Consider the following 72,089-nt stretch of genomic DNA (forward strand, 5'->3'; position numbering starts at 1 on the left):
CGTTTCGTCATCGGTTATTTCATGTAATACTATATTGTGTCGTGTGAGTTGTGAAACGGCTTGATAAATTTCTTATGTGTTGAGGTTTCGCGTAGCGATGGTGTTATGTGAGAAGGATGGCTCTTGAGATTCATATCATATATCATACCTTAGTTGTGCTTGAGTTTTGTAGCGTATGGCGTTGTCGGTCCTTCCAGGGATGGTATTATGCACTTAGCTTGCTTGTGTCAGATATTCGGATATTTTGTAGTAATGAGCATTCTAGCTCGGTAAGTATTTCCTTATAGATTCTTTTTGTGCGGATCAGGTGGCACGCCGCCACGGGTATGTTGTTTGGATCGGGTTGCACGCCGCAACAGTGTGATGTTGAGTACAGTCCCCTATATTCAATGTTGTGTGTTTTGTGTCCCATTTTCTAAGGAAGGTTCATGACACCTTTTCAGTTGTCTAGTTAGTTCATTTTTCCTTATGTATCACATTCCAGTTTGCAGCATGTTGGCGTCATACGAGGCCTTAGTCAGGGTTTAAGGCGACCTATTTCCTGTGTAGTTTATACTGGGTGGGATGAGACTATTGGACCTGAAATCAGTGCAATCATATTTATATAAGGTATATTAAAGAATAAACATCACTATCCAGTTCAGAATGAGATAATGGTCCTTGTCAGAAGGAGAAACTCAGTAAATTATTGACTCGGCAGTTGGTTATGAATTCCTACACATTTCTTCCATCGTGGAAGCATTGAGAGAGTTGGAACATGACTTATATGTATCATGAGATGTGTTGTGGACACCAGATTCGTGGAATCTCGACTATTGTTATCGAGTATGTTATTATGGGCATGTGAATGGTGCGGTGCATGGTTTAAATTCAACCAAGGTATGCAATCTTGTATTGGTGCATCGTGTAGTGATTGATACGGTGCTCATAAGTTGGAAACGGGCATGGTGGAAAATTCTGGATGTTAGAATTTGGCTCTAAGGCTTAATTTCCAAGATAAATGGGAGAATCTTCATATTGGCTCGAGCTAATGTGCTCAACTCGGTGTGGTAGCACGGGTAGGTAAACGAGGTGTTAAACAATGATTTGGTACAATTCAGGAACATTCCTTAGCACGTTCGAGGACGAATGTATATTTAAGTGGGAGAGAATGTAATGACCCAACCAGTCATTTTAACTTTTAGAACCTCGTTCCCTAAAATAAAACTCTCTTAATGTGCTTTTATTGATTTATGACTTGCGGGGATGGTTGGTTCGGAATTTGGAAGTGTTCGGGTTGAAATCGGAACACTTGATTCCTTAAGTTAGCCTTAAAAGGCCAAGTTTGACTTCGGTCAATATTTTGAAAAAACGACCCCGGAACTGGGATTTGATGGTTCCAATAGCTCCGTATGGTGATTTTGGACTTAGGAGCGTGTTCAGAATTTTATTTCGAAGTCCGTAGTTAAATTAGGCTTGAAATGGCTAAAATAAGAATTTAAGTTTGGAAGTTTGACCGGGGAGTTGACTTTTTGATATCGGGGTCGAAATCTAGTTCCGAAAATTTTTATAGCTCTGTTATGTCATTTAAGACTTGTGTGCAAAATTTGAGGTCAATCGGACTTGATTTGATAAGTTTCGGTACAAATTGTAGAAGTTGGAAAATTTAAGTTTCATTAAGCTTGAATTAGAGGATGATTCGTGGTTTTAGCGTTGTTTGATGTGATTTGAGGTTTCGATTAAGTTCCTATAATGTTTTAGGACTTGTTGATATAATTAGTTGAGGTCCCGAGGGGCTCGGGTGAGTTTTGGGGTGGTTTCGGACCATTTCTAGGTCATTTTTAACTGTTGGTTTCTGCCTACAGAGGTGTGCATGCGATCACGAACATTTGCTCGCGTTCGCGAAGAGCAACCAGCAGTTTGGGGCCTTGTGAATCGCGATCGCGGAAGCTCTTTCGCGATCACGTAGAACAAATCTCTGTTGCACTGGCCCGACTTTGGAAGTTTATATCTCACAATCTATAAGGAATTTGAAGATGATCTAAAAATATAAGTTGTAGCCCTTGATGTTTAGTTTTCAGAAAGGTAAACCATTTGTGATTTGGAGTTGTGTACAAAACGTTATGGTAGATACACTATAGGCTGTCTGGGAAGAGTTTGGAAATCTCGGTTGCACAGGGCTGACTTTGGAAGCTTATATCTAGAAATATATAAGGCATTGGGAGATGAGTAACAAATGAAAGTTATAGCCCTTGGTATCTAGTCATGGCGGACAAGTCTATTGTTGTTTATCGGGCCGATGTCGAGGCTGCTCAAATGGAGGCAAGAGAGGCAGCAGATGCTGCTGACACTCGAGTACATTGGGTTGCTGAACTTGCTAAGTGTCGATCTCGGAAGGAGACCCTTGAGGAGATACACGCTCGAGGTTTCGATCTTGCCGAAGAGATAAAAAAGGCCAAAGAACTCGAAGCTGATGCTGAAGCCTTAGTTTCCGATGGCGATGATAATGATGACGACGATAGCAAGGGCGGGTCCGATGACGAATGGGAGCCCGGTGGAGAAGAGACCGCTCTTGATGACAACCCAGAAGCTTAGCCCTTAGCTTTTATGTCGCTTTTATTCATATAAATAATCTTTGTATATTTATAAAAATATCTTTTTCTTTTACTGACTTGTTTCGGCTTTCTTGCCTTGTGAAGCTTTCGTTCATGCCTTGCGAATGCTTTTATATGCGATTTCATCGAATTCGGTCTTCGTAGCTTTTATGGTCGAGTGAGAGATTGTTTCGAACTCGAACTCAAAATATCTTAGCCCGTAGACCTTTTATGATCGAGTGAGTGATTACTCGAACTCGAAGTAAGATAGCCCTTAGGCTTTAATAATTGAGTGAGTGATTGTTTCGAACTCGAACTCAAAATATCTTAGCCCGTAGGCTTTTTATGATCGAGTGAGTGATTGCTCGAACTCGAGGTAGGATAGCCCTTAGGCTTAAATAATTGAGTGAGTGATTGTTTCGAACTCGAACTCAAAATATCTTAGCCCGTAGGCTTTTTATGTTCGAGTGAGTGATTGCTCGAACTCGAGGTAGGATAGCCCTTAGGCTTAAATAATTGAGCAAGTGATTGTTTCGAACTCGAACTCAAAATATCTTAGCCCGTAGGATTTTTATGATCGAGTGAGTAATTTCTCGAACTCGAGGTAGGATAGCCCTTAGGTTTAAATAATTGAGCGAGTGATTGTTTCGAACTCGAACTCAAAATATCTTAGCCCGTAGGCTTTTTATGATCGAGTGAGTGATTGCTCAAACTCGAGGTAGGATAGCCCCTAGGCTTAAATAATTGAGTGAGTGATTGTTTCGAACTCGAACTCAAAATATCTTAGCTCGTAGGCTTTTAATGATCGACTGAGTGATTGCTCGAACTCGAGATAGGATAGCCCTTAGGCTTAAATAATTGAGTGAGTGATTGTTTCGAACTTGAACTCAAAATATCTTAGCCCGTAGGCCTTTTATGATCGAGTGAGTGATTGCTCGAACTCGAAGTAGGATAGCCCTTAGGCTTAAATAATTGAGTGAGTGATTGTTTCAAACTCGAACTCAAAATATCTTAGCCCGTAGGCTTTTTAACCTATTTGAATCATGAAATAGGAAAATCTTTTCAAAGTGTGAGATATCTGAAATTAGAAGCTCTCCTTTATCACTATACATGTGTTTGTATCTTGTGACAGGGTTCGAGCAAAACTACGTGGGCATGGTTCGTTTTGACCATTTGGCCCTTACACTTTTCTCTATCAGGACCTTGTTCGACAAGAATTCAACAAGAATTAGATATGAAAACAACTTTCTTGTGCCGAACTTGATTTACTCGATTGGTAGCCACCCAATATTCGAGGTTGATTATGAAGAAGCCTCGGATACTGCTGATTTTGTCCTCGGGTAGCACATAATTGTTGCCTCGTTAAAAACCTTACCGGAAAAAAAACCATTTGGGATAAAAATCGAACTAAGGGGAAAAAGAGTACAATGCGTTCTTTGAAACCAGAGGTCTTGATGTTTTTAGTCTAATTCTTGCAATGAGTTAGCGTCCAATGAACGTATATAGATGATAGAGAGGAGAAAATCATACCTTAACAGTAATATCGTTTGAGAAGCGATATGTTCCAATTGTTTGGTAGTGGTTTTCCATCCATTGCCTCAAGTTTATAAGACCATTTCCCGACTATATCGAGGACTCGATAGGGTCCTTCCCAATTTGGGCCGAGCTTCCCTTCATTAGGATCTCGAGTGTTGACAGTGACCTTCCTTAGGACCAAGTCCCCGGTCTTGAAATGGCGGAGATTGGTTCTTCTGTTGTAGTACCTCTCGATTCGTTATTTTTGTGCAGCCATTCGAACCAGTGCTGCTTCTCGTTTTTCGTCTAATAATTCGAGGCTAGTATTCATTGCCTTGTAGTTCGATTCTTCCGATGTATGTCGAAACCTTGCGCTTGGCTCCCTGACTTTGACCGGAATTAAGGCTTCGGATCCATATACTAGGGAAAATGGAGTTGCTCATGTACTGGATTTAGATGTTGTCCGATATGCCCAAAGGACTTCGGGCAAAATTTCTCTCCACTTTCCTTTAGCTTCGTTCAATCTTTTCTTCATGTTTTGGATGATAGTTTTGTTCGTTGATTCGGCTTGTCCGTTCCCACTAGGATGATATGGTGTTGATAGTATCCTTTTTATTTTATGGTCTTCGAGAAATTTTGTCACTTTAACGTCGATACATTGCTTACCATTGTCACATGTTATTTTTGCTGGTATACCAAATCTACACACGATGTGATCCCAGATGAAATCTATAACTTCTTTCTCTCTTACTTTTTCGAACGCATGTGCTTCAACCTATTTAGAGAAATAGTCACTCATAAACAAAATGAATTTAGCTTTACCTGGGGCCGATGGTAGAGGGCCGACGATATCCATTCCCCATTTCATAAATGGCCATGGAGAGATGACTGAATGAAGCTGCTTTCCTGGTTGATGGATCATTGGTGCAAACCTTTGACATTTATCGCATCTTCGAACGAACTCCTTAGTGTCCTTTTCCATGCTATCCCAGTAGTATCCTGCTCTGATATTTTGTGAATTAGTAGTTCTGTGTCGGAGTGGTTTCCACAAGTGCCTTCATGGACCTCCCGTAAAACATAATCGGTGTCCCCTAGACCTAAGCACACTGCTAGTGGTCCGTCGAATGTCCTTCTGTACAATGTTCCATCTTCAACCAAAGCGAATCGAGCAGCTTTGGTTCGTAGAACTCTAGATTCTTAAGAGTCTGATGGGAGTTTTCTATTTTTTAAGTATTCAATGTACTTGTTCCTCCAATCCCAGGTTAAGCTTGTGGAATTTATTTCGGTGTTCCCACCCTCGATTATAGATCTCGAGAGTTAAACGACAATCGCCGAGTCGATCTTATCCTCTTCGACCGATGACCCCAGATTTGCGAGTGCGTCGGCCTCACTGTTTTGTTCTAGAGGTACATGTTGTAAGGTCCATTTTTTGAAACGGTGTAGAGTTATCTGTAGTTTGTCCAAATACCTCTACATCTTTTCTTCTCAAACCTCGAAAGTTTTGTTCACTTGGTTTACCACTAACAAAGAGTCACATTTGGCTTCGATGACTTCTGCTCCCAAGCTTTTGGCTAGCTCGAGACCTGCAATCATGGCCTCGTACTCGGCCTCATTGTTAGTCAATCTAGTAGTTTTGATGGATTGCCTAATAATGCCACCTGTGGGAGGCTTTAGTATGATGCCAAGCCCGGAACCCTTCACATTTGAAGCACCATCTGTGTAGAGGGTCCAAACCCTCGTCAATGTACCCGATTTTAACAAGTGTTCCTTTTCAACTTCGGGTACAAGGGTTAGGGTGAAGTCGGCCACGAAGTCGGCTAGAATTTGGGACTTGATGGTTGTCCGAGGTTGATATTCAATATCGTACCCACCGAGCTCAACGTCCCATTTGGCCAGTCGGCCCGATAGCTCGGGCTTGTGCAAAATGTTTCGAAGTGGGTAAGTGGTTAAAATGCATACGGGGTGACATTGAAAGTACGGTCTTAACTTTCTAGAGGCGCTTACCAATGCAAGTGCCAGTTTCTCTAAGTGTGGGTATCTAATCGTTGCCTCTCCTAAGGTCCGACTTACATAATAAACAGGAAATTACGTACCTTGCTCTTCTCAAACTAGGACACCACTCACAGCGATTTCCGATACTGCCAAGTATAGGTAAAGCTTCTCATCTGCCTTCGGAGTGAGAAGTAATGGTGGGCTCGATAGGTACCGCTTCAGTTGTTCCAGTGCATGTTGGCATTCCGGGGTCCAGGCAAAATCGTTCTTCTTTCTGAGTAGAGAGAAGAATCTGTAGCTTCGATCTAACGACCTTGAAATGAATCGGCCTAAGGCAGTTATCCATCCGGACAGCCGTTGCACTGCTTTCACATTATCCACGACGGTGATGTCTTCGATGGCTTTGATTTTGTCGGGGTTGGTCTCGATCCCCATATCCAACACCATGAAGCTGAGGAACTTGCCCGATCCGACCCCGAAGGCATATTTTTCGGGGTTGAGCTTCATGTTGTATTTCCTTAGAATTTCGAACGTTTCCTGCAAATGAGCCAAATAATCCTCTGCACGTAGGGACTTAACTAGCATGTCATCAATGTAAACTTCCATTGATTTGTTCTTCGAACATTTTATTCACTAGGCGTTGGTACGTAGCCCCTGCGTTTTTTAGCCCGAACGGCATTATATTATAACAATAGGTTCCATACTTAGTGACAAACGAAGTTTTTTCTTGGTCCTCCGGGTTCATGCTAATTTGATTGTACTCGGAGTAGGCGTCGAGAAAAGTGAGGATCTCGTGGCCGGTCGTGGCATCGATCAAGCGATCGATGCTAGGTAGTGGAAAGGAATCTTTGGGGCATGCTTTGTTTAAATATTTATAATCTACACACATTCTAAGTTTGTTCCCTTTCTTGGGGACTACAATCACATTGGCCAACCATTTTGGATATTTCACTTCTCGACTTGACCCTATTTTGAGAAGTTTAGTTACCTCATCCCTTACAAATGCGTGTTTCACCTCGGATTGGGGTCTTATTTTTTGCTTCACCGGTTTGAACCTAGGGTCCAAGCTTAGCCGGTGCGTTGTTATCGATGGTGGGATCCCCGCCATGTCTAAATGGGACCAAGCAAAACAAGCTATGTTATTAATAAGAAATTGAATGAGTTTTTTTCTGAGTTCGGGGGTCACCCCCGTACCCATGTATACCTTTTTCTCGGGAAGATGTTCGATTAATATAACATGCTCCAGTTCTTCGATTGTCGACTTGATGGCGTTGGAGTCGTCGGGGACGATGAGAGCTCGAGGTGTCAAAAATTCTTCTTCGTTATCATCTATTTCATGTTTCACCGATTCGGTCAAGACCGGTTGCTGTGATTGCTATTTGGTTCCTCGCCTATTTTTTATGCTCGACCTTTCTGAGGCCGACAACGTTGGTATCGGTGTTATCTCATCGACCGCAAATATTTCCTTCGCAGCATGTTGCTCCCCATACACTGTCTTCACAGCGTCCGACGTATGAAATTTCATTACTTGGTGTAGAGTCGAAGGTACTGCCCTCATATTGTGGATCCATGGTCTTCCGAGTAGGGCATTGTACCTCATATCGCCTTCAATTATGTGGAACCTGGTGTTTTGGACGGTTCCAGCCACATTTATGGGCAGGATAATTTCCCCTTTAGTTGTTTCACTGGCCATATTAAAGCCGTTTAAGACCCGAGCTGTGGGCACGACTTGATTCTGTAAATCGAGCTTCTCCACTACTCAAAATCGGATGATATTTGCAGAGCTACCTGGATCCACTAAGATGCGCTTAATTTGAATTTTATTTAATAGGATCGAAATTACCAGAGCGTCGTTGTGAGGGTGAGAGATGCCTTCAACTTCTTCGATTCTGAATGATAAAGTGCCCTCGGGTGCATAACCTCGGGTTCGTTTTTCCCCTGTGGCCGGTATCTTGCCGTATTTGAGAACGGGTTCCTGTGGAATATCGACCCCACCGACGATCATGTGAATGATATGCAGAGGTTCCTCATGTTTATCTCATTTTCCGGCATCTCTTTCTCTGAAGTGATTCTTAGCTCGGTCACTGAGCAACTCTCGAAGGTGGCCCTCATTGAATAGGCGGGCTACCTCTTCTCTCAATTGTCTGCATTCCTCAGTCCTATGGCTATGCATACCATGATACTTGCACATCAAATTCGGGTTCCTTTGGGAAGGGTCGGTTTGCATGGGTCTGGGCCACCTAGTATCTTTGATTCTTCCGATCGCCGATACAATGCCCGATGCGTCGACGCTGAAATTGTACTCTGATAGCCTAGGTGCCTCCATAGGATTGGCATATTTATCAAAGTCACTCTTGTTCATAAGCCCCCGAGAATCTTGCCCTCGATCACTCCTTCGATTGTTCCGAGCGGTATTGCGCAATGAACCGTTGTTCATCCAATCTACGACGTACGGTTGATATCGATCTCTGTTCGACCTTTGTTCTTTGTCGATCTCCCTTTGGTTTTTAATAGTAGTCCTGTTCTGATGCATGGATCCAGACGGAGCTCCCAACTGGTCATCTTCGACAATAATTTTCAACTGATATCGGTTGTGTATATCCGCCCAAGTTATTGTTGGATACTCAATCAAATTTTGCTTCAGTCGACGTGATGCTATTGAACTTTGCTCGTTCAACCATTAGGTGAAAGCTTGGATGGCCCAATCGTCTGTGACCGGTGGCAATTCCATGCGCTCCATTTGAAATCAGGATATTAATTCCCTCAACATTTCATTACCACTTTGATTTACTTTGAAGAGGTCTGATTTCCTTGTTGCAACCTTTATGGCACCAGCATGTGCCTTTACGAACGAATCTGCTAACATGGCAAAAGAATCGATAGAATTTGGCGGCAGATTGTGATACCAAATCATCGCTCCCTTCGAGAGGGTCTTCCCGAACTTTTTCAACAATACGGATTCTATCTCATCGTCCTCCAAATCATTACACTTGATGGCACATGTGTAAGAGGTGACGTGTTCATTGGGATCGGTCGTACCGTTATATTTGGGAATTTCGAGCATACGGAATTTTTTGGGGATTGGTTTTGGGGCCGCACTCGAGGGAAAGGCTTTTGTATAAATTTTTTCGAATCCAGCCCTTTTATCAAGAGCTCCCGGGATCTGATCGACCCTGGCATTGTATGTTTCCACTCTCTTGTCATTGGCTTCGACTCGTTTTGTGAGTTCCTCGAGCAATTTAGTAATTTCGGGAGTGGTCCCCGATTCTTGCTCGTTTGATTTCACTATGGCGGCTCCGTTATGGGGTGGTTTCTCGAAGCGAATTGGGATCTGGCCTGCTTTGTATATGAGTTTGGCTCTGCAACTGAGCTATCGCTACTTGTTGGGCTTGTAACATCTCGAAGATCATACGTAAGCTAACTTCGATTTCCTCCACGTTATGGGTGTCTCGAGCTACGGATCGAGTACCGCCCTGAATGCTTTTTTTCGGTTCGGAACGTTGGTTCGTCTCAAGAGCCACTTGCGAATTAACATCTAACGGTACTCCGGCTCGAATTTCAGGTACTTCGATTCAAGCTTCAGTGGCATCGTCAAGTGACCTTCCGGCCCCGGGTACCAAGTTGTTGGTTTCATCTTGAAGGCCGGGTTCGTGGTCGATAGGTAAGGCCATTGCTGATTCGAAGTTGTAAACTGGTGTGTATTGCAAATTTATATCAAGCAATCGTTGTTATCTTTAGCCTCACTGTGGGCGCCAAACTGTTTATCCAGAATATCGGATAAAGTTAAATTTGAGTATGGTTCTAAAGATATATGATATAGTTTGATACAAACCGTATAGAGAAATAGCAATACCTATATTCTTGACTATGGGAATGAGAATAGTGAACAAGAAGAATGAATAAGATAAAGTAAAACGAGCACAAGGGGATATTTTTCAATATGAGAAGTGATCTTTTGCTATAGTGTGTGAGGCTACCTTATGCTTACAAGGATTCTCCCTTTTATAGTAGAGGGATCCTACTTTTTTTACAATAAAAAAAATATATATATAGTGGAGAACTCATGATGAATTGTCTCTTCCTCGATTCCCGCAAAGATTCTCTCCCTTAGTGCGGTTATAACGGCTCTTGTCTGCGAGCTCGATACTGGCTCGAACTCGTTATTGGATCGAGCCCTCGGCTTTGGCTTGAGTTCGACCTTCGGGGTGTAGCGCATTTCCGACCACCCTCACGTTGCCTTGCGGATCGATTTGGTCATGGGCTCGATAATAGCATCGAGCCGACTCCTCGATCAGTCTTTGGAACTCGAGGCTCGTTTGTATTGTCTTCGGAACTCATCCCAAAATCCCACTATGGTTGCTTACCATTCGAACTCGATCGAACGTCGGAAGGCCGAAATCTATTTCGACCGTATACCATAGGAATAAGTAAAAGAAAATGACTAAGAAAGTAGAACACCTGATTTTCATTATCGCTTTCTTCATGAATCCATGCTTTGGAGATGATCTTCTTCCAAAATTGTGGCATCAAATATTTCTAATCATGATCTGAAAAAGAAGAAAAAATTAAAATCATATATCTCATGAGCGTTATGGCAATTAATTATTCCTGTGAGTTGCAGATGAAATTGCGTGGCTGCGAAATGTATTTAAGTCACTGGATATATAAGCTACATTAAAGGTTGATATGAACGTGTTAGATTTAGAATCCACCGAATCATTAACACCAAAGCAAACCATGAGAAAGAGAGATATTTATTAGACACATCCTTTATTTGTCCAATCTAACAATAAACATGTCCATGAAAATCCCATCTTCGTGCTGGCAAAATATTATGCAGAGTGCTATTTTTCTTCTCCGCCGGAAAGAAGATGACTGTTTGAATAGTTATGATTTTCTAATGAAGGGGTACGAAGGTTTGGAGGTTATTTGTAGCCATATATAGGAGGGTAATTAGATTTTAGGAAGGGTAAAAAGGTAAATTAACTTTTAACTTATGGGCTTCTCACTTTTAATATAGTACTAGTTATAGAGTAAGCCTAGCGATTATTATAAAATTTAAATGTAATAATCTTTAAATATAATGTATAAATTAAAATTACTTATTTACCTTATAAATAAAAATCAAAGTTTATCGAAAGTGCAATTTTTAATTCTGGATGATTGTTATTATAATTAATATTAGGGGTGTTCATGGTTCGGTTTGGGTCGGTTTTTCCCTTAAAAAAAAATCAAACCAAGTAAGTCGGTTTTTCAAATATTGGAACCAAATCAAACCAATTAAGTCGGTTTTTTATCGATTCGGTTTTTGTCGGTTTTTTCTTAAATATGAGACATACACTACCAAACGCATATTCCGGCGACTACATTTTCAATGTAACGCTATCAAACCAATTGCTCTTTGAGAAATCTATCATTTACCAAGATATATTGATGATAATTGACTCAAATAGTGATGAATAACTTAAGTACTCAATTAAAAATTGATTATTTTTAACATGAAATAAATTCTTGTACTTAGTAAAAGAAAACTACCAATCAAACTAGAAGGCAAAGAATTAGATTATTATAATAGCAAAGAACTAAACTAAAAATACAAATGACTAATATGTACCATTAAATTTTAGAAACATTATATAAAAATATACATATATATAGGTGTAATAATAAATTTAAATAACTACTTTTATAGTCGGTTTGGTTCAGTTTTTTCGGTTATTTTTTTATTAAAACTAAAACCAAACCAAATTTGATCGGTTTTTAAAATTTAAAACCAAAACCAAATCAAACCTAAAAATATCGGTTGTTTTGATCGGTTTGGTTCGGTTTTCGGTTTGGCTCGATTTTTCGGATTTTTATGAACACCCCTAATTAATATTGTAAAAGGCCTTTTGTTCCTCTTTTGTTGAACTTCCTTGGAGAAGGAAGGGAAGTTACCCTGCCAAAACTCAGAGGATATTTTTTTTTATAAAAGAAAAATATTTAAAATCCAATTCGCTTATACTCATAATGAAGACTCCTAAACCTAATAGAGTTCTAGGTGCACAATATTTAGTTTCCTACTTTGATTTCTCCAATTTAGGTGTCAACCTGAGATTTTTCTTTTTTTTGGTGTTAATTACTTTTTCAAGTAAGAAAAAAATTAATAATTAAATTTTTACTTGAATCAAATTCCTAAATATTAGGAAAATAAAATTAAATTATAATTTTGTCTAGTGTGAAATATTTTTTTGAAGGGTAAAAAAAGATGATAATATTTCATTAAGGGGTTTCGTGCTTTTAATATAGTATAAGTCTTAGAATATGCGTTTTGCGCGTGTACCCATATTAATAAGTAAATAAGTTTAAAAATCACTTAGATGTTATCATATAATTTGTTAGAGTTATAAATTAAAAATTAAAAAAATAATTATAAGTTCCTAAAAATGATGAATGTCGACCCTATTTAGCTAGCTTAATAAAGGAAATAATCATGTCCCGCTATCGTCCGCAAATCCTTATTGTGATTTTGAGAACTTTTCTGGGAATATTTTATGAAAATTGTTGTTATTTTATTGACTTAATACTGAAAATAAATAACACAAAAATATTGTTATTGTTATTCTTCGAAGATTTGACAAATAAAACAAATTAAAAAATTTATTTTTTTGATATTTTAGAGATTCGGGAATGAGAAGTTTAGCTTATAGCTCTTAAAATTTGATACGTGATAATCTAAAGTCTAAAAATGAGTAATTTTTTGTTAATATTTTATAATAAATAATTATGAACTAAATATAGAGGCCTATTATTTGCTGGAACAAATGCGAAAAAAGAAAAAATTAATTTATGATAACTCAAATAGAATACATCTTGTCATTTGTTATTTCATATTTATTGCTTCAAGTTTACATTTTACCAATTAGACTCTTAATACTATATTATATCTGGATTTGCTTTATTTTTTGATTGGTTTTAGTACTAATACTCTTTCTATAAAAATAACTTTATGTACCCTAATTAAGAGTTTGTCAAATTGAAAATTTATTTTTCATGAATTTAGAAAATAATTGAATAGGATTCTTTTGCTAATTAGTTGTATAATTTAGAGATTTAATTATTTATTATCAATATTAACAAAAATAATATATTTTTTATTGATTCAAATTCTTAAAGGTCATCTCATGATATAAATATCTAACTATAGTTATAATTTTATCCACTATGAATTGCATGTTCAAAAGGTTTTAAAAAAACTAATATGATCATATTTCACTATTGAATCTTTGTGTTTGCAGAATAATTAGTGTTATTGACTCTTGCCAATTACCTTTCCGATCTCTCTTTCTCCCTATCTCTTTATATCTTTTATATTTTTAAATATATAGTTGCTTGTTCTAATTGGTAAATGTAGTTTTCAAAAATTATGTAAAAAAAATATTATTTGGGTGAAAAGTAGCCCAAATTTGATATGCAGATGTATTATGGTTCATATATATAGTTCAAAGTTAATATGTAAAGAATTATAATTATATTAAATTTTTTAAATAAATAAATAATTTATATTAGATAATTAATATATTAAATGATTTTAAAATCCTATATTAAGATCTTTTACATAGTTCAAATAAGGAAATAGATAAAACTTTAAGTAATTTTGAAAAGGGGATAACTTTCTTAAGTATATTAACCATTATTTTTATAAAATTAGCATATTACAGTTTGTTATAATTTTTTTCTAAATAAATAAATAACTTATATTATATATTTAAAATAATAATTGTTTTTACTTCCTATTTAAAATTTCTTACATGTTTCAAAGTAATGATTAGACAAACAAACTTTAATTGATTTGGAAAAAAAGATAACTTTTTAAAGTTTTTGCCATTATTCTACGTTTAAAATTTGCACCTTTTATACACCATACAAGTTGGTTGGTATTATATTTTGTCGTCCTACATATTTTTACAACTTCCACAAATACTAAACATAGAAAGATAATATTACTCATTTAAAAACCTAAATATTAGGACTTCTTACCTAGTCCAAATAAGGAAAAGTTTAATAACTAAAATTTTATTTGATTTAGAAGTCCTAAATATTAGAAAAATAATTAAAATTAAAATTTGTCCAGTGTAAAATCTATTTTTAAAGGATAAAAAAGCGAACGACATTTCGCTAAAGGGCTTTGTACTTTTAATATAGTATAGATAGATAGATAGATAGATAGATAGATAGATAGCTATACATATAAATATAAATATAAATATAGATAGATAGATAGATAGAAAACTAAAAGAATGTGTTCATGAAAAATAAAAGATCAGGATACTAACTGTTTTTTTACACTCTTCAATAGGGATAATAATGAATGTCCGAACTATTGTCTTATTCTTTTTTTTTTCTTATCAACCTACTAAAACATTGACCTCTTTAATAGGATTATTAAATGATGAATTTTCTACATACTGATGTTAAAATCTTACTGATGGACTTTAAAATCTTTCTACTTAATGATTTTTTTATTTCTTGAGGTCAAAATGTGCGTAGTTAAAATCCTACTAACTGATGTTCTTATTCTTTTTTTTCTTTTTGAACCACAAACATTTTGACCTCTTTAATAGGATATTAATTAATGAGCTTCTTACTTATGATCTTATTTTTTTTCCTTTTGTAACCTACGAAGTGTTCTGCCTCTTTGTAGAGTATCAGGGATACTAATAAAAGGAGTTTCCTACTTCTTGCCTTCTTCTTAATTACTTATTCCTTTATTTACCATTTTATTCAATATAAAGTGCATTTGCGGAGGGTAAAAAATGCGAACGACATTTCGCTAAAGGTGTTAGTGCTTTTAATATAATATAGATAGATATAGATAGATAGATTGTGCATCAAAACTTTAGTCAGAGATAGATATAGTCGTGGACAAAGCTGGTCTCTCTTCTGGAGGTGCTATTGGTTCTAAATTTAAATATTTACCATAATATCAGATTTCAAAACATGCAAAAAAAATCCAGAAATGTGGAATCAACATAAATAATTGGAAAAAAATTATATCCAGAGCGCTGCTGCTCTCTCTTTGTTGACTTATGAAAATTATGGAGGCATTTGTTTAAAGTTTACGTTTTTTTCCAAGAATTAGCTCAAACAAACACTTTCTCTAATAATTCAAAATTAAGTTTGCAAACTCAAAAGGTGCAAAACTTCAAACAAACGCCACCTACGGTCTGTTTGTATTTAAAATATAGAAGTAATAAGTAGAGTGTCGCAAAAGAGAGGCCTCTTACCACCGATTTGAACATTTTAAATATGATTGCCTTAATTTCTTTTTCTTTTCTTTTTTTCCTTCTCTTAAGAGCGCAGGGAGGAATAATATATTTGGATTTACAGGTCAATACTGTACTTGTAGCCAGTACTAATACATGCACACTATGTTGGGCCAAACGGTTTGGTTAAGCTACTAAATGAAGTAGATATCCAGATCTGTAAGTTTTACAGAAGATTAAACCAGCCCAAAAACTGTATCCCAACTATTAATTTGTTCTCCTTGGAACTACAAAGAGACGATCTTCACAAGGGTCCAACTTTAATTCTTTAACCTAACACTATTGTAAGAGCGCAACATATATGTATGAGTTCGGTGTATGTAAAGGTTTCTAGTCCAGCATCATACAAAAGCTTTGTATTTAAGTTGAATCAGGAAGAGTCCATTATCCATAGAGTTTGAAATCGTGCACCATTGACCCTCGGGGATTTTTCGATCACAAAACAAAAAAAGAAGGTTTAATCTGACATATGGTCAGTTACTAGTCTAATGGAAATGAACTTACAATAGTAATAATGGCACAAATTAATACCAACACAGTGACTTGGTAAGGCAGTTAAACATCAAACACTTACTAAGAATGAACAAAACATGTAACCAACTCACCCAACTGGGCACAATCATAATTAGCTTTAGCTACTCTCACTATCAAGCCTATTAGTCAATTTGCTTATCTAGTACTGTATTTACATTTGAATTGGCTGTCACTCGTTTTTCAAGCTAAGAATTGGCCTAATCTTTTGTCTGCCACCGTTGAATTCTCGTCTTTCCTTTGGATATTGAACTGATGAAAATAGCGTTAAAAAGACATAAAGGTAAAACGAATAAGGGAAAGAATAATAAGTTTTTGAAGTGGGAATGAAACCTTGGGCACTCTGGAATTTGAACCGTAGAATATCTGAAATTCTCAAAAACTTTTGAGTTTCAGTTCTTTGATATTCCATCTCCATCTCACAGAACTTGAGCTTATGACTGAAATTAGAGTTTCTTACAGGACAAAGGATGATTCCTCCTCAAGCTTGAATGATTTACTTCTTCTTCTTTTTTTTTTTTTGGGGGGGAGGTTGTAAAGGCGGTGTCCGATCAATTTGCACGGACCTTGATTAATCCATCAAATACCTGCTACCTCCCACCAGCATAGGTACCGAGTAACACTGCCTCTCCAAAACTTTACAGATACGAAGATATGGACTGGAACTTAATTACTTAACCTTTTAAGATTAACATCCTCTTTCCATGACAAAAGGCAACTACATTGATAGAAAGAAGCAAGTGCAATTCACCTAAAAAATAGCATTTTTTTAAAAAAAATTATGAAAATTAGGGCAAGTCTATTTGGAAGGCTGTCCTTCAAGAAAGACCAAAGGAAAAGCATGTAAATAGGAGAAAAACTCAAGTCCAAGTTCCCTAACCTTACAGTAGCTCCTTCAACCAACTAAATGAAGCAGAACAGTCATTCGTTGAATTTAAAAAATTTAATGAAGAAGAATTACAAACAACCAAACTTTCAACAGGGAAAACACATGTAAATGAAAGCATAAACAGTCCCCGACACCGGCAATCACAGCCACGGGTGAAAACACGACCAGCAATCACGCGCAAAATTTTGAAAGAAGATTCAACGCATTATGCATGCAATGTAGTGCCAAAAATGACTGGTTGATAAGTTACTGACCAAAGTTAAAACCAAAAAAAAATAGCCAACTTTTCACATAGCTGCATCAAAAATTATACCGCAGTCAGATTCACTAAAGGAAGACACTTATTGGAGAATCCCTTTTAAATTTTCGATATAACACCTTCAGAGTTACTGATGATGACTCCAAACATTTGTCATGGACAAAAGTACCTGGAATGGCATTCCATAAGCTGACAACATCCTGTCAATGTGACAAAATATGCGACGAAAATGAAAATCTGTTTTCATTTATCCAATAGACTCTCCGAGTCAAAGCTAGACCCTCAAACAGAGATTAGAGGTTAGCTGTGTGGACATAATCTGGATGGTGGACGAACCAGTATCACATAAGGAGTATAATTGGTTTCCATTCTTATTTCTGAGGGGCTATAGGCCATCCCTGATTATTTTCTCTGTATTTATTTCAATGTTAAAATAACTCATGGTCCTTCTAAGACTTTTTGTCACATACTTGAAAAAGAAAACTTCTGAAAATTCCTAATTGTCTCTCCATCTTATTTCTGGCTCTGCTGCCACTCGCCAGACGAAAATATAGATGGCATCTTTTATGTGCAATACAAAATATGCAAGCAATTGATTGTCAAAATATACACGGTGGTATGTCCAAAACATTACAATGCCAAAAAGCAAAAAGAAACTGGACGGAAGAGGCCTTATCTATAAAAGAAAGCATACATGACACTACCTCAGACTACAAGTCTCATCACGGTAGCCGCACTTGTTGAAACGAAAATACCAAGTCCAAGACTATGACTGCATCATCTTATTTTGTTCAACACATGTGGGTGCCTTGAACGCCTGACACTTCCACATTGATGCCCTCTCAAGCGGAAACATGGGATTACTACTTGTAGTAGTACCTTTGCTGATGTTTTCATCGAGTGACAATGGACTCTTAGATTTCAAATCCTCTTTAGGGTTTGCTTGATCCCTGAAGCTGCAAATGCTGAGGGGTAACTTTTTCTGCTTAAGCCTTCCCTTCTTTTTCCCAATGCTGCAAATATCATCCGGAGAATCCCCAAATTTCTCCTTTGAGATAACTGATTCTCTTTCCTTGTTTTCCGTATTTACATAGTCAGCTTTACTAGATTGTGATGCTTCCCCATTTTCCATCTTTGTGTGGTCAGCTTTATTGAATTTTGTTGTGTTTAAATCTACTCTAACTAGGCCTTTCTCCGAGATAGGCCCATCTGAATGTTTTTCTCTAGCAAAACCATTACCATTGCTCGTGGTAGGACGGTTTCCTTCCCAGGATGTACTTCCGTTCTGAAGCTTAGGTTTTTCAGATGGCGAGGACCTTTTAAGCCTCTTGTGTTTGTGATTTCTTGAGTCATCGGTTGAGTTCTTCAAAATTCTTGGAGAGCTATTTATGGCCCTATGCAACGTCCGGGCTAACTCTTCATCTGTTCTACAATTATTAGTCCCTTTATTCTTATTGTACAGCATCTGAACAGGAACATGTTTTTTCATCTTATTCCTCTTCAAATGTTTGTCCCTACTGGCTGTCTCATCAGAAAGAGTAGCAACCAATTCTAGAGCGCTTTTAGCAGCAGCCACGGCCTTTGCTGCGTTAGCAGCCTTCTCTTCTGCAACGGCTCTTGCTGCTTTCGCAGCCTTCGCAGCTTCTAAAGCTGCCAATCTTGAAGCCTCAGCAATCTCCTCATTCGATCGATTAGAGTCACCAAAATGAGATTTCAATAGATTATTAAGACGGATATCAAACTCGCACCCTGGACTACTAACAGTTGGTGGGGATGGGGTAGATGAGTAAGCATCAGAATTCTGTTTCTTCAATCCGGCTAGAAGCCGCTTTCGTGGAGGCAAAAGCACATCGGCATCCAAGTGATTGATATCACATACATTAACTTCCATCTTCTTTTTTACATCTACACACTTTCAATCTACAAAAAAACAACATTAAATTAGATCACACCTTTAGCACAAAGCTCAAAACAGCTGAATCTGCATACCAGCTTGCTATTTCCAAAACCCACATTAGAATTTCACATGTGACCCTGGAGCTAGCTTCCACCTTCATTTTAACATATACACACTTTCAAACAACAGAACAACATTAAAGATCGCACCTTTAGCACAAAGCTCAAAACAAAAACCAGCTCAATCCACATACCAGCTTGCTTTTTACAGAACCCACGTTAGATTTCACATGTAATTTACCAAGACTCAATCACTTCATGGAATTCAATCCAAATCAAACAAAAGATCCAAAATTCAATCCCAACCCATAAACAAGAGAATCAGAAAAATAACCCAAGAGAAGAAAGAAAGATGGAAAATGAATCAAATTCAGGTCAATTCAAGATTTTCCCAACCTTTCAAGATTAAAAACAGATAATTTGAGCTTAATTCACCATAATCCAGGATTATTAGCAGCTGATTTAAGAGAATTATTCAAATCTAATAGAACTTAGCTCCTTAGATGTTTTTTCTTTGTCACAATTCTGATATGCAGAGAAGATGAAGTGCCCAATTTTTATTATAATAAGAATCAGAGAAGGCTAAATACCTGATCTTGTCATTTTACAGGACATGAGAGAAGAAGTTGAAATTAGGGTTTTTAGGGAAAGAGAGATGAAGAAAGAGGGTCTGTTGAAAAACCAGTTGAAATGACAGAAATTTGAAGATCATATATTATTTTATTTTTCAAGAAGAAATTCGATTGGCTCTGATTCTAGAGAGCTAAAATGTAAATCTTATAAATATGTTAAACTATTAAACATTTGCTTATCAACCTCTCCTTCCAGCTTAACCACAGATTTGCCATGCTAATTCTCATACATTTACAAAGATCATTCGGTTTGTAGATAAGCTACGTAAAAAGGATTAAAGTTATATGGACTGGATATGTAAATAATTTTTTTATGTGTATCTGTTAGAGCAAATTAATTAATATTATTTTGTATCATGTTATAGACTAATGCTTACTTATCATAATATTTACTTGTAATTATGTTGCAAATAATTTTTAATCTCATCAATACATATAACTTTAAACTCCATTAGGTACAAGATCAAAAAGTGTATTACATCCATCCACCAGAAATATGGGTGTACTATCACCATAAGAAAGGTATATCTCGGGCGCAATATGTATTTGAAATTATTTATGATGACTGGGATAAGTCATCTGCATCTCTACCCAGGTAAATGGCCGCATTGAAAGACTTTAACTCCGGGACTGTTGGTTGAGAAAAGGCTTAATTTTTTATTAGAACTATTCTTTACTTTAAAGTGATTAGGCTTGTCTTTAAAGTATTATTATCGTTTTATATGCCCTTATTAATATATTAATAGTACATATTTTTATCCAGTCATAATTTGGTATAAAGTAATCCACAAAATTCAGTCATGTGTTATTTGTAAAAAAATATAATTAAATACTCGATTACCAAATATTGATGCACCATTGAAATTATTTTTTCTTATACGGAACAATAAACAATTTATAATGGAATAGTAAAAAAGAAAATGAGATAGATGGTGATATTGGTAATGTCCAATTGATGGTAAAATAAATTAACTGTTATGATCTCCTCTTTATTTGCATCTATGAATCCGGAAGAAGGTGAAAATGTGGTGTATATAGATGGTGATTGGTAATGTCCAACTGATAGTAAAACAAACTTATTGTTATGATCTTATCTTTATTTGTATCTATGAATTTGGGAGAACGTGAAAATATGGTGTATTTTTATGATATAATTGTGACCAATTTAAAAAATAAAATAAAAGTGTACACGTGCTTATCATGCAACTAATTTGATCCTATTCAAACAAAAAACATAAATGCAATGATATTGATGTACAAATGGTGATTTTATGATAAATAAATTTCTTCTTATCATGCAATTATAAAAATAACATGAGCTAGTAGTAATATCGATATAAAAATAATAATTTTATGACGAAATATTAAATTTAGAGGAGACGGACTATCAGCATAATTTCAATGGTCCTTTAAAAATTGGGGAAGTACAAAAGAATACTTTGTCTTGTTAAAGTTCCAACATGATTAGTATGTCCAATTCAAATTTTCAGCTCCAAATTTGCCTTCAAAGAGAGATTTATAGCCTGTTTGTCCAAGTTTTTCAAGGGGAAAGTATTTTTTTTTTTTTCTCAAAAGCACTTTTTTCTCTAACTTGAGTTGATTGGCCAAGCTTTTTTGGGGGGAAAAGTGCTTTTGGGAAGAAGCAGAAGCAGTTTCTGAGAAGCAGAAAAAAATAGCTTCTTACCAAAAGCAAAAGCAGTTTTGACTTTTCTTCGTACCAAAAATACCCTTAATAAAATATAGTATATACCAAAATAATCGTTAAACCTAATACTTAGGATATTAATGTATAAATATTTTTTATTATTTTTAGGATAGCTTTCTAATATATAGTGACTTTAGGGGTGAATGCTTTTATATTTGTTGAATAATTTTTAATATATTTAACTTATATTAAAAGAATTAAGTACTTTTAAATTTTATTTTCATATTTTATTTAAATAAAATAAAAAGATTTAATTATTACCTGTAATAATAAATTTTTAAGATTATTTATTTACTTATAATATTAACTACTATTAAGCAAATCTATCTATGTCCTTATTCGCAATTTGATACTTAAAAGCACTTTTTGAAAAATTTAGCCAAACACAAATTATTGCTCAAAAGTACTTTTAAGAGTGATTAGCCAAACACAAACTACTTCTCTACAAAAGTATTTTTTTTAAAAACACTTCTCAAAATAAGCTTATTTCTCCGAATAGGCCAGACACGCTATTACTACTTTAACTAATTTTGGTGCTATCAGCAAATACAGAGGCAGAAAGAGGGATATAAGCGTAATTTGACATCCCAGCTAAAACTAACTCATATGCAAGAAACTGGATTTTTCATGAAAGTTAGCAAAAGGAGAGAAAATGAAATGACTAAGATTACTTGCCTGTCACATAACTACTTAACCAACCAATCACAGAAAAGATCCAACGCCAGATAAATACTATTTCGTTTTTCAGCCAATGGAAACTGCACATGTAACGTTTAACTCATCTCTGGAGCAGTGGGTCCTATTCCTCTCTTTTGGAAAACAATTACTAACGCTCTTATAATAAAAACCATTACGAGTAACACCCGTCAAGCAAAAAATAAAAAATAATCCCACTTCGATTTCATTTCATGTGCAAGATGCCCATATACAAAATTTATATATTAATTTGAATTATACAATACCTAATGAACTTGGTAATAGATTTAATATAAGAACTAACAGTGTAACGATTCGACTTGTCGTTTTGAATATTTACGTTCCTTTCAACTATTTTGAAATCTTGAATAGGTTCATATGATATATTATGACGTGTGTGAATCGTCGATTTTGATGTTTCAGGTGTTTCGAAATTATTTCGGAAGAATAGATTTCATGTTGGAAGCTTAAATGAAAAGGGTTGACCGGAGTTTGACTTTTGTGCAAACGACTCCGAAATGGAGTTTTGATGGTTCCAATAGCTCCATATGGTGATTTAGGACTTAGGATTGTGTCCGGATATTTATTTGGAAGTCCGTAGTTGATTTTCGCTTGAAATGGCAAAAGTTGGAAATTGAAGGTTTAAAAGTTTGACCGGGGGTTGACTTTTTGATATCGGGGTCGGAATCCGATTCTGGAAATGGGAATAGGTCTGTTATGTCATTTATGACTTGTGTGCAAAATTTGAGGTCAATCGGACTTGATTTGATAGGTTTCGGCATCGAGTGTAGAAGTTTGAATTTCTTAGTTTCATTAAGCTTCAATTGGGGTGTGATTCATGTTTTTAGTATTGTTTGATGTGATATGAGGCATCGACTTAGTTCGTATGATGTTTTAGGACTTGTTGGTATAATTGGTTGAGGTCCCAAGGATCTCGGGTGGATTTCGGATGGTTAACGGAATTTTATTTGGATATTTTTAGAATTTTTTGACGTCGATTCTTGAAGAATAAGTGGTATCACATTACGAAAATGAGCTCCAAATTCAGTTTTGATTGAAGCATTAGATCCGTATTGAAATTACTGAGTCATAGCAAAAGGAATCGTCGAATTCTGATATCGTATGAGAGTGTTATGCCCATTTCCGTGTCGGAAAAGAAAAAAATTCTGTCACCAACGTCCAGGGTAGCGTGGGGCGCTAGCCCTGGCGCTGGGATGTTTTTGAATTCTGGAAACAGTGCCACAGGCAGCGCCCCACGCCACCTGTGGCGCTCCAAGCATTAAATCCCTATAAACATGGGATTTCACTATTTTTGACATAAACATAGTTGGGAGCTCGGTTTGGGCGATTTTCAGAAGCAAATTTCACCACACAACTTGAGGTAAGTGTTCTTGACTCCCTTGTGATTATCTTCTATGAATTAATCTTTGTTTTTGGCGTTATATTATTGGTTTTTCAAGAGAAATCGGAGAAAATTTCTACAATTCCATAAAATGAATTTTCGAGTTTTGAACATCAATTCAGAGTTAGATTTGAGTAAAATTAGTATGGTTGGACTTGTAATTGAATGGGTTGTCCGATTTTGTGAGTTTTGTCGTATTTCGAGATGTGGTCCCCACTGTCGACTTTTCGAGCGAAGTTGGAATTTTTTGTAAACTGTTAAATTGTAAGCATTAGAGTAAATTGTGATTAATTTGCACGTTGTTTGAATAAATATGAATCGCTTGGCTTGAATTGAGGAGATAGGAAGGCGTACGTAGGTTGATACGCGTGGAATGGATTTTCTGGAGTATAGTACAGCTTGCTCGGTATTGGATTTAGCTTGTTCGAGGTAAGTAACATTTCTAAACTTGGAACTGAGGGTAAAATCCCTGAATTTCGTGTTATGTGAATTATATGAAGGTGACGCACATGCTGAGTGACGGGCGTGTGAGCGTGCACCATAGAAATTATAACTTAAATAAAATTTGTGAAGTTGTAAAATTAAAGAATCATGTTATTATCCGCATATCCTCCACGTGTTAGAGAAATTGAGCTGAGACTCGTATTAAAGATCATGTCTAGGCTATATGCTTATTCTGTTGAGACCCACCGAGGTTATTTCTATTATTGATTTATCAACTTACTTTGCACTTACATACTCAGTCATACGCATTCATATGCATACCATATCTCAGTATCTGTTATCATTTATTGATACATCACATCATTATTTTTGGGTTGATTCTTTTCATGACACTAAGAGCCCGAAAGACTGGATAGATTGATGACTGAATGAGGCCGAGAGCCTGATGGTAAGGATGTTTATGGGATCGGGTTGCACGACGCAACATATTTTATTGATTTATGATGGTAGCGGGTTGCACGCCGCAACAAATGTTATTGATCCATGCCATGATTGGCTTATTATAGTACCTCGGCTGAAGAAGCCTCTCCGGAGTCTGTACACACCCCTAGTGAGTGCATGTACCTACTGAGTGCGAGTGCCGAGCGATTGGGAGGATTGAGTGACTGGGAGGACTAAGTAGCTGGGAGGACTGAGTGAATTGATACTCTGAGAGTATGCACATGATTTTATCACTGAGTTGCATCGCATTGACATGCACACTTGACATACAAGCATAAAGATGCATTTTGCTCATGCTGTACGATATTGCGTCATTCATGACTTCACATACTCATTGACATGTAGGTATCGAGATGTATTTTTCTCATGCCATTTGAAAATGAAATATCCTATTTGTTGTTGAAAAGTTTTTGGGAAAAATCACAGTTTTACAAAATGTACTCATTGGTGATTTCGGTAAAGATTTGGGTTTTTGCTGATATACTTGAAAAGCATGCCTATTTTTCTGGAACTGTGAACGAGCTGAACATTTTATCTCTGAACTACTTCTTTTATTACTTCCATTATGTTGTTATGAACTGTTGTTGTCTATTGGTGTTGGACCCCGACCTGTATTTCAGCTCGTCACTACTTTCAACCTAAGGTTAGGTTTGTTACTTATTGAGTACATGGGGTCGGTTGTACTCATACTACACTTTTGCACCTTGCTTGCAGACATTGGATGTTGATGTTGCCATGATCAATAGGAGTTGGATTTGAAGACGTACCTGCATTCCAATTGTAGTTGCCTCTTGTTCATGGTAGCCTTAGATTTATAAAAATCTATTTATGTACGTTTCGAACAGATGATGTATTTATTTCATACCAGCTTTGTAAATTCTAATCTTAGAAGCTCATGATTTGTACTACCAGTCCTTGGGGAGTGTATTAGAGTCAGTTAATTATTAATTGAATTAGATTGTTGTTATTTGGCTTACCTAGCGGGCAAGGTTAGGTGCCATCATGACTAGTTAAATTTTGGGTTGTGACAAGTTGGTATAAGAGCTCTAGGTTTATATGTTCTACAAGTCATGAGCAAGTGTCTAGTAGAGTCTTGTGAATCGGTATGATGACGTCCATACTTATCTTCGAGAGACTACAGAGCATTTAGGATAATTTTCCATATTTCTTTTCTTATCGTGCAGAATTGATTCAGCTTGATACATAACTCTTTGAATTTCTTCCATGCATTCGTATGCGCATGTGAGCACTCAGTATTAGTCGTGCATTGCCGGCTTGTGATTCTAGGGATGAGGAGCGAGATGTGCTTTATGTTTTTTGGTGATGGGCCAGTCTAGAGGACTTAAGGCCAAGTTAGGACCGTAGCTCAGGCTCGATAGTTTCAATTGTGTGAGCATGTGCTTTTGGACTTATAAGTTCGGTAGCATGCCTACTAGTGGAATTTATGGCTCGATGAGCGGTGGAATAACTGAATGATGAGTATGATGCGACTGCGGGGTGTATTCATATGGTTTGAATGTGACGAGAAGAGTTCACGTTGTTAAATTATGGAACAAATTAAATTATCATGTCTTGTTAATGAGTTTAGACTCATGAAGGTTAAGTGATCGTGTAGTGATTGTGGCTGCGAAAGGGTATATCAAGATGTCAATTTTAGGCTAAGCATGCGGGTTATCTCATGCGGAGTAATCTACGGAGGTGTGCTCCTTATAATGTTGAGTGAAAAGTTTCTTTTCTACCGGCGGGGTGTACGTGTTGAGATTTGAATTTAAATCTGGTTGAGAAAGTTGACTTAACTGTCAAGAGAAATAAATGCATGTTTAGTGGATGATTGAGATATTTTATGGTTGGTGTTGCATGAGCTTGTGAAGAATTTGGTTGAATCTCACTGCAGTATCATGGTAGTAATACAGTATGGGTGTTGTGAGTTATTGAATGAAATGATCTATGGCTTTGAGCCAAGTGGGGAAGCCTACTATTTTTGCGTTAACTTGCCGATTTGAGTTGTGATAGCACATTTTGCACATACTTACTCTATGGCGTGTTAGTTATACCAGTCCGGGATCATGTGAATCTTATTTCATGTAGCATATACATGTGTACTTAATTGATTGCTCATGTATGATATGCTTGGACTAGATGCATGTGACCATGCCATGCGGATTGTGTTATTGGCACGTGAGTTGTCCGTGCGGGTCCAGATATTGATACTATAGCACGTGAGTTGTCCATACAATTGATGTTAATGTGAGCTCTAGGAGAGCTGGTTACTGTTATTAGATTCGTGTATCTTGCTTCTACAATATATGATGAACTCATAGCATTGAGGTTGTGGTGGTGCTTGTTGAACTTGCAATACGATTCTCTTCTTTGAGACATTTCCCATTTTTGGGTACACGGATTGCGCAGTTGCGGCTTGAGTTATATTGGTGTGGCATGTCTGTGGGATAGTTATGTTTAATAATATAAGGTCACTGGACCTAGAATGGGTACTATCAGGTTTGATTACGGTATATTCGGGAGGATAATATTGAAAGTCAGCTTAGAAAGTGATTATGGTTCTGGTTGGGGTGAGAGAGCTCCATGACTTGTTGATATGATAAGTGGTCATGAGATTCCGCGTGTTTCTTTCATTATCAACAGTGTATGAAGGTTTTGGAACGAGGTTTTGTTTGATATGGGGTTTAATACTAGTACAGGATTGGTTTTGAGAAGTTACTGTAATCGGGAATGGTGCTACGAGTATGTGAGTTGTGTAGTATGTTATGTGATTATATGTGGGGTTATAGTTATGGCTTGATACAACTTGTTCAAACTTATATAGTGTGTAGATGTGAGACTCGGGTCTTGTAGAAAATTTTGGGTATTGGAAATTGGGTTCTAAGTTTTACGGACTAAAGTTAAGGTAATGATCTTCAATTATGTTGTGTTGTCAGGCCCATATGGAATATGGTGGCATGGTATCACCCCCGGGTATGTGTGTGGTAAGGTGGCATAGTAATTTGAGGGTTTAGGAACAACTCATGGCATGTTCGAGGACGAACGTAAGTTTAAGTGGGGGAGAATGTAATGACCCGACTTGTCGTTTTGAATATTTACGCTCCTTTTAACTATTTGAAATCTTGAATAACTTCATATGATGTATTATGATGTGTGTAAATCGTCGGTTTTGATGTTTGAGGTGTTTCAGAATTAGTTCGGAAGAATAAATTTCATGTTGAAAGCTTAAATGAAAAGAGTTAACTGGAATTTGACTTTTATGCAAACAACTCCGAAATGGAGTTTTGATGGTTCCAATAGCTCCGTATGATAATTTTGGACTTAGGAGTATGTCCAGATATTTATTTGGAAGTCCGTAGTTAATTTTGGCTTGAAATAGCGAAAGTTGGAAATGGAAGGTTTGGAAGTTTGACTAGGAGTTGACTTACTTTTTGATATTGGGGTCTGAATCTAATTTTTCAAATGAGAATATGCATGTTATATCATTTATGACTTGTGTGCAAAATTTGAGGTCAATCAGACTTGATTTGATAGGTTTCGACATCGAATGTAGAAGTTGGAATTGTTAGTTTTTATTAAGCTTCAATTGGGTGTGATTCGTGTTTTTAGTATTGTTTGATGTGATTTGAGGCATCGAATAATATTTTATGATGTTTTAGGATTTATTGGTATAATTGGTTGAGGTCCCAAGGGCCTCGGGTGGATTTCAGATGGTTAACAAAATTTAATTTGGATATTTCTAGAATGTTCCGACGTCGATTCTTGAAGAATACATGGTATCACATTAAGCAAATGAGATCCAAATTCAGTTTTAATTAAAGCATTAGATTTGTATTGAAATTACGGAGCCATAGCAAAAAACATCGTCAAATTCAGATATCGTATGACAGAGTTATGCCCATTTTCGTGTCTGGAAAGAAAAATCCCGTCACCAGCGCTCAGGGTAGTGTGGGGCACTAGCCCTGGCACTGGGATGTTTTTGAATTCTAGAAACAGTGCCCCAGGCAGCGCCCCATGCCACCGGTGGCGCTCCAAGCATTAAATTCCTATAAATGGAGGATTTCTCTATTTTTGACATAAACAGAGTTGGGAGCTCGGTTTTGGCGATTTTCAGAGGTAAGTTTCACCACACAATTGGGGGTAAGTATTCGTGACTCCCTTGTGATTATATTCCATGAATTAATCCTTATTTTTGGCGTTAGTTTATTGATATTTCAAGAAAAATCGGAGGAAATTTCTACAATTCCATAAAATGAATTTTCGACATTTGAACATCGATTCGGAGTCGGATTTGAGTAAAATTAGTATGGTTGGACTTGTAATTGAATGTGTTATTGGATTTTATGAGTTTCATCGTATTCCGAGATGTGGTCCCCGCTGTCGACTTTTCGAGCGGAGTTGAGAATTTTTATAAATTGTTAAATTGTAAGTATTAGAATAAATTGTGATTAGTTTGCACGTTGTTTGAATATATACGAATTATTTGGCTTTAATTGAGGAGATAGGAAGGCGTATGGAGGTTGATACACGCGGAATGGAATTTTCGGAGTATTTTACAGCTTTCTTGGTATTGGATTTGACTTGTTCGATGTAAGTAACATCTCTAAACTTGGAGTTGAGGGGATAAATCCCCGAATTTCGTGTTATGTGAATTGTATAAAGGTGACGCACATGCTAGGTGACGGGCGTGTGGGTGTGCACCATAGAAATTATGATTTAAATAAATTATGTGGAGTTGTAAAATTAAAGAATCATGTTATTTTCCGCATATCCTCCACGTGTTAGAGAAATTGAGTTGAGGCTCGTATTAAAGATCATGTCTAGACTACATGCTTATTCTGTTGAGACCCACCGAGGTCATTTATGTTGTTAAGTTATCAGCTTATATTGCATTTATATACTCAGTCATACGCATTCATATGCATATCACATCTCAATATCTGTTATCATTTATTGATACATCACATTATTATTTTGGGATTAATTCTTTTCATGACACTGAGAGTCCGAGAGACTGGAGAGATTGATGACTGAGTGAGGCTGAGGGCCTGATGGTGAGGATGTTTATGGGATCGGGCTGCATGTCGCAACATGTTTTTATTGATTTATGATGGGAGCGGGATGCACGCCGCAACAAATATTATTGATTCACGCCATGGTTGGCTTATTATAGCGTCTGGGCTGAAGGAGCCCCTCCGGAGTCTGTACACACCCCCAGTGAGCGCATGTATCTATTTAGTGTGGGTGTCGAGCGATTAGGGGGATTGAGTAACTGTGAGGACCGAGTGACTGGAAGGACTAAGTGACTGGGAGGACTGAGTGAATTAATACTCTGAGAGTATGCACATGGTTTTATCACTGAGTTGCATTGCATTGACATGCACACTTGACATACAAGTATAGAGATGCATTTTCCTCATGCTGTACGATATTGCGTTATTCATGACTTCACATACTCATTGACATAGTAGGTATTGAGATGTATTTTCCTCATGCCATTTGAAAATGAAACATCATATATGTTGTTGAAAAGTTTTTGGGAAAAATCACAGTTTTACAAAACGTACTCATATTTTGGTGATTTCGATAAAGATTTGGGTTTTCGCTGATATACTTGAAAAGCATGCCTATTTTTCTGGAACTGTGAACGAGCTGAGCATTTTATCTTTGAGCTACTTATTTTATTACTTCCATTATGTTGTTATGAACTGTTGTTGTCTATTGGTGTTGGACCCCGACCTGTGTTCCAGCTCGTCAATACTTTCAACCTAAGGTAATGTTTGTTACTTATTCAGTACATGGGGTCGGTTGTACTCATACTACACCTTTGCACCTTGCTTGCATATATTGGATGTTGATGTTGCTGTGATCAACGAGAGCTGGATTTGAAGACGTACCTGCTTTTCGATTGTAGTTGCCTCTTGTTCATGGTAGCCTTAGATTTATAAAAATCTGTTTATGTATGTTTCAAACAGATGATGTATTTATTTCATACCAGCTTTGTAAATTCTAATCTTAGAAGCTCATGATTTGTACTACCAGTCCTTGGGGAGTGTATTAGAGTCAGTTAATTATTAATTGAATCGAATTGTTATTATTTGGCTTACCTAGCAGGTGAGGTTAGGTGTCATCACGGCTAGTTGGATTTTGGGTCGTGACAAACATGTTTGGAGTTTCTGAAATTAATGTATTTTGAAAAGTATTTTTCAAAAAAATATTCGAGAAACAGTTTGTGTTTGACCGATTAACTTGAAAGCATCAATTAGTGTTTGGCCAACTTAAAAATTATTTTTAAATATATTTTTCTCAAAATTACTATTCAAAAAAGTAATTTTGGGAAGAAGCTATTTTTTTCGTTTCTCAAAAATTATTTCTACTTCTACTCAAAAGAACTTTTTTCATTCTAAAAACTTGGCTAAACACCTTAATTTAGGAAAAAAGTACTTTAGTAAAAAAAGAAAAAACACTCTGGCCAAAAAAAAAAATTGGCCAAACATGCTATAAGTAGGATGGCAAATGGGTGAGTTGAAAATGGGTAATACAAATTAATAAATTATCTGGGCCGATCCATGTTGGATATAGATAGAAAATGGGTTAACCAGCGGATAATATGCATATTATATTATCTATGGTTTCTTGAATATGATCACTTTTGGGAGAATTCCTAGTCTCTCTAACTTAAGAAACTCCCAATTTGAGTTTCTGCAAATGTAAAACTTAAACCCATTGGTTATCCATTTTTTAAGTAGATAATATTCATATGAAAAAATGACACTGTATAGTCGCTGTAAAAATAATAGCCGAAAGAATGTATAAAATTTGTATATTTTTTGTATATATATATATACATTCTGTATGTTATATAGAAAAATTATACAAATTTTATACATTTTTTCGGCTACCAGATGTAAATAGTTTCTGGCGCGGGCTAAAAGTGATAATACCCCTATTTATATTTGACCCATTTTAAAGAAAATTATTATCCAACCCATTTTTAGTGAATAATATGGACGGATAATTATTCTTTTTATCCATTTTGCTGCCATTAGTTATAAGTAATGATTGAAGGTTATTTAAAAAAGCGTCATGTAAAAGTTTTAAAATAAAACATTTTATTTGTAAGCTTCAAATATTTCATAGAAGTAGAGTAATCTTAAATGTTTTGGAAAGTTATATTGAGGTTAGAGACATAAAGAGCTAGTGAATGATCTAAGGTATTGATAATTTTTTTTAATCCTATCAGTATAAGACTGTTGACGATTTCAGATTACTAATCAATACATATTATAAAGTACATCCAGTAGTTATCGTAATTCGTATCCGTCAATATTTGCAAATTGCACTAAATAAAATCATTGAGGCCATGGTAGAATAATAAAAATTAAAGTGAGAGTACACTCTCAATGACAAGGGTAAAATAAATATTGTATAGGATAAAAAGGGGATAGTTATAATTATTCGAAGTTGAGGGGAAAATTTGATTTTAAAGCAAAGTTGTGGTATGTAAATGCTTTTCACTGTTAAAAGGGATTAGGCAATATAAATATACTGTTAACACGGACACGTCATCGAGATACCACCAGCGCATTTTAGAAATTTGCGCCCTTCACCACCATCATATACCGTAACCAACCACCTATCTTCCCCTTGATTTCAAATTATTAAGACCGCTCAACTGAAAAACCCGAACTTGGTACGCAACCGGCGCAGCATAGCATATTTCACTGAGTTGCTTCTCTTAACTGTTCCAGTGACGATGTCCGATCAAAACCCTAAACCCTGATTCAATTTTCCCGCCATTTTCTCTTCTCAAGTAATTATACTGTACTTCCCATTATCTTGGCATTTTGCTTGCATTTTAAAGTTCCAAAGCTCGTTGGTTTTTAAAAATTATATGGACATTCTTGAATACTTTAAGAAAATTATAGAAATTGTAGGTTTTTACGAGTATATTTGCATTGCTGCATGGACATTCTAAGGGAATTCAAGAAATCTTTTTTTTTTTTTTAAATATTGGTTGGCGTTCTCACAGCGTATGTAAAGGATATTCAAGAATATATTTTTATTTTCTTTAGGGAGATGGGAAGCATTAAGCGATTGCCTGAGGGCATTCGGAGTTCGATTCGATCAGGGGTTATATTGTATGATTTCACAAGGGTTGTTGAGGAGTTGGTTTTCAACAGCCTTGATGCTGGTGCTACCAAGGTACGCCCATTTACCCTTTCAATGTTTCAATACTCCATATGAATTTTGCAAGGCATTGAATGGAAAGTTGTGGAGTTGTTCTTAAAGGTCCCACTCAGGCACTCACACCACTTTTTCAAGAAAACTAAGTAGTTTTATAATTATAAAAAAATAGCTATTTGTAGTATTATGAATGAAGACGCTCGATTGGCCAGATTTTCATAAATGCCCTCACCTGTCCTTCTCCTTTAGGGCGTTTAGATTTTCAGAGGTTTGTTGATTCTTAAATGTGGAAATTTATGCCTTATAAGAGAATGGGGGAAATATATGGTTTTTCTTTTTTTTGAGTTTATTAATGTTTTTAGGATTATTAGAGGTGGGCTGTTGAGAATATAATAGTTAAGTGAACTAACGCTAGCAAGTTGTGCTTTTATCCAATTTTAATTGAGTAGACTAATTGCACCTGCGAATTTGTGTGAGGGTGAGGCACTTCATTAATTCAATGAATTTTACTTTCCTTTGTTTGTTACTTCAGATGACATGACATATGCTTTATGGTCTAACAATTTGATGGAGACTTGAAAGTTTCCCACTAATGAGATGATCCTTTTTCTATGAAAAATGATACGTTTATTCTCCTGTTAGTATGGTTGGTGTTCCATGCCTGATATCACAAGTCTTTTTTTTTTCATGAGATTTATTTCCTCATAGGACTGTTCTTTTTTGCTTGTTATTCTTATAAATAGCGCTCCAAGATTGATCTTAAACCCAGTTTCTACCAGGTATATGTTGCTCTTAGTGTTGGGACCTGCTATGTTAAGGTGGATGACAACGGTAGGTACTAGTTTTGTTGATTGATGTAATGCATTTTGATCTGCAGAAAAGTTCTGCTCAATTTATTATTTTACTACATCACCTGAAATTGTACTTTCTTTTGAAGGATCTGGTGTTTCACGAGATGGACTGGTGCTGATAGGAGAAAGATATGGTAATATTTTTGCAAAATGTTGGACTGACATAATCTTTTCTATGGTATTGATGCTGCTGTATGTAATTTTTTCTGCTTGACAACTTGAAGAGGGGCACATGCATGGTTCCTCTGCTGATAGGATGTGTGTCAGTTTGTGTGTTCACTAGCTTCTTTTTGCAGATGTTTTTAGTGGTTTTACTTGTAATCGGGCAAATTTGATTTCAAATGTTCTTGAAATAAAATAGAAACTAAACTTTTGGTGGTATCATCATGATCTTGAGTTTGCATGGTGGACTGATTGTCAATTTGCTGTAATGACAAATGCAGTTGATGCCTACATCTGGTAGATTCATATTTTTATCATTTTTTCTAGTTACAATTGGGTTAGGATCCTAGTTTTTCTATCTGTTGTGAATGTTAATATTAAGAAATTGTAATTATGGCAAGAATCTGTTCCTTGTAAATATGGAAAAGATTTAGAATTAGTTGTGTAATAAGGAGTAGGAATTTATTTTCTTTTCTTTTTTGAGATTACTTGTAAACTCTATTTTAAATTCCGACATGTTTGAAGGAATAACCATGCAAGACATTCCACATATATCTTCGTTTGTCACAGTTCACATCCTTCACATGGTATCAAAGCTTGGAATCCCTCCTTTGAATTCTTTCCCTTCACTTCTCCAAATTCTTTTTCTTTTCGTGAACAAAGAGTAAAGGCTGAACAAAAAAAAACTGTCTTGTCTCCTTCCCCTTTTTCTCCTGCTCCAACTCACAAGTTTATGGCTGTTTTAATGACTGAGAAAGAAGAAGAGAAGAAAGATGGTGAATAAAGTGCTTGATTATTCCCTCAAGCTGTTAGGTTTAAATAACCTTTGATAGGAATACAAATAAGGGAAGACTACAATTACAAGCCTACAAAATCTCCTAATTACTTAATCACAGGGATCTGTGTGATTACATGGATTTATGTATCTTTTCATATTTACATAGTATCAATTCTTGCCATATTTAACACTCCCCCTCAAGCTGGAGCGTACAAGTCATATGCTCCTAGCTTGCTACATATATCGCCAATTCTGGATCCTCGGAGTGATTTTGTGAGGACATCTGCTAGTTGGTCTTTTGAGTTGACAAAACTCGTAACAATACACCCAGACTCAATCTTTTGTCGAATGAAGTGACAATCTACTTCAATATGCTTCGTTCTTTCATGAAATACTGGATTTGAAGCGATATGTAATGCGGCTTGATTATCACAAATCAATTTCATTGGTTCATCCCCTCCAATCTTTAACTCTTGTAGAAGTTGCCTTAGCCATATAAGCTCGCAAGTAGCCAATGCCATAGCCCGATATTCTGCCTCTGCACTTGACCTAGCCACCACATCTTGCTTTTTACTTTTCCAGGATATTAGGTTGCCTCCAATTAAAATACAATAACCTGAAGTGGACCGTCTATCAGAGGGAGAACCTGCCCAATCTGATGGGCCATTGCTTCTTCTACCGTCTTTGGAACCTTGACAGTGGATAAGCTAGTAATAAAGGCATGATATGAAGGTGATAAACGATGATAACTTAAAAAGGTATAAGTGGGAGTTTGATTGGCAGTAATTCTAGTACCTTTTCGAAGAGCAATGGGGAGATCAGTGACATCTGATGAGTGCTCAACCAAAGCATGAGACATTGCTGGAGAAGGCAATGAGTCACCTGGTGGGCTTTGTGTACCTGCATTAGGATCAGAAGCATCAACTGGATTAGTGGGTTGAGAATTAGGTCGAGGGCGTCTAGAATACACTTGGAGTGGTGGAGCTGTAGCTGGAGTTGGAGGCGAAAAGGTTGGAACCGAAAGAACTGTGGATATGGCCTTCTGATTTAATGAATTAGGAGAAAAATATGGGGAAGTCTCAAAAAAGGTAACATCTGCTGAGATTAAGTACCTATTTTTAGAGGGATCAAAGCATTTGTATCCTTTTTGTAGACGAGAGTACCCTAAAAAGACACATTTGATAGCCTTTTGCTGAAGTTTGTCTTTTCCCGAAGTACAACCAAACACGTGGAGGAAGTGGGAACATAGGTTGTTCTGGATAAAGGACCGAGTGTGGATTCTTGTACTGCAAAATAGAGGAGGGCATACGATTAATTAAATAACAAGCAGTAATAACTGCATCGCCCCAAAAACGTAAAGGATTATGATTGTGAATAAGTAATGTCCGAGCTGTTTCAATGAGATGTCTGTTCTTTCGTTCTGCAACTCCATTTTGTTGTGGAGTATGTGCACAAGAAGACACGTGTAATATACCTTGTGATGACATGAAGGAAGAAAGAGAAGAAGAGAAGTATTCTCGGGCATTATTACTGATTAATTTCTTTATGGAAACACCAAATTGATTGCGAATCTCAGTACAAAAGTTCTGAAAAATAGAGAACAATTCAGATGTGTTTTTCATTAAAAATAACCAAGTGCACCGAGAATAATCATCAATAAATGTAACAAAATAATGAAATCCTAGTGAAGAACTGACACGACTTGGACCCCATATGTCTGAGCGAACAACTTCAAACATAGAGGAAGACCTATTATTGACACGCTTTGGGAAAGAAGCACGAGTGTGTTTCCCAAGCTGACATGACTCACATTCTAACAAAGACAAAGTAGATAGAATGGGGACCATCTTCTGCTGCTTTGAAAGACTTGGATGTCCCAATTGACTATGAAGCAAATCAGAGGAAATAGCGGAAGTGAAGGCAACTGGTGGTTTTGGAATGGATAGTTTGTACAGACCGTGTGACTCATGTCCTCTTCCAATCACCTGTCCCGTACTCCGGTCCTGCACAAAAACAGAATCCTCAGAGAAGATTACAAGTCACTTGAGGTTCTTGGTTAATTTACTAATGGAAATAAGATTATGCGGACATTCAGGTGCAAAAAGAACTGAAGTTAAAGGTAAAGAAGATAGAGGGTGAGCTGTACCTATTCCTTTGATAGCAGTCTTTGATCCATTAGCTAAGGTAATAGTAGAAAATACAGATGGAGAATTAAGGATAGAAAGAAAATTTTTGTTACCAGATATATGATCAGTAGCACCAGAGTCAAGAATCCATGGTCCAGGAAAGGAAGACTGTGCGACATAGGCAAAAGAGTTGCCAGGTTGCACTGTGCAAGCTGTAGATGAGGTAGATGACTGTTGCTTTGATGCCTGGTACTGAAGATAATCATTATAATCTGCTCCATTCAAAGTGATAGAGTGAGATGATCTATCCTTGACATCTGGTGTAGGTAGAATACCATCTCCGATGTGAGCCACATTGATTGCATGTCGAGGACGATCATTGTGACGTGGAGGCTTACCATGAAGCGACCAACAAACATCACGTGTATGTCCTCCCTTATCACAGTATGTGCAATGTTTAGTGCTTTTCCCTTTTCCTTTTCTGGGTCCATTTTGAAAAGTGTTAGTTTGTACAGCCATTATAGAAGTATCATATGAGTTTACCTCCGGTGTAGATGTGATGTGCAACAATCTGGCAGACACTTCCTCCAAGGTAGGAACAGATGCGCTAGCAAGAATCTGGTCTCGAACTGAGGAGAGATCAGATCTTAATCCAATCAAGGCTAGAACCATAAAAAATCTGTCTCTGTGTCTCTCCTGATCATCCAACTTGTCAGTAAAAGGCATAAGAGAATCAAATTGATCCTTTAAGGATTCTACCTGACCAAGAGAGCTTGCCATGTCTTGTTGATTCTATTGCAGGTGGACAATGTCTGAAACTACCTTGTAAATAAGTTGTATGTCATTTGTATACAAGGTTTTGGCCTTGTTCCAAACCCTGCAACATGTCTTACATGACTGAAAAAGATTAAGTAACTTACTGTCAAGAGAGTTCCATAGAAGACTGCATAATTGAGCATCTATTTTAACCCAAGTTGGTCTATCAGATGCTCCAATCTCTGTATAATTCTTGATCAAGTGATCTTCATATCCTTGACCTATAAACCACAGTTGTACAGAAGCTGCCCAAGAGGTATAATTTCCACTACCATCCAACTTAACAGTAGTAATTGTTGGAGATGGTGAAGAGGAAAAAATCGACTTTCCAGTAATTTGATTTTCAACTGCTTTATCATCTCCCATTGTTGTACACACGAACTGCTGAAAGTAGTGGATGAGAGTAACTACAAAAACAAGAGAAATAGGAAGAAATAGAGAAAACTGAAGAGTCGACCAAGGAGGATCTGGTTCTTCTATAGTCTTTTAATTCAAGGAAGAAAAATAAGATGGAGCAGGGACTAAAAAATCCTAGCTCTGATACCATGAGAAAGAAGAAGTGAAGAAAGATGGTGAATAAAGTGCTTGATTATTCCCTCAAGCTGTTGGGTTTAAATAACCTTTGACAGGAATACAAATAAGGAAAGACTACAATTACAAGCCTACAAAATCTCCTAATTACTTAATTACAGGGATCTGTGTGATTACAGGGATTTGTGTATCTTTTCATATTTACATAGTATCAATTCTTGCCATATTTAACAATGACAATTCTGTGGCACATGATTTGAGCAACCTGACAGATATTTTTAATCATTTTGATTTGAGCAACCTGACAGATATTTTTAATCATTTTCATTTGAGTAATCTATGGATATACTGCTTTTGAGATGAGCAGGTATTATGATGCTATATCTATGAAACTTTGATGAGGCTGAAAAGAGACTTTGAGTCTATGAAACTCTACTCTAAGAAACTGAGACCCGAAGAATCGAATGGATATGTAGAGAACTCAAGGTGATATCAGAGGAAGAGAAGGAATGGCTGTAGAGATCTTTTCTCTGATGAGGAGTTGACCTGGTAATTAAGAATAGTGTAGGGCAATGCCTCTGGACAAGATGGCTATACTATGGCAATCAGAGATGTTGGGCTATCTTGAAGGATGATGTAAAGAAGGCATTGCAGCACTTTCACGAGACAGAGAGTGTTTCATTAGAGTTGTTGTGCAACCTTCATAGCATTAATTCCTGAAAAGAAAGGAGTTAGGTGCTAAATTACTGGCGAGGTACTAACTGAATTATTAGAGACAATAATTGGCAATTTGATCTCAGAGACACAAAAGGCTTTTGTTAATGGCAGAAAAATTTAGCATGCAGTATTGTTAGTTGATGAGTGTTTATACTTTCTAGAATGAGTAAGAATGAAGCTGGGGTTATATCTAAGCTGGACTTGGAAAAGGCTTATGATCATGTCAGCTGGGTCTTCCTTGTAGAGTTAATGAAGTCGGTCGCTTTTGGAATATGCTTTTGGTGTTCCACTGTATATAGATGTTTTGATTATTATATTAGCTGAAGTTGAGCTGGAACATACATATTGGTGAGGAACTTTTAGCCCAGCTTATGTAGAAGTATATGTGCCTGTTTCTTTCATCTTCTGTTAAGCTTCCATTTTGTCTGCCCATTCTAACATGCTTTGAATGCTTGCTTTATACCAGTGACATCAAAATACAGACACTTGGATGATGTGCATGCTTTCCCAGCAAGCTTTGGCTTTAAAGGAGAGGCTCTGAGCTCTATTTCTGATGTTTCTTTGTTGGAAATTGTTACTAAAACTCACGGAAAGCCAAATGGATATCGTAAGGTTTTGAAGGTAAAGATCTTTTGAGTTTTAGCTGGTATTATCCATCAAGGTAGGTATAAAACTACTAACTTGATCTTTTTCCTTAACATTATTTACAGGACGGCAAGTGTTTGTATCTTGGAATTGATGATGATAGACAAGATGTTGGTACAACGGGTAATTGTGTATAAGCTTACCTGATACAAGTGTTGACTGCTGTTTACTAATTAGGAGATTTCTTGGCATTTATCTTTTTGCAGTCATTGTTCGTGATTTATTTTACAACCAACCAGTTCGAAGGAAGCAAATGCTCTCCAAGTACTTCTAGTTTCTTGCAATTCAGACAAAACACTGTTGTTGATTTACATACTGTATTTCTAGAGCTGTTCTCAGACCTGATTGGTTTTGGTTTGCATATATATTCTTGAAGCCCAAAGAGGATCTTGCATTCCGTGAAAGAGTGTCTGCTAAGAATTGCCTTTGTGCATCCCAGTGTCTCCTTCAGAATTGTTGATATTGAAAGGTATTTCTTTGTTACACTTGCTAAAGGGTATTTCCTGTCTGTTTTCTTAGTTTTCCCCCCATTTGAATGCAGTGAGGATGACCTGCTTTGCACGCGTGCTTCTCCTTCTCCATTGCCGCTGTTGTCCGGTGGGTTTGCGATTCAGGATTTGAGCTCCCTAAACAAACTGAATGCAAGTGATGGTTCATTCAAGCTCTCCGGATACATCTCAGGTCCTGATGTTTACCCAATGAAGGTATATAGGTCCCGCCAAATTGATGGATAAGAGGTGTGATAAGTTATATTTTCTACACTTTTTCCCCTAACTACCACTGCTTAATTTGCAGGTCCTTCAATATTTCTGTATCCACTTATTTCAGTACATTCTCCTGACCAAAGAAAAAAAATAATCTTTGGTTGACAATTACCATATTGGATGCTTGTTTTTTACGGTGAATTTGTGTTCCTTGAACTTCACTAACGCAGACATCAATTTAAGATTTGTTTCCAAGGGACCAATACATAAACTACTCAATAACTTAGCAATGAGCTTTGACAGCGCTTCTGACATTGAGCGGCGAAGTAGCTCCCAGATATATCCACTGTTTTTGTTGAACCTAAACTGCCCAAGATCTTCTTATGATTTAACTTTGGAGCCATCAAAGACCTCTGTGGAATTTAAGGTGAGATTGTTCGTTGGCGTTTATGGTTTTATTTTGCTTCGGGGTTTTGAAATCATTGTGAGTCTTTGGATGTATTCTTTATGGAATTGGGTTCAGGTTTTTGGGTTTGTTTTTCAGGATTGGTTGGGGTTGTTTTTGTTAAAAATATCACTAAACACCTTATCATTTTTCGTGACTTTAATATGGGTGACATTAATAGGTTTATACTGAATAAACACCATTATTTGCTATTAAAAGTGTAAGAAAAGGACCCCCCCTACAGGCAAGGCCCTGGCATCATGGCTGTTTCTGGAGAATAGAATAATCTCCTTATTTTTATGGGAGAACAGTGCAAAACCATGCTTCTAAACTTCTTTGGTTGCAAAACCAAACAGGTCAGTGTTAACAACGATGTCATACAAATTTGTTTTTGATAGGAATTTTGTATTTCTTAGTACAGGTTGTTTGCTGTGTCTGTGACTATGATTCTCCCGGTTTTTGCTTACCCATTCATTTACACATCCCTTTAAATGGATTTGGCAGTTTGATTTACATAGATGTATTTCCTTTTTAGCTTTTTGGTGTAAACCAGAAAATGTTAATAATTTGGATAGGATGATAGATTTCTTCGGCTTCCTAGAGTAATTGTAAAGGGTCTGCATCGCTTGTAATTTTGGCACAGTCTTTGTACTCCATTTATACAACCTTACCATGCTTCAAAAAAAAAAGGATAAAGAATTTGCTGCATCAATCTACTTCATGAGTTTATGTACCATGTAGGTTAAGAGAGGAGTGGCTTGACTTATCACCACAAGAAAAAGAGGAGGGGGCGTGTGGTTTTGTTTGTCTATCTTAGTCTTAGAACATGTCACTTGTTCATTTTTCTTCCATGTTAGATGCGCAATCCAATTGCTAGAACTGATGTGTAGCATTTAATTCCCTTTTATGGTTTCATTGATACTGCTTGTGTTCATCTAATACTGCTATTTTGATGTGCTTTTCAAGAATCTCTTCTGATAACCAGTTGCTTTTTCATTTTACTGTTGAAGGATTGGTGCCCTGTCCTTTCCTTTATTGAAGATACTGTCACGAATCTATGGGCTGAAAATAACTCTGGTTAGAGCAATTACACTATCGACATTCTTTTTTTTTTTTTTTTTTTTAATAACCGTGGTGTCCGGGCCAGCTTGCGCGCACCTATAGACATTCTTATGCGATGTCACTTAGGATTCATTGTATTTGAGTTATTTGTACATGTTGCTTTGACCACCCCACACACATTCCCTTCCCTGTAGCTTCCACCTCACAAGAGGGGGGAGGGGAAGAGGGGGGGGGGGAGTTACTTATGCATCAGATGGTGCAAAGTATTTCAGTGTTGTGACATCGTCTAGTTTTGTCACTTTCTTTTCTCTTAAGCTGCTTTTAGAAAACCTAGATAAGAAGAAATATCCTCATCTCTTGCTATCCCACTCCCTGCTTCTCTTCTCAGATATGCCTATGAATCATGAGATCAGGAAAAAGAGGTGCAGGGCCCGGAGTTGCAAACCTACGCTTGAGCTTTCTTCCCCTCAGCCAAAGAAACTAACTGAAGAGTGCTCTGTCAGGAGAGAGATTCAATCTTCGCAGAATATTCTGTGGGGAAGTGCTTCTGAAAAGCATGATCCTAAGTCCAGATTTCTCTGTCAGACTGAAAGTTCAAATCGGTCAATTGATGGATCTCTTGCTCGTCGCACAATGGGGGTGAACTGGAAATCCGGAAACTCTCCCCAGCCTTTTTCATCTAATGTTTTCTCTATAGGGGATGATTTCCTGGATAACAAATTCAATTCTCCAGCTAGCTCCAGTCATAAATCAGACTGCCCGTTAGTTCAGGATGGGAGGATGAGTGCCTAACAATTGTTGCTGAGAGATCAACAGAGGAAGCCTCGTTTATGGAGTCTCTTGAGCTTGATGATAGTTCAAATGTGATGCATGACAGAAGGAAACCATTTATGCAGAGTTGTTCTTTGCGTAGAAGCCTGATACATGATGGAGCATCTTTTGATAGTGATGAAGATATTAAACTTAAAAGAAGTGATTACAGAATTAAACGAGATCTCCTTGAAGGTGATTACAGTGTTGAATTTGAAGTAGTTGATGATATTAACCAGGTCCCAAATCAAAGGTTTCCTAGGGGCAAGGAGCTATATTTTGAAAATTTCTCCAGGTGCAAAACTCAAAGCAAGGACATTCTAGATGAAGACAATTATCTTCTTGACTTTGTTAAACAGACTGAAAATTATGGTTCTAGTCAGCTGCCTTTTAGTTCAGATCCATGTCCGCTGCTACCAGATCCTTCGCTTGGGACCAGGTTTCAAGATGTTGATCCTTATATTGCTGAAAAGGGGATTGAAACTTCTGTTAAAGATGAACTTGGTGTCACGTATAATTTTGGAAAACATAATCTCCTGGTTCCTACCATAAACAATTTGGGAAAAGAGGACTGCTTGTTCCCAAGTTTTGCAAAGTTTGGTCTCAATTTTAATGCTTATTCTAGGGAGGATATGGGCAGAATAGGGGGTCATGATCCACAGGACATTTATAGTTCAGGTCCTTCTGAACTCTATTATGATGGAGATGATTTGTCACATATACATTCTCATGGTGAAGAAAATCTTAATAATTATTTGATACCACGAGCTATGCTCTCCTCTAGGGTGGATGAGGACTCGCATAAATGGATTGATACAGGAAATCAAGGTAAAACAGATAAGCTACTAAGGAAGAGGAGAAGAAGTCATTCAGCTCCTCCGTTTTACCAAGGCAAGAAGAAGTTCTTTTCCATGAGTGAGTCTTTAAGAAAAGCAGCAGGAAATAACAACCTTAAGACTGTTCATGATGCGCCACTCATGCCAGGTAATTTGTCCTGGAGTGCTTGTTTGTGCTAAAAATCAATGATGATGTGTATAACTAATTAATGCTCTTTTGTACCATGCAGAAACTAGTGCTGCAAGGAGACTGCAACATTCAGCAGAAGCTGTTAACTGGGAGCTTCCACAGCAGTCATCCTATCAATGTGATCAATCTTCCACCCCAAGTTGTGGTGACGGTATATTCTCTAATGTCAGGTACTGTTATCAATTAGTAAATTTTTTTTTTTTTTTGAGGGGGTGGGGTGGGGGAGTCAGGTCTCTCTTGTTATATTATCTTATCAAATATGTTTGTAACTCACACAGCATGATGTTTTTCTCTTCAGGCCAAATGTGAAAATGAAACTTGTTAACACCTGGAATAGCGAACTACAAACTCAAGGGGAGTGGACAAGTACACACAATCTGGAGTCAAAAGAAGGTAAACCAGTTCCTGCCATTCGTTCCTGACCTGAATAAGAGCTGAATGATTCCTAGTGCATGTTTCAGTTTGTTAGCTCATTTCTTTCACCCGCTTTTCAAGATTATCTCAGAGGCCGTTCTTATTAATCATGAAAGTACATTAGAGGTTACAATGTCTCTTTTGTGGTCTCCTAGGCCACAGTCTCTTTAAATTCCATCTTGCTTATTTTTTGATCTTGTGATAGAATTATCATGCCTTACATTTCTATTCAATAATTCAGAATTTGCATCAACAAAAACTCAAAATTTCTTAGATTCTGGGGCGAAATGGAGGGACTACCGTCCAGAGACTGCAGTTGAGTACCTTAGCAAACTCCCTGACGTTTTTGTGAATTCTATGTTTTGTTGAGATGATGAACTTTTTGCTTTGTCAATATGAGGTACAGCGTGGGAGTGGAGCAGAGGATCTTAAGAATCAGGATACCATACTCAATGTCACTTCTGGCATCTTGCATTTTGTTGGCAATTCATTGGTTCCTGATACCATTGATAAAAACTACCTGGAGGGTGCCAAAGTTCTCCAACAGGTTGATAAGAAGTATATTCCGATTGTGGCGGGCACAACTCTTGCTATAATTGATCAGGTCTATTCTAATCTTTGCATAGTGCATTGTGGCCTTTCTTGTTTTCTCGTGAATTTCCTTTTTGCATTTACTCTAAAGATTGTTTCCCTTAGAGGTCGCACAAAATTTGGCATAAAAATTACAATGTTGTTTGCCTTGTAAGAAAAAAATAATATCAGCATAACTAATGCAACGTTTGGTTGGTGGTATTAAACTTTACATTATTAATGCCCTCATAAGTTATGTGATAATCTATATACCCCCTCCGTTTCAATTTGTGTGAACCTATTTACTTTTTAGTCTGTGCCAAAAAGAATGTCCCCTTTCCTTATTTGGAAACAATTTACCTTTATACAATGATTTATAGCCACATAAAATATATGTGCCTCATTTTACACCACAAATTCAAAAGTCTTCTCTCTTTTCTTAAACTCTGTGTCCAGTCAAATGGGTTCACATAAATTGAAACGGAGGAAGTATTATTTTATGCGGGCTAGAATGTGAAATAAGATAACATGTATAAGCAATGGATGGATAAGAGTATTTAAGAACAAAGATGCCTTTAAAGTAGGTAATCCCTGCATGACATCCCTGGGTTATTATTTACCACATAACAATCCCCACATCATTATTTATTGCATAACAGTCTCTACATTATTATTCCGCATAAACATTCCCTGGATGGATAATACGTCAACCAACGACCTATTAATGTATTACTTTCTAGTTCATCACGTCCTTTAGCTTCAGTCGCTTTGTGACCGTCTGGCAGAATATAGCATATTCTGATGTAGAAACTTAGGCCCATCTCAAAATGAATGTGCGGCCCTTTTTACAAAGTCATGAATTATGACCTTTTGTTTGCTTCTAGCATTTATCGTCATTGAGCTTACGCTGGCATTGTCATGTTTTACAGCATGCTGCAGATGAGCGAATTCGTTTGGAAGAACTGCGTGAGAAGGTATAGAACGTCCAAAAACTCATTAACGTGTCATTTCAACTTGGAGCCTGTAACTTAGCTAATTATCAGGTTCTATCTGGACAAATGAGGACAACTACATATCTTGATTCCGAACAAGAATTGGTACGTTTACGATCATCTAATGTGAAATAGGGTTTATCTTTGCCTTGTGCTGCTTGGCTTGTGGAGAAATTCTTGGCACACTCAGAAAATGTTGAGTCTTTGGCCATGCTTTGGCAGGTTATGCCCGAAATTGGTTACCAGTTACTACACAACTATGCTGAACAAATTCAAAACTGGGGTTGGATTTGCAACGTTCATTCTCAAGCTTCAAGATCATTTACCAGGTAAGCTATGGCCTATGCATCTTTGTTTAGCTGTTCATCACACGACCACTGTCTATGAACTTGATAAAATTGCCACAACTTCTATTGCACTAATTTTTGCAATGTTTTTCAAGTTGAACCTAACTCTGAGCACGAGGCTTTATGTTTTGCTTAAAGCAGGAACTTAAATCTGATCCACAAGAAGCCAAAAGCAGTCACACTTCTTGCGGTAACATTCTGTAATACTTGGCTCTGTTATATTATACTTTCAAAAAGTTAAGTATATGTGACCCATTTGGGATTCTGTCTTAGAAGGGAAAGTTAAATATATAGTATTGATTGTAGTTGTTGTATTGCAAGATTAGGAAGTCACATCAACAATTTGGGATTGAGATTAGGAATCTTTGGTAATAAAGTTTCAATACAATATAAATACACAAGGGGAGGGAGTGCAAGGCCATGCTTGGAATTTTTAGTCCTTCTTTTGCCACCATCCATTGCTTGCAATAGTATGTGGATTAGTACCTCCAAATTCTTGTCTGCAACAGCAGTGTCACAAACATATGTAACTGAAAATGAAGCCAACACTGAACCAATAATGTACTTTGTTGCCATTGTTTCAACTCCAACAATACGATGACATGCTGAAGAGCAGTGATTATCATGCTAATATATTTTTTTTACAATCCGCGCATCGTGCGGGTACGTATACTAGTACTAATAAAACAACAACAACAACCCAGTAGAATCCCACAAGTGGGGTATGGGAGGGTAGTGTGTACGCAGACCTTACCCCTACCTTGTGAGGATAGAGAGGCTGTTTCCAATAGACCCTCGGCTCAGGCAAATATAAGCACCACATTAATGAAAATATAGATAAGAAGGGACAGTACCAAAAAGCCATATAAAAGCAGAATAAAAACAAAAAGATAGTAAGGTGATCAACAATGAAGGAAACAACGGTTAGTCATAAAAACCTACTACCAACAGAAAGCGAGACTGCGTGCCAATACTAATGTTATGAAAACTGTAGACTACCTACTCTACTATCCTAATACTCGACCTCCATACCTTCCTATCAAGGGTCATGTCCTCGGTCAGCTGAAGCTGCGCCATGTCTTGCCTAATCACCTCTCCCCACCTCTTCTTTGGCCTACTTTTACCTCTCCGTAGGCCCTCCAATGTCAACCTCTCACACCTCCTCACCGGGGCGTCTGTGCTCCTCCTCCTCACATGACCAAACCACCTAAGCCACGCTTCCCGCATCTTGTCCTCAATAGGGGCCACACCCACCTTGTCGCGAATATCCTCATTTCTGATCCTATCTAACCTGGTGTGCCCGCACATCCATCTCAACATCCTCATCTCTGTTACCTTCATCTTCTGGACATGAGCGATCTTGACTGGCCAACACTCAGCCCCATACAACATCGTTGGTCTGAACACCACTCTGTAGAACTTACCCTTAAGTTTCGGTGGCACCTTCTTGTCACACAAAACACCGGAAGCGAGTCTCCATTTCACCCATCCCGTCCCAATACGATGTGTGACATATTCATCAATCTCCTCATCCCCTTGAATAATAGACCCAAGGTACTTAAAACTTCCTCTCCTAGGGATGACCTGCGAGTCCAGCCTCACCTCCCCTTCCCCTCCTTGAGTCTCGCCACTGAACTTACACTCCAAGTATTATGTCTTGGTCCTGCTCAACTTGAAACCTTTAGATTCCAGAGTCTGCCTTCATACCTCTAATTGCGCGTTGACACCATCTCGCGTCTTATCAATCAATACAATATCATCTGCAAATAGCATGCACCACGGCACCTCCCCTTGGATGTGGCGCGTCAGTACGTCCATCGTCAGAGCAAACAAAAAACGGCTGAGTGCCGACCCTTGATGCAACCCCATCATAACCGGGAAATGGTCCGAGTCCCAACCCACCGTTCTCACTTGGGTATTTACTCCATCATACATGTCCTTAATCAACCTAACGTAGGCAACAGGTACACCTCTAGCCTCCAAACATCTCCACAAAACCTCCCTCGGAACTTTATCGTACGCCTTTTCTAAGTCGATGAACACCATATGCAAGTCCTTTTTTTTCTCCCTATACTGCTCTATCAATCTCCTAACAAGGTGGATGGCTTCTGTTGTCGAACGTCCCGGCATAAACCCAAACTGATTCTCGGAAATAGACACACTACTCCTCACCCTTAGCTCTACCACTCTCTCCCAGACTTTCATAGTATGACTAAGCAGCTTGATACCCCGATAGTTATTGTAATTTTGGATATCACCCTTGTTCTTGTATACAAGAACCATCGTGCTCCCCCTCCACTCTTCGGGCATCTTCTTCGTTCTAAATATGACATTAAATAACCTAGTGAGCCACTCCAAGCCTGCCTTGCCCGCATTCTTCCAAAACTCCACCGGGATTTCATCCGGCCCGGTCGCTTTGCCCCTGCTCATCTTACGCATAGCCCCCTCAACTTCATCAACTCTAATCCGCCTACAATACCCAAAGTCACAGCGACTCCCAGAGAATTCCAAATCACCCAGTACAATGCTTTTGTCCCTCTCTTCGTTCAAGAGACTATGGAAGTAGGTCTGCCATCTCCGACGGATAAGCCCCTCATCTAACAAAACTCTACCTTCTTCGTCCTTGATGCACTTCACTTGGTCCAAGTCGCGCGCCTTCCTTTCTCGCGCCTTGGCTAACCTGAACAACCTCTTACACCCACCTTGGCCCTCGAGTTCCTCATACAAACGATCAAAAGCTGCAGTCTTGGCTGCCATAATTGCTAGCTTTGCCTCTTTCTTAGCCAACTTATAATGCTCCCTATTCGCCCTCTTCTCCTCCTCGTCTACACTTTCTACTAGCTTCAGATACGCTGCTTTCTTGGTTTTCACTTTTCCTTGCATCTCTCCATTCCACCACCAGTCTCCCTTGTGACCATCAGAGTAACCCTTTGAGACCCCTAATACCTCTCTCGCGGCTTCCCTAATGTACTGCGCAGTCGTGGTCCACATAGCGCTTGCGTCCCCACTACTACTCCAAGCCCCCATAGTCACCAGCTTGACCCCCAACTCCTGCGCTTTAGCTTCCGTCAAGGCTCCCCACTTGATCCTATGTTGGCTATATATCGCCCTCTTCCTCCTCTTCCTCCTCTTCCTCATGATCTCAAGGTCCATGACCAGGAGCCTATGAAGGGTCGAGAGGTTGTCACTCGGGATGACCTTGCAATACATGCAAAGACCTCTATCGAACTTCCTGCAGAGTAAATAATCAGATTGAGTCTTGGCCACCGAACTCCGGAAGGTGACCAAGTGCTACCTCTTCTTCGGGAAACTCGAGTTTGCTATCACCAAATCAAATGCTCTAGCAAAGTCCAGCAAAGATGTTCCTCCTCCATTTCTATCTCCAAAACCAAAGCCACCATGCACATCATCATAACCCCCAGACGTCGCTCCAATGTGGCCGTTGAAATCTCCTCCTATGAAAAGCTTCTCGGTATGCGGGATACCACACACCATCTCATCCAAATCCTCCCAGAAACGCCTCTTGACTTCCTCATCCAAGCCTGTTTGGGGTGCATACGCACTGATTATGTTCAAAGTAAAACCTCCAACAACTAGTTTAATAGTCATCAGCCTGCCATTCACCCTCCTAACCTCCACCACTAGTTCACGGAGGTCCTTATCAACTAGATACCTACCCCGTTCCTGCCCCCACCCTCCCAGAATATCAAAGTTTGAAACTGCCCACATCTCGGACCTTATCCCTTACCCACCTAGTCTCCTGTACACAAACTATATAAATTTTCCTTTTCTCGAGAATCTTCGCTAACTCTACAGATTTTTCAGTCAAAGTTCCTATGTTCCAAGACCTCACTCTCCGCCTAGTAGCTCCCTTAGCCTTCTTACCCCCTTACCCCGCACCCCATCTCCCGCTGACAACCCCGAGGACAAGACCTTATCGTACCATTGTTCACCAAAGCCACTATAATATACGAGTCACTACGCAAGCACTATCCCGAAAACAAACGACAAAAATAAAATGAATTACCGAAATATAATCTACCACTAAAGATCGCAATACAGGTGAAGAAATAAAATAAAGTAACTAACGGGAACTATAATCTCAACTAAAGGTCAGACAAACAGGTGAAGAAATAAAACAAAGGAACTAAACGAACTATAATCTACAACTAAAGAACAATGATTAAAAAAGCGCTCGCTTTAAGCGAGAAGCGATGCGAAGCGACTCAGTGCCCGCTTCACATGGGTGAAGCGACTCAGGTATAAAAAAGCGACCGCTTCCCACTAAAAAGCGAGAAGCGACCAAGCGATGCGATGCGATGCGAAGGAAGCGACCGCTTCTTTGTTTTTAAACAGACCCAGGCTATTTAATTAAAAACGAAACTGTTCTGTCTTTTATTAAATGAACAACGATTAGGGTTTTAAAGCAGAGCATCTGAGAGCATTAGACTGGGGTTCTTCTTCTCAACTTCAACTTCAAGTTCAAGTCTTCAACAACAATAGGTATGTTCTGATTTTCCTCCTCCTCCTTCTTCTTCTTCTTTCACTGTTTCAACGTCTAAATACAGCGAGATGCTCGCGATTTTTTTTTTAACCTTCGGTTCTTTCTCAGAATTGATGCCAATCCTTGGGTTCTTATTTCTCTGCCCAGTTTTTAACAGAGAAAAACTGCCCTTCCTCTAATTTTTATATCCTTTACATTGAAGTATTGAACATTTGCTTATAATTACATGTGTTGTCTATGCAGTATTTATTTTAATTTTTTTAAAAATTCCGCTTCACTTCAAAAAAGCGAGTGCTTCGCTTCTCGCTTTAGGCGAAATGGGGATTGTAGCTTTTCCTCGCTTCACGCTCTTCACAACACTGCTAAAGAATAGAAAAAATAGGTGAAGAAATACAATACAAGAGCTAAAGGGGCTATAATCTACAACTAAAGGTCACAAGAAAATGTGCAATAAAGATCCAAAATAAAAAGATTCAAAATAAAGATGTAAATAGGTAGATAACAGTATAAACACGTAGGCAAAGCTATCACTAATGCAATTAATTTGACAATACTAGGGCAAATACTAACTAAAGATTCAAGAACAAAATAGGCAGACAAGGAGATACAATTACGCTAAAATATCAAACTATTAAAATATCAAGACAAGAGAGGAACAGTAGAACCTGGATTGCAAACGGACAAGGGGAAGCAATAATGGCGGCTTCAGGGAGAACTCGAATTGAAATCTTCCTAATTGATGTTTTGACTTAGGAATCAAGAATGAAAAGTTGCTCCTGAAATCAGCAACCGTACGTAATCGGATTGATTCAACAAAGCAAGTGAGACTGAAACCCGACGTTTTGAAGACGAGCGAAGAGTTCCCGGCGGAGATCACCACCACTTTACGCGGCGGAGTTTGCACTGAAAGTTCGCCGGAGTTTGGACCGCCAGCTACTTCATCATCAACACAATCATAGATATGATAAATCAGTATAGGGCTGCAATGGGGTTATTTTGGTCTTTTTAACTCACTATTGTTAACAGTGTTAAACTGTCACGCCCCGACCTCGGGGAGCGCGACCGGCGCTCAACAGAATTACCTCGGTCGAGCAAGCCTGCACAGTGCAGTCTACCCAACTCACCCGCACATGAGGAGAAGAATACATTTTATTAGTAAGTCAATAAGATTCAAGTGAACAACACCGGTTTATTTTCATTGGTTACGTCATTAACAAGTCTTCAAAACAGTACGTTTTACAATCATAGTTAAAGTGGAACAAATGATACCATTACAACATTTTTAGTTTAACTTTCCCAAAAACAGGTACAACCCACACTATGTCTACGGAGCCTCTAACAGGAACATAAGAGTGCTATGACAATGCCGGCAACAAGGCCCCGGCTATACCTTAAAATGCTATCTACAAAGAATAGAAGATACATGACCCCGAAATAAAGTGGGGCTCACCAAATCAGCTAAAGAGAGGGTGTGCTGCTATCACTGATCAATACCACATGCTATGGAACCACCTACATCCATTAAAGATGCAGCGCCCCCGGCAAAAGGGACGTTAGTACATATGGAATAGTACTAGTATGTAAAACTAAACACCCTCTCAATAGAACGAGCAACAGTAAACGAAGAATAAACATGATATCAAAAAGATACTCAAACGGTATCAAAGTGCCACATTAGGGGAAACGTAAATTTCACGTAGGTTTCGGTAATTTAAGTTGGGAGATCTTTAGCACCGATATACCACCGTGTTTTAGCACGGAGTCCGATCTCAGCCCGACCGGCTAAGCCGTCTCACCCCGAGACATACACTCACAATACCACCATGTGCGCGGCATGGCGTCCGATCTCAGCCCGATCGGCTAAGCCGTCTTACCACAATGCCGTGTGGGTTGACATTACATCACATCTAGCTAGCAATAATCTCATCCCATTTAAGGGGAAACAGTCTCATCACATTAACACGGGGATTTACCCTTCAATCACTCCTACACCGGCACATGTAGTTTCGGGGTTAGGTTGTTCCGACCTACCCTTCCTTGGTGGCTAATCGATACTCCCAAAGCATTTGTTATTAAAAGTATTTACCACTCAATTCATATTCCTTTACATGTCATTCATTTTATTAACATCATTGGCCATAACACAATATCATTCTTGGCACATTGGCCATACTTCATAATTCAGCTCATTATCCCATTTTCAATCGTTATCATGAATAATCAACAACAAGGCCTTTCAACATTAAAAACTTTAATCACATCCTTGAGAAAATTAGGGTCTTAGGCACATATGACTTATTACACAATTGACATGGTGGCTTTCATAAGAATTCACGCTTTCAAATCATAACATAGTAACACACAACCTATACTTAAACCACATCCTCAAACATTAACTTAACATAACAAGAATCTTTGGAATACACATTGAACACATAATTATTTCGACACAAGGCTTATTTGATAGAAATTCAATTTATAAAGGGCATCACGAGACTTACAAGGACATTGCGGGGTTCAATTCTAAGAGAAGAGTTTAGCTAATATACCTCACTTAGCTTCCTTAAACTCTAAAATGTTCCGAAAATCTTAGCAACTTCAATCTATTGTAGAAATGTAACAAATTTAAACAAAATTAGGAAGATACTCATGGTTCTAGCTCCTTTGAGCATTTTATCAAATACTAGGTGTGCATTAAGGTTTCAAGGCCCTTTCATGGAGGATCCTATCATCCCACAACCCATTCTTTACCATTTTAGCTCAACAATTTTCCTACATCTCTTGATAACACATGCATGCAAAATAAACAACTCCTATACCCAAAAATTATCTTACCAATTATCCATTCCTAGTTAAATTTCGAAATTGAGGTTTAGGGTGTAGAATTTTACCTTTAGGATGGAAGACCTAATGTGCTTTCCTTGATAATCTTCCAAGATTCGAGCAAGAATTGAAGAACAAATTGTTGAAGAACTCTCTCTCACTTTAGGGCATTCTCTAACCCTCAAAATATCAGGTTTTTGCTCAAAAGATGGCACATATAGTCTATTTAGCGAAGTAGGGTCGGGTTATAAAAATTCAAAAAATGAAGCTCCGGAACAGGATCTGCGGTCGCATATGCGACCGCATAATTGCTCTCCGGAACTGGGCAAAACTGACCCAGTCTGCGGTCATTATGTGGCCCGCAGACCTGTTCTGCGGTCGCATAATGCATCGCAGAACTGGTTTGCAATCGCATAATGCACCACAAATCTGCTCTCCAAACTTGCCTAAGTTGCTTCACTCTGCGGCCATTATGTGGTCCGTAGAGTGATTATGCGACCGCTTAGTGGGCTGCAGAGATGTATTTTTCTGCCCAAAATTTTCCTTTAAGCCTACTTCGGCACCACGAAACCTTAAATTCCTTTACAAATTTTACGGGGCCTTACATAAACCAAATTTAAGGCAAGTGTTATAAGTGTTTGATTTATAAATACAGGGGCTGTGTCCGAAACTGAGTGATATTATAGGGGCGTTCAGTGTATAACTTATCCAATTATTTAATTGGGTTGGATACAGAGAGTGATATGTGAAGTATAACTTTCAAGGAAAGAGCTCTTTTATTGTAATACCATCACTCCGTCAGTGAGAAGACAATGCTAGAGGTTCTCTCTTTTTACTTGCCTTATGAAAAATGCTAGAGGTTCTCTCTTTCTGAATATAAGGCCTTGAAGATTGAATTGCTTCAACTTGCTCTGGAAAACCATTCATGATCTCTTTCATGGTTTTAAGAAATGTATTAGTTAACCAGTTCTTTTGCACGTGCTTCATTAAAAGTAATTGTTTCTGAGGCGTAGTTGTTGTTGTTGACAATACAGGTTCCTTGTATTTTGGGCGTTAATCTAACTGATGTGGATCTGTTAGAATTTCTTCAACAGGTTAGTCCAATGAAGATTTGGGGGTGGGGTGGGAGGTCGCTTTTTGATAATCAATAAGTAGCGTAGGCTTCGATAGGCTTGCAGACACTTGTGGATATCATTAACTAATTGTCATATTTCACTCTTTTCAACTCTAATTTAACGTTCTCGTTTGGTATCTTACTTACGTTCTTGCTTAAATGCCGTGTCATGCTTTCTGAACAATGTGTTTGCAACCCTTAGCTTGCTGATACAGATGGATCATCTATAATACCCCCATCAGTGAATCGGGTCCTGAACAGCAAGGCTTGCAGGAGTAAGTTAAATATCTACTTTATAAATTAAGGGCTGCCTGATGCTTTCTTTGCCTCCACCACACCCCAAGAAAAAGAAAAGGAATTAGAACCACAATTAGTTGGTTTAGGATATTTTTCTTTAATATTCCTGATGTCATGGTTTTTTATCAAGTATTCGAATTTGGAATGATAATTATGACATGGATAGAGTGGAACATATAGAGAGGATCAATTTAGCTGACAAACTAATTCTGGTTTGAAGCTTGTTTGGTTGATTGATTATTGATTCCTGATGTCACCATTCTATTTATTTATTTTTTCATAGGTGCAATTATGTTTGGAGATGCATTGTTACCTTCAGAATGTTCTCTCATTGTTGAGGAGTTGAAGCAGACTTCGTTGTGTTTTCAAGTGAGTGGAAAATTGCATTTCAGGAGATATATACACGGATTTGTTTTGGATCTGCAGTGAATGGGTGTGTTTTAAGAGAGGAATTCCATATTACTAATGACTGCATTATGTTTTCGTTTGCTAGTGTGCTCATGGGCGACCAACAACCGTCCCTCTTGTCAACTTGGATGCTCTGCATGAGCAGATTGCCAAGTTAGGTTCGTGTGGTAGGGGTTCATCTGAGGCATGGCATGAGTTACATCGGCATGAAATCAGCTTAGAGCGTGCAGCGAAGCGACTAAGAACAGCCGTATCCTAGTGTCAAAAGGCTCTCGTGAAAATACCTAATTTGGTTCTGGATACCTATCAAGCAATAATTTTGCGTTGAAGATATCCAGTCTGCACCCATCACAATGGAGGATGATCCGGATCTGGAGGGCGGTGTATTAATACTGATCGATATATGAAGGTATCTAATGATAACTCTATGAATGTACATACTAAATTTGTAACACTGGTCCCATTGGCAGCTCTCTCTATCTCACACACACACACATACACACACTGGAACAAAACTAGGAAAAGGAATGGATTGTACAGTTTCCATGTAAAACCAGAGTAACCCCATTTGTCATGTGTACAGAACGTGAAGAAATGATATCCCATTGCTCGCATGGTTAAGTTTGTATGTTCCATTTCCATCCCAACCCTCCCCTATTAACCGGTATTACAAATCTCCTGAACATATAAAACTTCCATTCACATCTGTTTTACTGCTCCTCACCCTAGTTACACTGGAGCCAGCCAGCTACGCTCCTACAACTCGAGCTGCTAAATAGTTGCATGAATCAGATGTTTTTAGTCTGTTGAGTAATTCTTATGATTTATGTCATCAAAGGCTGAAACTCATCCTGAGTGAATTCTTTTTTGCTTTTAGTAAATTAAGATAGTGCCCGGCGTGTATTTCGACTAAAATACTGGATTTATTTGTTATTTTTTACTGACACAAATATGAATAACTCTGCTTACGAATACTTAGGCAAGTGAAAAAAATTCATTTATCTGTTAAAAGAATAATGTGTATACTCACTTTGCTCTCTTTGATAATAGATCATAGCTCATTTGTATTGGAAAAAAGTTCACATGTTCTATCTTTACATACATGCCATGTGTTACAATAAATATTTGTAGCTTATACATTGATTAATTATTCTGCACTCTTACTTTATTTGTAACACTTACACTTTGTATTTGCACCAATCAAATAAATACATAACACGTATTTACATGCATTATTATCACTAAATTATAATGAATTATACAAATTCTCACATCAACTTATCACTTGACTATAGTTAACTTGGATGAATCGGTGTAAAAATATTATTTGGTTTGGTACATATATCTAGTAGACTAGTAGGAATAAATATTTTTCGAAAATATTGTGCGTCGAGAGATTCTCGAACCAATAGCCTTAAATATAACGGAATTTCCTATTTACATCTGAAGAGCCTTCAATATCCGACTGGAATTCCATACCCCTCTGATTTTCTTAAAAGAAGATGAAATAAATCATTAAGATGGCTGATATTTTCAGGATAGTCTTAGAGCCATAATATTGTGCAAATTGGACCTAGGACTTTATACACCTAATATAAGCCTCAAATTGGTAAATTGATATACTGCCAAAAAGTCAAAACAAAATGCTTTGCTTAAATTAAAGCCATACACTACATAAGGAAAGTGTGAATGTGTCATTACAAAGGACCAAAAGTCAAAAACCTTTTTTGTTAAAGAAAAAAAGCTCCAGTAATGTGTTTAAATAATAAAAATCTGTATAACGAGTTGAACAGTGAGAAACAATCTTCGCTCACAAGAAAGTTCCCAGCCCTCTTTTCATGCACAATCACTTCAAATGTAAAACTTACAAAGCAAATGGAGAAAACACAAAGACATTTCTAAACAAATTCACAACACCATAGTTCTAATCTACAAGCAGCCAACCTTGAGGGAAATAATATGAATTGCTAAAGAGGGCCAAAATAATGCAAAAGTTGAGAGATAGTACTATTTACTATAGTTCCTATAAGCGTTGTGCTCCATAAGTACATATTTCCATACACAAAGATGTTGTGCAATATAATCATCGATCAATGGCTAATGGTAAGATGAGAAAGAGTTTGTGGCTTCTAGTTTCAATTTAAAATTTCTCATGAAACCCTGTTTCCAAATTGGTTGTTAGCCGGTCATGTTGTAGTCTTCTGCATGTAGATATGGATGATAGCTCCCTGGTACTTCCATCTTTCCCATTAGCTGGTCCATTCCTGCATATCCATTTTTATCACATAAAGAACGGAATTACAGATCAGCTACATAGGGTCACGAAATAACCATTCCGCTTTCATTAATTGCCATTTTGCTCTTATTTCTGGTGATTGAGTTTGGAACACCACTGTCGAAAAACAAGTTTTATGCTTTCTAGGCCTACAGAAGAGTTAATGGGTAAGGGATTGTCGCATTCTTTTAATCAAGTGTGCTTCAATTGGTGACTATTACGGATATGATGCATTAATTCCACGAGAAGTGGACTAGCTTAAAATGTGCATGTCTCCAAATGTTCTCCTATCTTCGTGAAGGATCAAATGAGCGCAGAAACTATTATTAACTAATGCAGAATTTGAACCTGGAAGCTAGTTTAACTATCGCATGGATATTTAGAATTTAAACAGCACTGCACCCTTTGTTTATATCTACAGAGGATATTTAGCATACAGTGGCAGACTGGTAAAAAAAAATGATGTTATAGGAAATAGAAGAAACATACTTGGATTAGACATTCCATAGAAGGACATTTCGCCATAACTTCCAGCAGGTTTTGAAGTACCCTCTGATGGAAACACAGGCTCGGGTTTACTGGTTCGTGGATCTAACGAATGCATCCCAGAGCTCACTTCAGGGTTCTGATAGCCAACATCTTCAGCCCTTGAAGTTGGCATGTGAGGAGACTGTAGATCCTCTGGCCTCGTTTTCTTCTCATTGGATGACTCAACCTCTGTCTCCACCTCCGATTCAGTGTTGTTTGTTGTAGCAACCTGTTGCTTCCTTTTTGATCGAGCACGCCTATTTTGAAACCAATTATACACATTTGTTTCAGAAATTTGGCCATGTTGAGATAAATCAGAGGTTATCTCCTTGATCTTCTGTTTGCTTGGAGTTCCATTGCCTTGGTCAAAGATGCGCTCAAGAATCTGAAGTTGCATAGGTGTTGGAGTCCAGCGTTGTCTGCCAGTGATTTTATGGCCAGCAGATGTCACCAGCGGATCGCAATACAGATTTCCCAGCCTGACTCCTGAGATAGAAGGTAAAGATGAATTCTAATTCAGAAAGTTGTTAGAAACGTGTGGGAATTCATACAGATATATTTCTTAGTAGACCATGCAGAAGCAGCAATTCAAAGATATGGATGCTTTGCACAATATAATAAGTCTAACTGAAAAATGAATCATCAACAGCTTCTAGAAAAGCAGATCGAGTGATCAGTCTTTCTTGAAAAGCGCGTCCCATTTAATAAGTCATTTTTATGCATAATTTGCTTCTTTAGCATGATTGTCAAAGCAAAGCACTCAAATAACCCAATGACACCACGAATACTATCATTCACTGTGAATTTGAACAGAACAAATAATTTCTTGTACCATGGAAATGGCATAAAAAATGTTTGCCATATACAAATTTGAACCACTCTTAAGGAGGAGCTTATTATGTTGTTGCCGTTGAACCACTCTTAAAAATATGAACTCTGAAGTATGTGAAATACACCTAAATATAGTCATTGATCAATGCAATACATTAAGATTTCAGCATACAATCATTGATCATTATAATCCATCAAGATTTCAGTTTAATTCTTTTTCAGAACTTCCATTATAAGAGCCAGGGTTTATTGACCTGGTCATTTTGAAGGAGTGAATCAAATGTAGTGGATGACTTTATTACCCATAACTGCATCTAAAATAACAAATCTAAGAAATGAAGATTAATTTTCATTTCTTTCTTTCTTAGTCCAGAGAAGTTTTCAGGTCTCAAAGATATTATAGTACTATATTGGACGAAGGAAATATTGGAGTAAAAACATTAAGGATTAAATTTGGAAAGGAAGATTCTGAATAAAAATAATGAATCAAATGAGATTCTATACCAAAAGGTAAGATGTTTCAAACTTTGAAAGCATAAGGAATCAATAAAATGAAATTTTATACCAAAAGGAACGAGCCAAGAGGCTAAAAATTTTTGGGCCATTTAAGTTAAAGGACTATTTGAAATATTATGCAGATAGAATAGGTAAGAATTTTGAAATGATTCCCTTTTCTATTTTTGGTTAAAGTTTTTGAACTCGATTATTAGAGGGAAAATACCCAATAAACAAGAGAGCTAAACAGAAAAGAAGAAGATGATGAAGAAGAAAATGAAGAGAGAAGAGAAGACCAGAAAACAAAATGGGCAGCTAAAGATACAAAATCTGATCCATTTTTTAGAGAATGACAGAGAAGGGTCCAATTATATCACCACTATAATTGTGAAAAGAAACCTATATCAAAACAGGACAATAATTGGAGAGAGAGAGAGAGAGAGAAAAGGGGGACCAGCAAGATCATGTTGGGAAGCCATGGATTTGTGCAAATCAACAAGCTGTTCACAAATGGTAGCATATACTGCTATTTGCTTCCTTAGAACTTCCATTTGCTCATCAGTCATCACTTTCACAAACATCCCACCACCCCCTCCTCCTCCTCCCATTTCCTCTGCCGTCTGCGGTGGCTGCTGCGGTAGCTGCTGCTTTTCCCACTCCATAATAATCTCTACCACTTCTTCTTCTTCCTTTTGGTTAATTACTTAAAAAGGGTCAGCACAAAATTGAATAATAGTGACTCTTTTTGGTCTGAATTGAAGTAAACAGAGAGTGAGTAAAAAGAGAAAAAAGGGTAACGAGAAAGTAAAGCAAAAGCGGGAGAGAAGACTACTACTGAAGTGGACACAGTAAAGACAAGATTTGGACGTTTAGTGTACCTGTACTAATATACAGTCCATGTGGGGTACAATTTTTTTAGTTTTTATTATTTTCCATTTTAAAATAATAAAATTCGAATGACTTTTTGGGGTCTATTATTAGACTAGGAAAAATAATTATTGGAGGCTAAAACCAAATGATTCTCTTGGGATTGAGGTATATTACTCTCACCCATAAACATGATATGATTTTCTTTTAGGAAAGGAATGGATTCTCAGATTTATTTGGTTATGTACCATGCCTAATTTGGGCGGTAATGTTCGTCCTAATAATGGGCATAAGATTTATTTATTTTTGCACCGTTTTCTTTGTTCGGTTTTTATATGATCTTTTCTATGATTTTAGATAGTAGCACATCTAGAAAATATATACTCTATAGTCCATTCTTGCGATATTATTTTTCTATTAATTTGTTTTGGAAAGTGATATATTTTATATTTTAAAATAATTTAAACTTTCAGTATTGCACGTACGGCGAAGCTTTCAAAAGTCTTATATGCAAACGTTATTGTATATTTAAAATTACAAATTTTTGAAAGTCTTATAATAATGCAAATATTATTGTATATTTAAAATTATAAATTTCAAAAGCGTTATAATAATACAACTATTATGACATGTTTAAAATTATAAATTTAAAAAAAAAAACTTTTTTAGATTTTGTGACGAGTCAAACGTCACATAAATTGAAATAGCGTGACTAGGGGTGTTAATGGTTCGGTTCAATCGGTTATTTTATAAAATTTATACCATATCAATTTTTCGGTTATTTCATTTTGTATAATCAAAATTAGACTTTTCGAAATCGTCCCAATCATCTCGTTTTCTCTTCAGTATCGGTACGGTTCGGTTAATCTTTCGGTATTTTTTTAAAAACGACATGTAAGGGTTTCTAGTCGAACTTAGAAGGCGATAAGTGTCTACTTGCCTATGACTTTGGCAAAATTCTCTAGATATTTTTACTATTTTAAAAGTGATAATCAAAGGAACATGAAAGATGTCCAAAATAGTGATTCATTCCACTATTCTAGCGTAAATAAATTAAGCAAAGACAAGAGAAATATAAATTATATGAGTAAAAAGATACTAATCAAGTTGGGACCGAAGAATAGAGCTTATTAGTAGATTAGTATCCAACAAGAGAAATATAAATCTTACAAGAGGAAAGATATACAATATCTTGTTGCTAGTGGCTTGCTACTCAAGATATTAAAACTAATTTAGTTTCTATGTAGAATAGATTTGAGAGTTGGGACTTTGAATATTAATTATTTGGTCACTTGTAGCCATTTTCATAATCCAAAACCCAAGTAAAAAAAATTAATACTTTCTTAGTTTTAAACTTAGTATATAAAATGTATTTTTCATATACAAATTAATTTGGTATGATTCGGTATTTTTTTGATTTATTTTTATAAAATTAAAAATCTATCCTATTATTTGGTACGGTTATAAGTTTATATAAAACCTACAATTTTATTAAAAAAAACTTAATAATAATCGATTTGGTACGGTTCAGTCGATTTAGTCGGTTTTTAAAAATTCATTGACACTCCTAAGAGTGACTATTAATTTATGAAAATAAAAAGGCCAAATACTTTTCCAAAGTAAATATCAAAGCTCAGCTGGCTCTGAATTTTTCACCAACCCATGATATAATTTTCTTTAGGAAAAGTAGGGATTTTCCTATACCTTTGCCAAAGTTTGGAGGTGAATGTTCCTTTGCTTTTTTCAAATTCAAAGTTTGGACAATCTTTTTTATATCATTTCTATGATCTGAAGTGGCAGAAGCTCAAAATTAAGAGTTAGTTATTCGAAATGAAAAATTTATAGCCAATGAATAAATTTAAAATCTTTTCCCACACATATATTTGGTGCCAAATATAAATAATTTTCATCTCTAATTTTTTCATGGTTGGGCTGTTGGGGTAACAATTTTCAATAAAATAAAAACATAAAATTTCGGATATACACTCATATCCGTACTACTAAAATTGTATTCATATGATTTTTATATATCTGTACTTTTGCGTGGGGATTAGGCAATTGTCACTTGTCAGAGTGAATGTTTGAACATTAGTACACGCCAAAGCCGGTCGGTCGGTTCGGATAGTACTTCTTAGGTACTGTAATTGTTGGCAGTACGCACTTTCTAGTACTATTTATGTTCAGGAAAATGACCAATTCTCACTGACCACCTTAATTAACGAGAGGAATGTTATGTGCTTTCTTGTTAGTTATGCTACTTAACTTAAAATAATTTTTATTAGTAGTTTAATTCCAATGAGTGGACATAAATTCTTTATACTATTAAACTAAATTAACTTACAATAACATGTAGTTCTTCCTTGCAAGTTTGGTATGATAATCAAAAAGATAAACTTTTAGTTTAATAATTTGCTATAACTAATTAAATTAAAGCGATAATATAGAGAGTTTTTTTATATTAGTCGTAAACGTTACTAAAATTCTTGTAATTAAGGAGTTTTGAGATAAGTTTATATGCTAGTCAAGTTAGCATATAGAAACTTTTGACTTATCTGTGCATTTAATAAACACCAAAGCGCTAATAAGTACTTTTAGTTTGATTAAACTTTTAATTACTTTTATACATAATAATATTTGTTATTCGATAAAGTACCTTCCAAAATTCCTAACTTTATATCTACTCTATTTTTGCCACATGTAATTTTTTTTTAATTTATATTTTTCTTATAAATAATTTTAAGGCCATTTAGTTATTTAACAAAAAAGTATTTTTTACCACTATTTTTCCAAACATATCAATTATAGTAACTTATTATCAATTTGAATAATTTTATCAAAATACATAACAGCTTATCTATAAACTAGATTCAACACTTAAAATTATTTTTCAACATTTGATAGCTACTTTTTTACCAAACACGCTTACTTTTTTTTTAAGTTTCACCACTTCTATCTAAACATGTAAGTGCCTATTTAAAAAATCAGATTCAACACCTTAAAAAGTATTTTTCAGCACTTTATACTTATCAGCTACCTTAAAAGTGTTTTGCTTATCTAAACAAAATAAGCTCCAATGCTTGATGTTTATCACCTACTTTTAATCAACTAACTCAAATGGGCTCCATCCTCTCTTTTTTTGGATTTGCTTTTGTGTTGTACAGGTTTTATGACCATTTTATGTTTTAGTATAGTAGGAAAATGGGTGAGAAATACAAAAGAAGAGGAAGCAGAGGCCAAAAGTTCTACGTACGCCTGTCCATCAACTACCCGCCGGTTGCGGCCAATTTATGAGGCACGTTTTCTTCTTAATAAAGTATAAACCCCACTTGTGAGTGTGACTTGGTCCTCTCAATCTATCAATTTCTTCTCTTTTCTTTTTCTAGCTCACCTTCAAAATATACTCTATTTTGTCATACTGTAAATTAGAATTAATTTGAGTTCCACGATTATCAGAATAATTAATTGTATACGGTCGAAATAGATTTCGGCCATAGCACGTCCAATCGAGTTCGAACGATGATCTATCGAGATAAGATCCCGAAGGTGGAACAAACTAACCTCGAACTCGGGAAGGCCGATCCGTGTCGAGGTCGATATTATTATCAAGCTCGAATCGAAATCGAACCATGATGCAGAGTAGATCTATCATGCTGATAATCCAAAGACCAACCAACATTGACCTCGAATCAATTCAAGGGCTCGAGCCAGGATCGGGCTCGAACCAAGATCAAGAGCTCGAGTCGAAATCAAGCTCAAACCAAAATCGAGGGTTCTAAGCAAGATCGAGCTCGCAGACAAAAGCCGTTGCAATCCCACTAGAGAGAATCTTGGCAGAAATTGTGGAAAAGCTGACTTATTATGGGTCTCCCACTGAATGTTTATTTTATTATGCTTAGAGCCAAATCCCTCCACTATAAAAAGGCTTGGTTACCATTTCTGTAAAATAAGTTTTTCTCAGACTTACATTGTAATAAAAGCGCTATATTCTTCTACAGTACAGAATCGTTCTTTCAGATTTCTTAGATTGATTCTATTTGTTGAATCCTAAGATTCATTGTTCCTAACAACCTTATCTATTTCACATTCTCTGCAATCTATATTTACATTTCTATTTATCCTTACATTTTATGTTAAGTTATGCCACATATTCTCGAAACTGCGTATATATTCAACTCTATCCATTTTTTCGGGTAAACAGTTTAGCGTCCACCGTGGGGCCGAGGATAACAATGGTTATTTGATACAAATCTGAAAAAATACGCCATCGTGCTTTGCGCTTCTTTCCGAAAACATCTTGAATTTCGGATCAACTACGAATAACCACCAATCAAATAGCTTCACCGATCGATAACGAAGTCGGCCTTCAAGATGAAACCAACAACTTGGCACCCGGGGCCGGAAGGCCAATTAACGATGGCACCGAGGCTCGAATCGAAGTACCCGAAACTCGAGCCGAAATACCATTGGATGTCAATTCACAAATAGCTTTGGAGGTGAATCAGCGTTCCGAACCGGAAAGAAGCATTCAGGACGGTACTCGATCCGTAGCCAGAGACACCCAAAATGCGGGGGAAATCAGGGCCAGCTTACGTATGATCTTTAAGATGCTACAAGCCCAACAATTAGCGATAGCTCAGCTACAGAGCCAAACTCGCGCACAAAGCAGGCTGGATTCCAATCCACTTTGAGAAGTCACCCCCAGAACAGAGCCCGCCATAGTGAAAACTAACGAGCAAGAATCGGGGACTACTCCCGGAATTACTAAATTGCTCGAGTAACTCACAAAACGAGTCGAAGCCAACGACAAGAGGGTGAAAACATACAATGCCAAGGTCGATCAAATCCCGGGGGCTCCACCAATGATAAAGGGGCTTGATTCGAAAAAATTCATACAAAAGCCTTTTCCGTCGAGTGCGGTGCCGAAGCCAATCCCCAAAAAATTCTGTATGCCCGAAATTCCCAAATATAATGGTACAACCGATCCTAACGAACATGTCACCTCTTACACATGTGCCATAAAAGGCAACGATTTGGAGGACGATGAGATCGAATCAGTGTTGTTGAAAAGGTTCGGGGAGACCCTCTCGAAGGGAGCGATGATCTGGTATCACAATTTACCACCGAGTTCCATCGATTCTTTTGCCATGTTAGCAGATTCGTTCGTAAAGGCACATGTTGTTGCCATAAAGGTTGCAACAAAGAAATCAGACCTCTTCAAAGTAAAGAAAAGGGAGAATGAAATGCTGAGGGAATTCGTATCCCGATTTCAAATGGAACGCATGAAATTACCACCGGTCACAGATGATTGGGCCGTACAAGCTTTCACCCAAGGGTTGAACGAGCTAAGCTCGACAACATCACATCGGCTGAAATAAAATTTGATCGAGTATCCAGCGATAACTTGGGCAGATGTACACAACCGATACCAATCAAAAATTAGGATCGAAGATGATCAGTTGGGAGCTCCGTACCGACCCGTGCATCAGAACAGGATAGTTACTAAAAACCAAAAGGAGATCGACAGAGAACAAAGGTCAAATAAAGATCGATATCGACCGTACGTCGCAGATCGGGTGAATAACAGTTCAGCACGCAATGCGGTTTGGAACAATCGAAGGATTGATCGAGGGCAAAATTCTTGGAGACTTATGAGTAAGAGCGCATTCGATAAATATGCTGATCCTATAGAAGCACCTCGATTATCAGAATATAACTTCAGCGTTGGTGCATCCGCTATCGTGTCGGCCATCGGACGCATCAAAGACACTAAATGGCCTCGACCCATGCAGATCGATCCTGCCCGAAGAAATCCCAATCAAACATGCGAATATCATGGTACCCATGGCCACAGAACGGAAGATTGCAAGCAACTAAGAGAGGAAGTAGCCCGCTTATTTAACAAAGGGCACCTTCGGGAATTTATGAGTGATAGGGCGAAGGACCATTTTAAAAATAGGGATTTCAGCAAGCAAAACGAGAAAGAAGAACCACAGCACATCATCCACATGATCATCAGCGGCATCGATACCCCTTAAGGACCAGTGCTTAAACGCACTAAAATATCGATTGTGAGGGAAAAGCGATCTCGGACTCAAGATTACGTACCATGGGGACTTTGTCCTTTGATGATGAAGATGCAGAAGGGGTCATCCAACCTCATAACGACACACTGGTAATATCCGTACTCATGAATAAAACTAAAATTAAGCGTGTGTTAATCGATCCAGGTAGCTCGGCCAACATCGTCCGATTGAAGGTAGTAGAGCAACTTGGCATACAGGATCAGATCGTACCCGCAACTCTGGTTCTAAACGGATTCAATATGGCATGTGAAACCACCAAAGGCGAGATAATCCTACCAATAAACGTGGCCGGAACCATCCAAGAAATAAAATTTCACGTGATCGAAGGCGCTATGAGATGCAACGCCCTTTTCGGAAGGCCATGGATCCACAACATGAGAGCTGTACCTTTGACCCTACACCAGGCCCTCAAATTCCCGACATCGAGAGGTGTCAAAACGGTGTACGGAGAATAGCCAGCCGCGAAGGAAATGTTCGCCGTCGAGGAACTAAACCAATATCCTCACCTTTGCCGATAAAAGCATCGGGCTCGGAAGGAGAACGGGACACCAAATAGCAATCACAGACATCAGCTTCGACCCAGCCAGACAACCAGAAAATCGAAGAGAATGATGATCAAAGGGTCCCTCGATCTTTCATGATTCCCGAGGACTCCGACGCCACCAAATCAACAATCGAGGAACTAGAGCAAGTCACATTAATCGAGCACTGGACCGAGCGAAAGGTATACTTGGGAACGGGGTTGAGCCCCGAACTCAGGAAGAAACTCGTTCAATTTCTTATCGATAACATCGATTGTTTTGCCTGGTCCCATTTAGATATAACAGGGATCCCGCCGGATATAACGACGCATCGGCTAAGTTTAGACCCTAGGTTCAGACCGGTGAAGCAAAAGAGAAGACCACAATTCGAAGGAAAGCACGCATTCATAAAGAATGAGGTAACCAAGCTTCTCAAAGTAGGGTCCATTTTGGAGGTGAAATATCCCGAATGGTTAGCCAACGTAGTTGTAGTCCCTAAAAAAGGGAACAAACTTAGAATGTGTGTGGACTATAAGGATTTAAATAAAGCATGCACCAAAGATTCCTTTCCGTTGCCTAACATCGATCGCATGATAGATGCCACGGTCGGCCACGAGATCCTCACTTTTCTTGATGCCTATTCCGGGTATAACCAAATCCGGATGAACCCGGAGGACCAGGAAAATACTTTATTTGTCACCAAATATGGAACGTATTGTTATAATGTGATACCCTTCGGGCTAAAGAATGCAGGGGCTACTTACCAACGCCTAGTAAATAAAATATTCAAAAAACAAATAGGAAAATCAATGAAAGTTTATATTGATGACATGCTAGTTAAATCCCTGCGCGCAGAGGACCATTTGACCCATTTGCAGGAAACGTTCGAAATTTTGAGGAAATACAACATGAAGCTCAATCCCGAAAAATGTGCTTACGGGGTTGATTCGGGAAAGTTCCTCGGCTTCATGGTATTACATCGGGGAATAGAGATTAACCCCGATAAAATCAAGGCCATCGAAGACATCGTCGTTGTGGACAGCGTGAAGACCGTATAAAGGCTAACAGGTCGGATTGCAGCCTTAGACCGGTTCATTTCAAGATCATCTGACCGAAGTCACAAATTTTTCTCTCTACTAAAAAAGAAGAACGATTTTGCTTGGACCCAGAGTGCCAACAAGCATTAGAGGAACTAAAGCGATATCTATCAAGCCCACCACTACTTCACACTCCAAAAACAGACAAAAAACTTTGTTTGTACTTGGCAGTATCGGAAGTCGCCGTAAGCAGTGTCCTAGTTCGAGAAGAGCAAGGTACGCAATTTCCCGTTTATTATATGAGTCGAACCTTGGGAGAAGCGAAAACTAGATATTCGCTCCTAGAAAAATTGGCACTTGCACTGATAAGTGCCTCTAGGAAGTTAAGGCTGTACTTTCAATGTCATCCCATATGTGTGTTAACCACTTACCCGCTTCGTAATATTTTGCACAAACCCGAGTTATCAGGCCGAATGGCCAAATGGGCCGTCGAACTCAGTGGGTATGATATCGAATATCAACCCCGTACGGCCATCAAGTCTCAAATTTTAGCAGACTTCGTGGCCGATTTCACACCAACCCTCATACCCAAAGTCGAAAAAGAACTTTTTTTGAAATCAGGTACATCATCGGGGGTATGGATCCTTTTTACGGACGTGGCTTCGAACGTGAAAGGGTTAGGGCTGGGCATAGTTTTGAAACCACACACGGGTAACACTATTAGGCAGTCTATTAAAACTATCAGGTTGACTAACAACGAGGCCGAGTATGAAGCCATGATTGCAAGTCTCGAGCTAGCTATAAACTTGGGAGCAGAAGTTATTGAAGCCAATAGCGATTCCTTGCTGGTGGTGAGTCAAGTAAACAAAACCTTCGAAGTTCGAAAAGGTAGAATGCAAAGGTATTTAGATAAACTGCTTGTCACTTTGCACCATTTCAAACAATGGACTTTACGGCATGTACCACGGGAACAGAATAATGAGGCCGATGTGCTTGCGAATTTGGGGTCGTCGGTCAAGGTAGATGACTCGGGCTTGAGGAATGTTGTTCAACTTTCGAGATCGGTAATCGAAGAAGGTCATGCCGAAATAAATTTTACAAGCTTAACCTGGGATTGGAGAAACAAGTATATTGAATACTTGAAGAGCGGAAAACTCCCATCGGACCCTAAAGATTCCAGAACCCTACGGACTAAAGCTGCTCGATTCACATTGGCTTCGGACGGAACGTTGTACCGAAGAACATTCGATGGACCGTTGGCAGTATGCTTGGGTCCGGGAGATACCGATTACATCCTACGGGAAGTGCACAAGGGTACTTGCGGGAATCACTCTGGAGCCAATATACTAGTTCGAAAAATAATCAGAGCAGGGTATTATTGGATCGATATGGGCAAAGATGCGAAGGAATTTGTTCGTAAATGAGACAAATGAAAAAGGTTTGCACCGTTGATCCACCAACCCGGAGAGCAACTCCACTCAGTCCTATCCCCATGGCCGTTCATAAAGTGGGGAATGGATATCGTCGGCCCTCTGCCATCGACCCCAGGTAAAGCCAAATTCATTTTATTTATGACTGACTATTTTTCTAAATAGGTTGAAGCGCAAGCGTTCGAGAAAATAAGAGAGAAAGAAGTTATAGACTTTATTTGGGATCATATCATATGCCGATTCGGGATACCCGCCGAAATAGTGTGTGACAATGGAAAACAATTTGTTGGCAGCAAAGTAACCAGATTCCTGGAAGACCACAAGATAAGAAGGATACTATCGATGCCATACCACCCCAGTGGGAACGGGCAGGCCGAATCAACAAACAAAACTATCATTCAAAACTTAAAGAAGAGGTTGAACGACGTTAAAGGAAAATGGAGAGAAATCCTGCCTGAAGTCCTTTGGGCATATCGGACGACGTCAAAATCCAGTACGGGAGCGACCCCATTCTCCTTAGTATATGGGTCCGAAGTATTGATACCAGTCGAAGTTGGTGAACCCAGTGCCAAATTTCGATTCACGATGGAAGAATCAAACAACGAGGCTATGAATGCCAGCCTCGAACTATCGTACGAAAGACGAGAAGCTGCTCTCATCCAATTGGCCGCCCAAAAGTAGCGAATCGAAAGACATTATAATCGAAGAACCAAGCTCCGCCATTTCAAGCCTGGGGACTTAGTGTTAAGAAAAATTACCATCAATACCCGAAATCCGAACGAAGGAAAACTAGGAACGAATTGAGAAGGACCATATCAGGTGCTCGAGAGCATCAGAAAGGGATCGTACAGGCTCGACATTATAAATGGCAAATAGCTATCAAGCAGCTGGAATGTATCACATCTAAAACGGTACTACTGCTAAGGTACGACCTTTCCATATTCGTTTATATTTCAAAACTGACCCCTACAGAAGTCCGAACAAAGGGCTAAGATGGATCTCTCGCTTGAAGGCATGCGTTGCACTCTTTTTCCCTTAGATCGGTTTTATCCTAAATGGGTTTTTCGGCAAGGTTTTTAATGAGGCAACCATTGATCGTGCAACATTTACAACAATATCCGAGGCCTCGCAAGAAAGTTATTTCACAACAACAGGGTTCCAATAGGAAAAATTGTAAGAGCCAAATGGTCGAAACGAACCATGATCATATAGATTGGCCCGAACCCAGGCGTGTAATAACGTGCGAAGAAAGTTCTCTTCTTTATCGGCATCTTATATCCAAGGAAAATTCCTCTATTTTGAGATTTATTATGCAATAAGAATTAAGATAAACTCGACCACTAAGCCTACGGGCTACTTTTATTTCGAGTTCGAGTAAACACTCACTCGACCATTACGCCTACGGGCTATATTACTTCGAGTTCGAACCATTCACTCGACTAAGCCTACGGGCTACTTTTATTTCGAGTTCGAGCAAACACTTACTCGACCATTACGCCTACGGGCTACATTACTTCGAGTTCGAATCATTCACTCGACTAAGAATACGGGCTACTTTTATTTCGAGTTCGAGCAAACACTCACTCGACCATTACGCCTACGGGCTACATTACTTCGAGTTCGAATCATTCATTCGACTAAGCCTATGGGCTACTTTTATTTCGAGTTCGAGCAAACACTCACTTGACCATTACGCCTACGGGCTACATTACTTCGAGTTCGAATCATTCACTCGACTAAGCCTACGAGCTACTTTTATATCTAGTTCGAGCAAACGCTCACTCGACCATTACGTTTACAGGCTACATTGCTTCGAGTTCGAATCATTCACTCGACTAAGCCTACAGGCTACTTTTATTTCGAGTTCGAGCAAGCGCTCACTCGATCATTATGCCGACGGGCTACATTGCTTCGAGTTCGAATCATTCACTCGACTACTAAGCCTACGGGCTACTTTTATTTCGAGTTCGAGCAAGCACTCACTCGATCATTACGCCTACGAGCTACATTGCTTCGAGTTCGAATCATTGACTCGACTACTAAGCCTACTGGCTACTTTTATTTCGAGTTCGAGCAAGCACTCACTCAACCATTATGCCTACTGGCTATATTTCTTCAAGCTCGAATCATTGACTCAACTAATATGCCAAAGGGCTACATCGCTCCAAGTTTAAGTTAGCGCTCGCTCGGTTACAGAGGCTACGAAGTCCAAATTTGATTAAGTTGTTTAAATCATTGTGAAAACATTCATAAGGCATGAATAAAGTCCTCACAAGACAGGAAACAAAAACATAAGCAAGTCGGCAAAAAAGGGGATGTATCTATATACAAATTTATCTGCATGGGTGATTACAACGTAAAAACTAAGAACTAAACTTCTTGGTCAGGAGCAGTCTCTTCTTTATCAGGCTCCCCCCCGTTCTCGGATCCGCTCTTGCTCCCATCATCATCATCATCGCCATCAGAAACTAGAGCTTCAGCATCGATTTTGAGTTCTTTGGCCCTTTTTATCTCTTCAGCGAGATCGAAACCACGAGCATGAATCTCCTCGAGAGTTTCCCTTCGGGATCGGCACTTAGCAAGTTCAGAGACCCAATATGCTTGAGTATCGGCAGACTCGGCTGCCTCTCTTGCCTGGACTTGGGCAGCTTCAGCATCGGCCCGATAGACGGCCACAAGCGCATCCGCATCGGCCTTTGACTTTTCGGCATCAGATTCGGCCTTGGCAAGTACAAAGGCCAACCGAGCCTCAAGCTCCTCAATTCTTCTTGCTTGAACCAGGTCTTTTTCCTTTATTTTCTGAAGTTGGGTTTCGGACGATGATAACTGGGCTCAAGCAGTCTCTTTTTCTGCAGCAAAGCGGTCCATACCTTTTTTTCACCACAAAGACTCCATTCTTATCACGTCGACCTCCTCACGAAGCTTCCCTATCATCTCGATTTTTTGCTGCAACTGTGAGACCGAAATATTAGCTATCGTTCTGGTATCAATCCCATAGGCTTTCAAAAACATCATTACCTGCTCAGACAAATCGGTCTGATCTCGATAAGCCTTGGCCAGCTCAGCTCGGAGGTCTTTTATTTCCTCTTCTCTCTACCCTAAGGAAAGTCTAAGGGAGTTTCTCTCGTCAGTAGACCGTTATAGGTTGGCCTCGTATCGATGCAGCTCATTTTGGGATCGAGAACATTGTTCTCGATGAACTGCCGCTGCCTACAAAAAAACAAGATGTGAAGTTAATGAAAAATGAACATAAAGATAGTACTGACAAAATAATTTTAAAAGCTCACCTGATT

General features: G+C 37.9%; 3 protein-coding genes across 4 annotated transcripts; 1 reads left to right on the top strand and 2 right to left on the bottom strand.

The window, feature by feature from the left end:
- Positions 1-17,626: 17,626 nt before the first annotated feature.
- LOC107779083 (uncharacterized) lies at positions 17,627-19,771 on the bottom strand. 2 transcript variants are annotated; one of them, XM_016599434.2, is made up of 3 exons: positions 19,611-19,744; positions 19,054-19,115; positions 17,627-18,984 (listed from the first exon to the last, which is right to left on the bottom strand). In XM_016599434.2, exon 3 carries the CDS (start codon positions 18,953-18,955, stop codon positions 17,831-17,833), a length of 1,125 nt encoding a protein of 374 aa, XP_016454920.2. In that variant the 5' UTR covers positions 18,956-18,984; positions 19,054-19,115; positions 19,611-19,744; the 3' UTR covers positions 17,627-17,830. The 2 variants fall into 2 exon arrangements, with proteins under 2 accessions (XP_016454920.2, XP_016454912.2); XM_016599426.2 differs by lacking the exon at positions 19,054-19,115 and having other exon boundaries at positions 19,611-19,771.
- Positions 19,772-31,970: 12,199 nt separating this feature from the next.
- LOC107779080 (DNA mismatch repair protein MLH3-like) lies at positions 31,971-55,703 on the top strand. The gene is given in 26 exon segments (XM_075235164.1): positions 31,971-32,213; positions 32,476-32,605; positions 33,367-33,418; positions 33,525-33,572; positions 39,035-39,189; positions 39,279-39,336; positions 39,420-39,477; positions 39,590-39,682; positions 39,755-39,917; positions 40,009-40,024; positions 40,148-40,344; positions 41,373-41,439; positions 41,813-42,213; positions 42,216-43,218; positions 43,301-43,430; positions 43,559-43,653; positions 43,916-43,989; positions 44,081-44,278; positions 45,174-45,218; positions 45,288-45,341; positions 45,459-45,565; positions 45,725-45,773; positions 53,945-54,004; positions 54,227-54,299; positions 54,605-54,690; positions 54,815-55,703. Coding segments are annotated over 25 exon segments (3,582 nt in total). The 5' UTR covers positions 31,971-32,213; positions 32,476-32,479; the 3' UTR covers positions 54,989-55,703.
- A 971-nt stretch (positions 55,704-56,674) lies between these two features.
- On the bottom strand, positions 56,675-59,719 carry LOC107802618 (WUSCHEL-related homeobox 8-like). Its single transcript, XM_016626147.2, has 3 exons — positions 59,313-59,719; positions 57,494-58,018; positions 56,675-56,993 (listed from the first exon to the last, which is right to left on the bottom strand). The coding sequence occupies exons 1-3, from the start codon at positions 59,518-59,520 to the stop codon at positions 56,908-56,910; spliced, it is 819 nt and encodes a 272-aa protein (XP_016481633.1). The 5' UTR covers positions 59,521-59,719; the 3' UTR covers positions 56,675-56,907.
- Between the last annotated feature and the right edge of the window lie 12,370 nt (positions 59,720-72,089).

Source organism: Nicotiana tabacum, chromosome 17 (assembly GCF_000715075.1).
Source record: "Nicotiana tabacum cultivar K326 chromosome 17, ASM71507v2, whole genome shotgun sequence".
In the NCBI taxonomy this organism is placed as follows: domain Eukaryota; kingdom Viridiplantae; phylum Streptophyta; class Magnoliopsida; order Solanales; family Solanaceae; genus Nicotiana; species Nicotiana tabacum.

Coding starts and splice junctions, on each gene's coding strand:
- LOC107779083 (XM_016599426.2), bottom strand. CDS start 18,955: ATGGAAGTTAATGTATGTGATATCAATCACTTGGATGCCGATGTGCTT.
- LOC107802618 (XM_016626147.2), bottom strand. CDS start 59,520: ATGGAGTGGGAAAAGCAGCAGCTACCGCAGCAGCCACCGCAGACGGCA. Junction 58,019..59,312: donor TTCCCAACATGATCTTGCTG/GTCCCCCTTTTC, acceptor CTTCTATCTCAG/GAGTCAGGCTGGGAAATCTG. Junction 56,994..57,493: donor CTATGGAATGTCTAATCCAA/GTATGTTTCTTC, acceptor ATGGATATGCAG/GAATGGACCAGCTAATGGGA.